This window comes from Adiantum capillus-veneris, chromosome 5 (assembly GCF_014529385.1).
Source record: "Adiantum capillus-veneris isolate H3 chromosome 5, ASM1452938v2, whole genome shotgun sequence".
Classification (NCBI taxonomy): Eukaryota; Viridiplantae; Streptophyta; class Polypodiopsida; order Polypodiales; family Pteridaceae; genus Adiantum; species Adiantum capillus-veneris.
In genome coordinates, this window is record NC_140935.1 from 100,882,174 (window position 1) to 100,943,121 (window position 60,948).

The 60,948-nt window shown below is 42.5% G+C and overlaps 1 protein-coding gene and 1 long non-coding RNA gene across 2 annotated transcripts; one reads left to right on the forward strand and one right to left on the reverse strand.

The window, feature by feature from the left end:
- Positions 1-26,163: 26,163 nt before the first annotated feature.
- LOC147457824 (uncharacterized) lies at positions 26,164-52,045 on the reverse strand. Its single transcript, XR_015188151.1, has 2 exons — positions 51,657-52,045; positions 26,164-26,437 (listed from the first exon to the last, which is right to left on the reverse strand). It is a non-coding gene; the product is annotated as an uncharacterized LOC147457824 (long non-coding RNA).
- Positions 46,432-50,396, forward strand: LOC147457825 (uncharacterized). The gene has a single exon (XM_086512612.1). The coding sequence runs from the start codon at positions 46,541-46,543 to the stop codon at positions 46,781-46,783; it is 243 nt and encodes an 80-aa protein (XP_086368738.1). The 5' UTR covers positions 46,432-46,540; the 3' UTR covers positions 46,784-50,396.
- Positions 52,046-60,948: the final 8,903 nt, after the last annotated feature.

Below are 60,948 nucleotides of genomic sequence, written 5' to 3' on the forward strand. Positions count from 1 at the left end.
ATGAGTCAAGCCCCAAGGGCATACAAGGTACATTTGATTGACAACTCTAAATTTCTCAGCATACATGGCTACTATCCACATTCTAGCAAAGGAAACTGCTCTTAGATAGGTAACAAGGTTACACATTTTCAAGTTCTACTTGTATTTTTTGCTTTCAATTTTCATTTGAATAAGATTTCTCTATTGTGAAAAGCAAAGTGCTTTGAAAGACCTACCGTTAAGCAAGGCTTCTATTCCATACCACAATACTATCCATTGACTTAGGATCAAGGATAATAGCACACAGGTTTTGTCAATAAGAGGATACAAGCTCACATAAATGGTTTGCAATGCCAACTATGACGTATTCATACTAGTACACATTGTGCAAGGCATGTATTCCATCTGCTCACATTATGGAGACCGTCATTGAAGTCAAGGGCTTATCACACTATTTTTCTGATATGCATGCATGGGATGCCAGTATTATGGAATCATTCCACTCAAGCATGGTTTACGCTTTTGCTAAAACATCAACTACTCTGTTCAAAAAGAGCTAAGGCAGGTATCTTTGTTTGTGATCATTGTATATGACTACAACGGCGGTCAATTTTTGTGCACAAGGTGCTGACAATATAAATAATGCTTTTTGTGGACAGCACATAGGCATGGCCTCTCTATCAAGCAAATAATTCATGGTACGACATGAATAGATTAAGAGATCCTCCCAGTAGGTAATCTCTTGTTGTTGCAAACCCAAGAAAATCTAGTCTAACTACTTTCTTTGGGATGTTAATATCCCTTTCTTCCGTCTGTGGAGATATATGATTATTTTGAGATTCAGTTTTTGTGAATATGATTCCAACTTGAGAAGAGATGTTGCTTAGTTCTAGCACGCACTGTTTATGTCTTTAGGAGTAGTATTTTTGGGGGTATGACCCAGCTAATACACAATCACTTCATCGTTGTTGAAAGTCGCAATTTGATCTCATCACACTTGTTCTTTCAAGGAAAGAAGTCCACAATATGCCAAGGGGTTGTGGACAAGTTCAACTTCCAAAGTTGCTTTCAGTCACTATTAAACACACTAGACTGTGTTGGTCATCATTGGCTGCTAGTTTCAGCAATTTCCATGTAGAGTCTAACCAAGGGATTTTACAATGTAGATTCTAACCAAGAGGTTTGGATTGCAAAGGCAACACCCAGGGTTACTAGTGCACTACTGCTTGATTTTTACTAATATTTCAATTAGTGTTCCTAGTCCTTTGCAAGCAGGAGATTTGGTCATGTGCATTTGACAACGGGTAACACTATGTTCAACCTCCAGGTATGCATCTCATTGGTTCTATGTTTTGACTGATTTTTTCCAAGTAGGATGTATACGCTTATGTGCTTTCATCCATTTTTCTCTTCAGAGACATGACATGGTCATGTATGAGCAAAGTATTTTGAGCCGTAGTGTCCAAAATACATTTTTGCATCATGCAATTAAGGACCTAAATAGTAGAGTTCTATTTGGAACATGTTGTCACAAGAGGAGCAACATGGTCCAGGAACTCATGGAGTTTGGTTTAGCCAATGTGGAGCAAAGGATAAAGAGGGTCTGTTTCACTCATGTCGCTTATGGTTACCTCCATACACAAGTATATCTCATACTTGTAGGATGTTCTTTTTTGGACATCCTTATTTGAGACATATTCCACATGTGGAGAATATGAGTCTCTGGGACTGAAATTTGCGCCCGTTATTTCAATAATGTGTCACGACCAAGTCCCTAGGTACTAGTCAAATCCGTTAGTTGGACCATTTTGAGCACATTATATCAGGTTTGAGTGGCCAAAAATTGTCAGATACTTCGTAACACTCATTAAGGTTACAAGTATTGTTACACAACTTTACTGAATGGTTGTTTAAACATGCAACAAAGCTATGTTATCTTAATGAACTAGTTGGTTTGGTACCTAGATGTGATGGATTTCCACATTCTATTATGGTCCGAATACTTTAGCACGGTTTTCACGTGGAAAGTACTCAATTTTTTTCTCGTGAGTCGTGAGCATAACATTAGCCATAAGCATTGGCAAGTACGGTGATGGATATATAGGTTCGGGTTTGCTTTTGCTAAATGCATTCACACTAGGTGTTATGGGCCCTAGTGTTTAGCAAAGGTTAATTTGCAGCGGCATGCACATTCATGACATTAGTAACTTTTAAAGCATTTCACACTCTATGTGCACTATCTCTTTGAGATTAATGTAGATCTATCAATCACCAATACAGGTCATGGCTTGGTTTGGGTGCTTCTAGATCGACTCATTGTTGTTAACCAAGATGGTTGCTCCTCAAATTATTGATTAATGAGTAATAATACAAGGAATTATGATCACTATTTACCAACCATTTTGGAGGACTATATGTAAATGATGGGGAAACACACAACAATATTGTCAGTTATCCAAAGAGGATAGGCAGTTTACAAGTGTTAATCTTGTGCTAAAGGATATGCTAAGTGCGTACATTAGCACCAAGAAATCCAATTATAATGCTTATCTCTCTAGTTGGACTTTGCAAGTCTATACTCTATGTTGGATATGGGCCAATAACACATCCCTAACCTTAGGAGGTATTTAATGAAGCTAACCCTAGGGTCTTTAAGCTCCATTAGCATTGCTCTCCCACACACACTCAATGAGCTTCAAGCATGAGCTACAAGGCGGGGTCAACCAAGGAAGCTAGGGGCATGCTTGGGGGGTATACTCTCCCACACACACTCACACACACTCTCATTGTGTGAAGTGCAAAGTGCAAGAGCTCCATCTCCTTCTCCAAGCAAGTAGAGAAGTTGAGAGCCTACACCAACACTCTTGGGGGGTATACTCTCCCACACACACTCACACACACTCTCATTGTGTGAAGTGCAAAGTGCAAGAGCTCCATCTCCTTCTCCAAGCAAGTAGAGAAGTTGAGAGCCTACACCAACACTCTTGGCTATGGAATGAAAATCCAAACAAGAGCCATGCTTCAATGCTTAAGCTTGCCATCTTCTCCATCTTCATTACTATGCTACTATGTATGCTAGCAAGAAGAGTGATGATAAGTGAGGAACTAATTCTTTCTCCTATGAAATGTTTCTTTTTCCTCTTCCCTACCCTCATTCCCTGCTAGCTCTCTCCACCTTCGAAGGTGTTCGAGGCCTTGGGAGCGAGGCTTGGGATAGTTAATGCTTTCTACAAATTTTATGTTATGCTCGTGATGCATGAAGCTTTCCATCTTCATTGCATTGCCTAGGTCACAAGGAACACAAAGATTGTATTGTAACAAGTCTCTCTTATTGGGAGAAACTATAATACGAATGCCTATAAGAGGCGGGGACCGGCTCCACATAAATCCGGTCCTCAACTATTGTTATGTTCTCTAAACTCTCTCTTGCAAAAGTATTGTTCATGCCAAGTTAACTAAATGCTATGTTTATGTCGCACCATCAATTAATTTCACCCTCTATGCTCACAAAGTAATTCCACAAAAGTACTTTCTCTAATTTCCGCTACTCTCAAAGTTCATAGGCCATTTTCATTACATTGGTATCAAAGCATTTGGTTTGTCTTTTATTGCTTAAGAAGAGAGGTCCTTAAGTAGCCTATAAATGGTTGATTTTGTTAATTATATTAGGGTAAGTGGGACTGGGATCTATTATCGGTTTTGTTGAGCCCACGATGTGGGATATGGTGCACATCATGAGCTTTGGAAGTTTAATAATGGGGTCTTTTTAGACTTGCCTATGGTTTTACCGTTATTGAGCCATAAGAAGCTCAAAAGGAGCTAGCCCTCGGAAATTCTGCAATATTAGACCCACTCCACGACTCTCTATAATTAACCACTTCGAGCTGTGGGTGTAGATACTTAAGTGTTGATTTTCAAAGGCTAAGAGGAGTAGCAACTAAGGTTTTGAATTGCCAAAGCATACACTAAGTAAGTACTTAGTACACAAATTTTGTTAACATGGCTAACAATAACTAAGAGAGTAGGATGAACATTGATAACTTTGATTTTGCACATGAAGGTACTAATGATGATTCCCTCATGTTTGTCATTTATCTTGTTACTAGGTTGCAACAAGCTATGTGCAACCCGTTTTTGCAAGCCGAAGTTACTCAACAACTTCGCGCTTATGGGATTACCCTTCCTCTCCAAGAGGAGATAGAGCTTAGGAGGCCTCTTGAAGAGACCCCCAATGGAAGACTCTCTTCCATACTAGAGGAGGAATCCAAAGAGCAAGATGTGGCTCCACAAGCCGGCGGCGGTCTAGACGATCGCCAACTCCTCCCAACAGGAAATGTTCAACCCATAGTCCTTCTCCTTGTTACTCCAAATGGGAAGAGAGGAAACAAAGGAAGAAAAGGGCAAGAAAGAGGTCACCCTGTTCTCCTTCTTCTTCACCTTGCTCGTCTTCCAACGAAAGCTATGGCTATTCTCCTACAGAATGCAAGAGGGGAGTACATTGCAAACCATATCCTTCATGGCGAAGGTCACAGAAGCTCAAGAAGTTCAAAGAGGGAGGAAAGAGTGTCTCTTTTTTCACCTATGATGGCACCTTTCGTGCCACCGACAAAGTATTGGTCTTCATCCAACAATTTGATGTAGCCTTTGGAGACGAAGGCTTCACGGAGTCCTCCAAGCTACATCATGTAGCTATGCACTTCCAAAAATTGGCTCGTCAATGGTGGGATAGCCTTTGTGGGAATGGCAAGGCCCCAAAGACATGGAAAACTCTACGAGTTTTCATCATGAAGCAATTCCTTACAAGTGATGCAAAGGACAAAGTGATCACCGAATGACGCAATTTGAAGCTTCTTTTCCATGAGTCTATTCACAAATATGTGGACAAGTTTTGGGACTTACATCTCAAGGCTATTGTCATCCAAAAGATAGACTTTTCCGACCAAAAGCAACATTTTTGTATGGGATTACCTGAAGAGATGGCCGAGTATGTCAACTCCCAACAACCTAGTTCTATTATCAAAGTAATCCACCACATCATGGTTAGCTTGAAGCTTTTTGCAAGGACCATAAATGTTTTAAGTGTGAGGAGCAAGGACATGGCTATCGTTCTTGCCCCAAGAGAAATGCTCGCAATGAGAGTCCTAAAGCTTCCACCATCGCAGCTCCAAAAGAGGATGCTCATTGCAAAGGTGCACCTCTCTCCTATGCTTGGGGAAAGGTAAGGGAGCATGATGCCTTCACAACTTCATATCAACAGAGTTGGCCACCAAGTTAGGCATTCAAGCTTTTGAGATGGGAGATGCTGTAACACGGCCGACACTACTGTCAAGGGACAACGAGCCTTCATTACTCCCTTAATTGGGAAGTTGAGGCTCCATGTCCAAAGCCATGTCGACAAAGAAGACTTTTTCATCTCTCCTCTCCAACATGAGGATGCTATCCTAGGGGCACCATGGTTTAACCGCATGGCTGCCAACACGAAGTTCCCTGAAAGGAGAATCTACTTCACCTACAGGGGAAAGAACATGTATATAGATAATAGTGAGTTTGGTCGTACTATACCACTTGTAAATCCTCCTGCTTTTGATAAATTGAAGAGCTCAGTTTTTGCGTACATGATTTTTGTCAAAGAGTCCCTATCCTAATGTTTCCTCAAATGTAAATGGTAGGAATCAAGAAGAGTTAGACTTGTCTAATTTTCTAAAAGGATTCCAAGAACCTCCAAAACAAGGGGATGATGACCATCGAATTGAGCTCCTACCAGGAAGCTCACCACCTAAGAAGCCTCCTTATTGAATTTCTCAAGCTCAACAAGAGGAGATCATGAGGCAAGTACAAGAATTGGTTGACAAAGGGATGGTGAGGCCTAGCTCCTCTCCCCTTTGTTCTCCAGTCTTTTTAGTACAAAAGAAATATGGTACATACCGTATGTGTGTGGACTATTGAGCACTAAATCATATCACTATCAAAAAAAGATTTTTCGTGTCTCGGGTAGAAGATCCGTTTGATAAGCTACAAGGCTCTACCTACTTCGATAGGATTGACCTTAAAAGTTGATATCATCAATTAAGGATAGTGGATGAAGATATCCTAAAGATCATGTTTCTCATGACGTTTGGTCTTTATGAATATCTAGTCATGCCTTTTGGCTTGACTAATGCACCGGCCACGTTCAATTGATTAATGGAGAAAATCTTTAGACCCTACCGCAAATTCACTGGAGTGTTCTTTGATGATATCATCATCTACTCTAAGTCCTTGGAGGAACATAAGCAACATCTCCAAGTGATTTCTCAAACATTAAGGAGAACAAGTTTTTTCTCAACAAAAAGAAAAGCAAATTTTTCCTCCAAGAGATTCAGTACTTAGGTCATATTATCTCTCAAGATGGTATCTGGATGGATCCATCGAAGTTAGAGGTAATAAAAGCATGGCCTAATTTGCTACCATATGCATGTGGTAGTTATGTGTGTGAACACACTAGGACCGCCGGGGCATTTTTTCCCTCTTTAGGAGGTTTTTCCCCCCGAGCATTGTATATACGCCCATCACCCTAGGGCTATCTATCTTTCCATTGCACACTAAGTAACACACTCTCTACTGTGTGTCTTGAGCTTCCTTCGTCTTCTCCAAGCTGTCTGCGTTTCTCTGCAACCCTAATTTCAACAATTGGTATCAGAGTAGGTTACGTCCTCCCGGGCTTAGTCGCCAGCTGCTCCAACACATGCCTGCTCACTTTCTCCGATTTTAGTGAGCTTTGGAAAGCGTTTGCAGGTCGACAAATATTTCGGGACGCTCGTAGAGCACGTTCTGCTCAGATTTCTGATTCGGGCTCATTTCGGTCTCCGTTTCCACTACAGGCAGTGCTGCACAGGCTATTTTGTCATTTTCTGCAAAATTTATGTTAGTGCCGTATTTTGCATAGCAGGTGCCTTACAGTCTTCTAAGGTTTGTGCTGTATAGCACGTGTTGTTCCCACTCCGTTTCTCCTATTTTCGAGCAATTTTCACATCAGGTGCAACATTTACCATGGCTGACAACAACACAGATGTCTTCAAGATGTTTGCTGCCGAGGACACGTTGGATGGGGACAATTACCCTATGTGGGCTTACACGATGCAACATGTTCTTGTGTCAAAGGGCGTCTGGAATATTGTGCAGGGCATTGATATACGTCCTAGTTCTGAAGATGCAGGCGATGTTGAGGATGTTGCAGGTCTTGCTGCAAGGATTGGTGCTATTAGAGTTTTTTTGCTTACGGTAGAACAATCTCATTGGGATGTAAAGGATGCGCAGGCTCATGCATTGATTGCGTTGTCTGTGAAGCACACCATTGTTCCTCACATTCGTTCAGCAAAATCTGCAAAACAGGCTTGGGATATTCTAGCAGGTCTTAATGCAAGCCGCAATGAGGCTAAAATTGCTTTGCTGCATAAAGAGCTGGAGTCGAAGATTATGCATGAGGAAGATGATATAGACACTTTCCTTGCTGGTGTCAAGGATATCAATGAGCAACTTATTTCGGCAGGTGAAGTCATTTCAGACAGTTCCCTTGTGCAGGCTATTCTTGATGCCTTACCAGATTCCTACCAGAATTTTGCTAGTACTTGGAGACTGATGGCCCAAGGAAATCCTGAAGTTGTCAAGTTTGATGCATTATGTACATTGTTGTTGCAAGAGTCACTTTCCAAAAAAAACAGGACTAGGTAGCGTGCAATTGAACAGGCTTTTATTGCTTCTCAAAGAAAGGTGGTAACAGTAATGCAGCCACTTCTTATGGTTCTGCTGCAAGTGGCAAAACTTTTGTTCCTAATGCTTCTGCTGGCAACACTTCGTTTGGCAATTCTGGTGATAAGGGCAAAAAGAAGATGAGTTGCCATTATTGTAAAGCTAATGATCACTTGATCGAGCAGCGTCCTAAGTTGAAGGCAAAAGAGGCAAAGAAGAAAGAGGGTGGTTCCACTGCAAATGCTCGTTCCACTACAAATGTAGCCATTGTTGAGTCTTCTGTAAAAGGAGACTGTAATGCTGATGTTGATGCAGAATGGGCTTTTGGCGCATAGTGCACTTACAATCATGCTATCCATGATGCATGCTTGTCAGTTGTTGTAGATTCACATGTGTGGTATTTCGACAGTGGTGCTACAAAGCACATTACCTCACATCGTGAATTGTTCACCTCTCTCGAGTCTGTCCCTCATGGGAACTCTATCACTTGTGCCAACAATGCCTCTTATCCCGTTCAAGGAGCTGGAAAGATTGTGCTTACTGCTGCAAATGGCAGTTCTTTCACACTTGTTGATGCATTTTATGTACCGGGGATCAAGAAGAATCTCTTGTCTGTATCCGCACTGGCTAGACTTGGACTTGTAGTCAAATTTGTGGATGACAGATGTACAACTCATGATCTCAGTTTTGGTGATGAAATTGTTGCATCTGGGCTTTTGTGCCATGGGCTATATAAGCTCACTTTGTATGACAAGTGTGGAAATTTTTTTGCAAATGTTGTTGCAGACTCAAAGGCTATTTCAGATGCAAAACTTTGGCATGCACGTTTTGGTCATCTGCATTTTGCCAGTTTGCTGTGTCTGCAGAAATTTGATATGGTTGCTTCTTTGCCGCCTCTTGAAGCACCTGCCAAACATGTTTGTGAAGGCTGTATTTTGGGTAAGATGCAACGTTCTAAGTTTCCAAAGGATGGTTCAGTTCAGGCCACATGCAGGTTGCAGCTTGTGCACAGTGATGTTTGTGGGCTCATGAAAACTCCGTCCTTGGGCAATTACCTTTACTTCGTGACTTTCATTGATGATTACTCCAGGCATGCATGGGTATTTCCGCTTAAAGCAAAGTTCAAAGTTTTTATGTGCTTCAAACAATTTCTGGCTATGGCTAAAAATGTCTCAAAATGTACTATGGTCACCCTCCATTCCGATCGAGGGGGGGAGTATATGTCTCATGAATTCAATGCATTTCTAGCTAGTCGTGGGATAAAACACCAACGTACAGTGCCTTATACACCTCAGCAAAATGGTGTTGCTGACCCGTTGCTGAGAGGAAAAACAGGTCACTGACGAAAATGGCACGATGTATTGTCAAAAGTCAAGCTTTGCCGCATTCCTTTTTTCTTGAGGCCATTATGTGTGTCACTTATGTACTTAACAGGTGTCCTACGAAAGCTTTGTAGTATATTACTCCATATAAAGCATGTCATGATAGAAAGACTTCTATTGAGCACATGCGTGTTTTTGGTTGTTTGGCTTATGCTTTGGTGCCACAAACACAACGCAAAAATTTGGATGATAATGTTGTCAAATGTATTTTTGTTGGTTATAGGTTGAAAGCAAAGGTTACAGGTTGTATCATCCGCAAACAAAACGTATTCTGGTTTCACGTGATGTAGTGTTTGTAGAAGATTTTGTTCAGCCCTTGCTGTCATGTACTAGACACAATAATGTAAGCTCACAGGACATTTATGACACTTTGTTGCCTCTTTTGAGTGGTGGAAATACGAATGTAAGTTCCAATAAGGCAAATGTACAACCTATGGGGGTTTCTGAAAATGTTACAGATCGGTCTATTACTGATGCAGATGTACATGATGTACTTGATGAGGAAAGGGCTGAAAATGAGCATGCTAGAGGTATGCGAAAATGGCTGGTGCACACTTTGCGTGACAGTAAATTGGATGCACCTTTCTCTAGTCGTCCTCGTTCAGGCTCTCGCCATGCATCTTATGCATCGGATTTTTATGCTTTGGCTGTGTCTAGCTTACATGATGTCGAGGAGCCTCTGTCTTTTGATGAAGCACAAAATTCAAAAAATTGGATGGCTTCCATGCAATCAGAATATGATGCACTTATAGAAAATGACACATGGACTTTATGTGATTTGCCTCCTGGCAAAAAGGCCATTGGTACGAAGTGGGTTTACAAGTTGAAATGCAAGCCGGATGGTGAGATCAATCGCCATAAGGCTCGACTTTTTGCAAAGGGTTATGCACAACAAAAAGGCATAGATTATGAAGAAAACTTTGCTCCCACTTGTCGTATGACCACTGTGCGTTTTCTATGTGCATTGGCAGGTCATTTTGGTTGGGATGTACATCAATCAGACATTGTTACTGCTTTCTTGAATGGTGACATATTTGAGGAAGTTTATGTAACGTAGCCTCGCGGTTTTGTCATAAAAGGACAAGAGGACAAAGTGTGTAGATGTAAGAAGGCTTTGTATGGGTTGAAGCAATCTCCTCGTGCTTGGTATGAGAAATCTAACACTCATTTGGTCAAATGAGGCTTTCGTAACAGTCCAACAGAAAGCACATTGTATGTAATGCGTGAGGGTGATGTACTTCTCATTGTGGTTCTTTATGTCGATGATTTGATGATCACTGGACTAAATGAGAGACATATTGCTGAATTTAAGGCTAATTTGAATGCTACTTTCAAGATGAAAGATTTGGGGACGTTGCATCATTGCTTGGGTATACAGTTTAGGCAGTGTGATGGTGGTATTGCCTTGTGTCAGAAAAGTTACATAGAGACATTGCTATGTAAGTTTGGACTTGAGGATTGCAAACCTATTGCCACTCCCATGGAAACAGGTTTGAAGTTGAGTCTACTTGATGTTGGCGATCCTGCTGATGTCACTCTTTATCAAACTGTTATTGGCTGCCCCATTTATGTATGCAACATGAGGCTGGATATTCAGTTTCCAGTCTCACAGGTCAGCAGATTTATGCATAGCCTAGGGTCTAAGTAGTGGCAGGCTGTCAAGAGGATTTTTCGTTACCTTAGTGGCACTTTACATCTTGGATTGTTTTATCCCAAGGGGGGATCATTGCCGCTAGACTTACATGCTTTTTCAGACTCAGATTGGGCTGGTTGTTTTGACACGCGAGTGTCCACAAGTGGTTTTTGTTTCATGCTTGGCAGTTCATGTATATCATGGTTGAGCAAGAAGCAACCTACTGTGGCCACTTCGAGTTGTGAGACTGAGTACAAGGCATTCTTCACGACTACGGTTGAGTGTGTATGGATCAGACGCCTTATGGCTGATTTGGGTGTTGGACAGGACACTGCCAACACTATCTACACTGACAATCAGAGCGTATTGGCAGTTGCGAGGAACCTAGTTTTTCATGCTCGCACAAAGCACATTGACGTGCATTACCACTATGTCAGGGAGAGGCTCTCAGCAGGAGAGATCAGCTTGGCTTATGTGCCAACACAGGACAACCTTGCAGATCTTTTCACAAAGGCATTGTCTCGTGAGAAGCTTGAAGCTTTTCGCAAAGCTTTGGGCTTACTCCCCTTTCTGGATTGATCATGTCCTCAGGGCATGGCACTTCCCTTACTCATGTGCCAGCTCTCGTTCACCGCATCACTCCAGGGGGGATTTGTTACCATATACATGTGGTAGTGATGTGTGTGAACACACTCGGACCACCGGGGCATTTTTTCCCTCTTTAGGAGGTTTTTTCCCCCGAGCATTGTATGTACGCCCATCACTCTAGGGCTATCTATCTTTCTATTGCACACTAAGTAACACACTCTCTATTGTGTGCGTTGTGCTTCCTTCGTCTTCTCCAAACTGTGTGCATTTCTCTGCAACCCTAATTCCAACATAATCCAAGGAATCTACATGAGCTAAGAAGATTTATTGGTATGTGTGCATACTATAGATGCTTCATAGCAAAATTCTCTCAAATAGCAGGACCCATACATGACTTAACAAAGAAGAAGGTTAAAAATTCTTTTGACAAGCTCAAAGAGAAGCTTACCTCCCACTAGATATCATGCTTTTGGATCTCTCAAAGCCATTTGAGGTCCAATGTGATGCTTGTGGTGATTGCCTTGGAGCAGTATTTCTTCAAGAAGGGCATGCCATAGCATATGAGAGCCACTCAATACAGATGAACGAGTCTTGGGCATTTATGAGAAAGAGCTTTTAGTTGTCTTACATGCCCTAGACACATGGAAGCACTATTTATTCGGGACTCCATTCGTTTTACGAACAGACCACTAAAGTCTCAAGTACTTCATGACGCGAACCAAGCTTTTCGACAAACAAATGAGGTGGGAAATTTTTATTTCGCAATTTATTTTTATATTGCTCACATTGCTGGTAAGCACAATCAAGTGGCTGATGCACTTTCACGACGACCAAAAGTTAATGTGGTGTCTATAGCTACTCACAATGATCTACCTTCTATGATAGATGAGTGTGCTACTGACCCTGACTATAGAGACATAATGTCAGCCCTTGCTTTGGGGAAGAAAGAGGAACCATTCACCTTGTAGGATGGTTATCTTCTCCACGGCAATAGGTTGTGTTACCCACTCCCTTCGTGAGGAGAAAGTCATGTATGAATCCCATGCTCCTCCCTATGCGCAGCATAGAGGCATTCAACCTACTCTCCAAGGAGTAGAGACGTATTTCTATTCACCTATCATGAAAGTGGACATACAAGAGTATGTTTAAAAATGTTTGGTATGCCAAAAGACCAAGTATGATAGAGGGAAGCAATCTGGATTACTCCAGCCATTGCCTATGCCAAATTCACCATGGGAGAGTATATCCATGGATTTCATCTTTGGACTACCCAAGTCTATCCATGGGAATACGAGAATATGGACAATAGTTAACAAGTTTAGCAAGGAAGCACACTTTATTCATGTCAAAAAGACTATTAAGGCACATAAAATGGCAACTCTCTTCATATCACAGATTGTCAAACACCACAGATTGCCAACATCCATCGTGTCAGATAGAGATCCTAGAATGACCAATAATTTTTGAAAAGGTCTCTTTGAAAATCTAGGAACAAGATTGAATTTCTCTTCGGCCTATCACCCACAAACGGATGGCCAAAGTGAGATTGCCAATCTTACAACACTCGATCTACTAAAGACTTATGTTACCAAAGTAGATCAACGCTCACAATGAGAAAAGTACTTACCTCTTGTAGATTATGCCTACAATAATACCGTACATACTTCTACGGGAAAAGCACCTTTTGAAATAATTGAGGGAAGACCTAAAAGTCCCTTGCTACTTAAAGTACATGGGAAGATCTTCGTTGCTGCCAATGAGTATAGCATTGACCTACAAGAATCTTTTCAAAAGATTAAGGAGGCTATATCCATCTCTCAACAAAGAAAAAAAGCTGGTGCTGACAAGCATAGAAGGGCCTTAACATTCAAAGAAAATGATTGGGTCTTACTTAAGTTTCCCAAGGTTCGATTGAGGCAAACGACCGAAAAAAATCCTACGGGCCATCAAAAGTATTATGCTAAGCTAGCAAAAAGATACTATGGTCCTCTCTAAATCTTGAAGCCCATCAATGAGATGGCTTATCAACTCAAGTTGCCCAACCATTGGCTCATACACAATACTTTTCATGTGAGCCTACTTAAGCCCTACAAAGGAGAGCCTACTTAAGCCCTACAAAGGAGAGCCACCAAGTGAACCAGTTATTGAAGACCCCCCCCCCCCCCCCCCCCCCCCCGCGAAATCGAAGACCAAGAAGAGGTGCTACAACCCGAAGCTATCCTTCGGCATGAAGACAAGGTACTACAACATGTTAAGATTATCTGACGATATCTTATTAAATTAAAAAATTATCCTTTTGAACATGCTAGATAGATGCAAGGAATAGAGTTTAAGGATACAATGAACCTTGTTAATGCTTGCAGAGTAAGCAAATGTACAAATTTCTTTCAAATAATCAATTTTTTTTTGTCTTATAGACTAATTCTCTTTTTAATGTGCACACATTTAAATAATATGCAAGCTTAGAATCATGTTTATATCGAGGACGTCTCTCATGTTTATATCGAGGACGTCTCTCAAACACCAAGTAGAATTTGTCACTCTACTTGGGAGAATGAAATGGACTAAAGACCAGACATGCTTGCGGCAACTATGTTTCCCAAGCACCAAATGCATTAGTCATCCATCTTGGAAAGATGTCATAGGGTAAAAAGGGATCCTCTACCCGCTAAGAAAGGTTGACTAATGACTAAGGCTTTATCTCTTTTACCTCATAGTCGAGGACGACTATGATTTCAAGAGAGAGATAATTTCATAAAACTAATATCTAACCAACCCAAATGATTTTCTGATATTAAACTGATCATTTAATGTGGGAGAATAAACGAGAACAAGGGTTAGAATATAGGTATGTGCTTTAGATGCATCTCAGCACCGGACCAAAGGTAATGGGTCCAAACGGGAGATGGTCTATCAAAGAGCAATGCTAATGGAGCTTAAAGACCCTAGGATTAGCTTCATTAAAGACCTGAAAAAGGTTAGTGTTAAAATGGCTTTGACCTTAGGTAAGCTAGGGATGAGCTTGAGGTGGGAACCCGGCCCAAGCTTGAGGTGCTTGTCGTGCTTAATGACTAAGATGCTTGAGGTGCTTGTCGTGCTAGATGACTAAGGTGATTGAGGTGCTTGTCGTGCTTGATGACTAAGATGCTTGAGGTGCTTGACTAGGGAGCCTGAGGTGCTTGTGGGAACACTACCCACGCTTGAGGTGTGCTTCAATGCTTAAGCTTGCCATCTTCTCCATCTTCATTACTATGCTATTATGTATGCTAGCAAGAAAAGTGATGATAAACGAGGAACTAATCCTTTCTCCTATGAAATGTTTCTTCTTCCTATTCCCTACCCTCATTCCCTGCTAGCTCTCTCCACCTGCTTTGTCATGCTTGCTGACTAAGGTGCTTGGGGGTAAGGTGTCCAAAAAGTCAAATCCCATCCCTACAAGAGAGGGGGCGAGCCCTAAATCTAGGGGGATGAGAGAGAACACCACACCCTCACACAAGGCAAGCTTGGTACAAAGAAAGAAACAAGGACACTTGTCAAGCTCCTCCTCATGTTGCCCTCATGGTGTGCCTAAAGCCTATTGGATGGCTTCCCAAGGGGTCCAATCATAAATTAGTTAATTTAATTAATTGTTTTTGCATTTATCAAGTCCTCTCTCTCAAAGGGGAGAGAGGGACACTTGTCCCAAGACTAGCTTGCTTGCTTGGTATGCCTCTTGCTTATGATTGGCTATGCCTAGAGGGGTCCAATGAGCTTCAAGCATGAGCTACAAGGGGGGGTCAACCAAGGAAGCTAGGGGCATGCTTGGGGGGTATACTCTCCTACACACACTCACACACACTCTCATCGTGTAAAGTGCAGTGCAAGAGCTCCATCTCCTTCTCCAAGCAAGTAGAGAAGTTGAGAGCCTACACCAACACTCTTGGCTATGGAATGCAAATCCAACCAAGAGCCGACCAAGAGCCGTGCTTCAATGCTTAAGCTTGCCATCTTCTCCATCTTCATTACTATGCTATTATGAATGCTAGCAAGAAAAGTGATGATAAACGAGGAACTAATCCTTTCTCCTATGAAATGTTTCTTCTTCCTATTCCCTACCCTCATTCCCTGCTAGCTCTCTCCACCTTCGAAGGTGTTTGAGGCCTTGGGACTGAGACTTGGATAGTTAATGCTTTTTACAAAGTTTATGTTATGCTCGTGATGCATGAAGCTTTCCATCTTCATTGCATCACCTATTGGAGGGGGGGGGGGGGGGGGGGGGGGGGGGGGGGGGGGGCTCCACATAAATTCGGTCCTCAACTGTTGTCATGTTCTCGAGACTCTCTCTCTTGCAAAAGTATTGTTCATGCCAAGTTAACTAAATGCTATAGTTTCTCTCTTATTGGGCGAAACTATAATACAAATGCCTATTGGAGGGGGGATCGTCTCCACATAAATCCAGTCCTCAACTATTGTCATGTTCTCTAAACTCTCATTCTTGCAAAAGTATTGTTCATGCCAAGTTAACTAAATGATATGTTTATGTCGCTACCATCAATTAAGTTCACCCTCTATGCTCACAAAGTAATTCCACAAAAGTACTTTCTCTAATTTCCGCTACTCTCAAAGTTCATAGGCCATTTCCATTACAAAAACGCTTCTCCAAGGGGGGAGTAATGTAATGCCAAGGGAAAACCCAAGGGGGTAACGGACCCAAGCCAAGGGTCGGGTGCTAGGTGTGGACAGGGGATTCTAAGTAAAGATGGCCAAGGACCTATATAAAGGGTGGTAGGGCAGAGAATCTTGAAGGTAAGTTCCCTAGGTTCTCACATTTGAGCACCAGATCCAACTTCAACGTCTATAACAATGCGCCTCTCTCTTTGTCCATCACTGTCATCTTTGCCACCATTTGAGGGTGCACCTGAATGCCACACCCCAAGCACAAGTATAAGTTGAGCTTGAACTGCCTACCTCCCTGATCCCTCTCTCTCTCCCTCTCTCTCTCTCTCTCTCTCTCTCTCTCTCACACACACACACACACACACACACACACACACACACACACACACACACACACACACACACACACACACACACACACACACACACACACACACACACACACACACACACACACACACACACACACACACACACACACACACACACAAACACACACAAAGGCAAGTGCAATGGGTACCTCCCTTCACCAAACAAAGACCCTCACAGGTAAAGATTGCAACACATAGTAGAGAAGAGGGAGAGAGGGAGAGAGAGAGGGATCAGGGAGGTAGGCAGTTCAAGCTCAAGGAGGGAGAACTTGCTCTCCTTGTAATGTGTAGCACAACAATACCATTAATCAAGTTGAAGCCTGCAAACACAAATAAAACAATCCCTATTTTGAGGAGGAAAGAGATGCATGTAGTAGCAGGAAGAGCTCTTACCTCAAGCTCCTTAAATGTTGGCAATGGGTACCTGTGGGTATGCATCAAATGTTGCATGTTGAATTTGAGGTGGATAAGTCAACCCAGTAAGGTGCGGAGCCTCAACACGTAGAGAAATCAAGGTGTCCAATACTCCCACACTCTTGAGTCCATGCTCGTGTCCCAATCAATGAAATTCCACTTGGACTCTCGATGCTTGAATCCCTCCACTCAAGGTTGCTGTGTATGTTAGCTGCTCAAGACGACTCATGAGTACTTTCCATGTTTTATGCCCAGAAAGGAGCAATTGACTCCTTCAAGCTTGTTATAGAAGATGTCAATAATTCTTATTATTCTGAGATGCATTAAACGTGTAGGGATGGCACCCACTAGCAAGCTAAGCCCTACAATCAACATCGTTAGGGAAGTGAGAAAATGCATATCTTTGGATATGTTTCTCTCCAATTTGTTGTGAGAGAGGTCTATTGCTTAGAGTCTAGAGGAGTTACATCAATTCATCAATGGAGTTGGGGAAGAGCTTCGGGAGTTACACATGCACACTCCAATAGAGTCCCCAATTCTCTACAAGCATTGGCTTGCATTTGTACATCGAATGCAAACTACATGGCACCAAGGGATGGGCCCACTCAAATAATTGCTATTGAGATCAGCCAATAGAAAATTGGTGGCATCGTGCCGACGGTTTTCACACACACACACACACACACACACACACACACACACACAAGAGAGAGAGAGAGAGAGAGAGAGAGAGAGAGAGAGAGAGAGAGAGAGAGAGTCTGTGTCATAAAATCTAATATCTAACTTTACCAAATGATTTTCTCATATTAAACTAATCATTTAATATGGGAAGATAAAACGGGAACAAGAACTAGGATATAGATATGCGCTTCTAGACCTATTTCAGCAGGGGATCAAAAGGAGAGATGGTTGGGGTATAGCAATGTGCAATAAGTGCTTCTAGAATTATCTCAGCAGGGGACCAAGAGGAGAGATGGTTACATCTCAATAGGGGTCCAAAAGGAGATAGTCTATCAAAGAGCAATGTGTAGCTAATGGAGCTTAAAAGACCTTAGGGTTAGCTTCATTAAAGACCTACAAAGGTTAGCGTTAAAAGTCCTTAGACCTAGGACCTTAGGCAAGCTAGGGCTGAGCTTGAGGTATGAACCCGGCTCAAGCTTGAGGTGCTTGTCGTGCTTGTCATGCTTGCTGATTAAGGTGCTTGAGGTGCTTGTCTTGCTTGCTAACTAAGGTGCTTGAGCTGTTTGTCATGCTTGATGAGTAAGGTTCTTGAGGTGCTTGTCATGCTTGATGAGTAAGGTGCTTGAGAAGCTTCCCATGCATGGGGGTAAGGTGCTTGAGAAAAAAGAGACTCTACAAAGGAGGGGGCAAGCCCCAAAGTTAGGGGAATCTTCGATTTAACCTCCCACTCACCCAAAGGGCACCCCCTTTCTCAAGGGGCACATGGACACATGTCAGGCTCTCTTTATGCTTAGCCACATGGTGTGCTTAAATCCTATTTGTTGGGCTAAATAGGGGTCCAAAAAGCTTTTAGTTTAGCTCAACAAATATCTAGATATTATCAAGCCCTCTCTCTCAAAGGGGTAAGGAGGACACTTGTCCAAAGCCTACCCTTGTTGCTTGATATGCTTTATGCATGTGATTGGCTAGGGTCCAATCATAATTAAGCTTGAGCTACAAGGGGGGGTCGACCAAGGCAAGTTGGGGGTGTGCTTGGGGGTATACACCCTCTCAACACGCATTTTTTATACATTCGCACTTGGTGAAAGTGCAAGAACTCCATCTCCTTCTCCAAGCTTGTTGAGAAGTTGAGAGCCTACACGAACACTCTTGGCTATGGAATACAAATCCAACCAAGATCCATGCTTTAGTGCTTAAGCTTGCCATCTTCTCCATCTTCATTACTATGCTATCATGCTATGCTAATCAAGAAGAGTGATGATAAGTGAGGAACTATTTCTTTCCCCTGTGAATGATTCTTCTTCCTCTTCTCTACCCTCATTTGCCGCTAGCTCTCTCCACCTTCGAAGGTGTTTGAGGCCTTGGGACTGAGGTCGTGGATGGTTAATGCTTTTATAAAGTTTATGTTATGCTCGTTATGCATGAAGCTTTCCATCTTCATGGCATCACCTAGGTGACAAGGAACACAAAGATTGTATTGTACCAAGTCTCTCTTTAATATGGGAGAATCTATAATACAAAAGCCTATTGGACGGGGACGGCTCCACATAAATCCGGTCCTCAACTATTGTCAAGTTCTCTGATTCTCTCTCTTGCAAAAGTATTGTTCGTTCCAAGTTAATTAAGTATAAAGGTTATATTGCTACCGTTAATTAAGTTCACCCTCTATGTTCTCAAAGTAGTCTAATAAAAATGCTCACCCTAATTCTCTTAATTCTGCTATTCTCAAAGTTCAAAGACCATTTCCATCACATTGGTATCAGAGCCACTGGTTTCTCTTTTCTTGCTTAAGAAGAGAGGTCCTTAAGTTGTCCATGAAAGGTTGGACCTGTTTATTGCAATAGGGTAAGTGGCTCCACTTATTGCAACGGTGAAGTTCCAAAAACATGGAAAACTCTACGAGTTTCTATCATGGAGCAATTACTTGCAGGAGATGCCAAAGCTAAAGTGCTTACCGAATGGCTGAGTTTGAAGCTACTCTCTGACGAGTCTACCCATAAATATGTGGACAAGTTTTGGGATTTACATCTCAAAGCTACAGTCTTTCAAAAGATAGACTTCGTCGATCAAAAGCAACAATTTTGTGCAGGATTACCTGAAGAAATGGCCGAGTATGTCAACTCACAACGGACTGGTTCTATCACCAAAGTCATCCACCACACTATGGTTTTTAATTTCCAACAAGGGGCTAAGCGGAATGTCAAGCCCATGGAAAACAAAGATCAAAATTATTCAAAGGGGAAGAACAATGCTCAAAGTTCTTCCCAAGGAAATTCCAACAACAACAACAACAAAACCAAGGAGAAGGGACTCTAAAAATGTGAACATAAACTCTCTCCTGAAGAGCTAGAGGCTTTTTGCAAAGATCATAAATGATTTAAGTGTGGGAGGAAGGACATGGCTATCGTTCTTGCACCAAAAGAAATACCCACAATGAGACTCCTAGAGCTTCCACAGTTGAAGCTCCAAAAGAGGATGCTCATTGCAAAGGATCACCTCTCTCCTATGCTTGGGGAAAGGTAAGGGAGCATGATGCCTTCATCGTGTTTGACTCTGGCTCTACTCACAACTTCATATCAACGGAGTTGGTCACTAAGTTGGGTATTCAAGCTTTCGAGATGGGAGATATTGTAACTACGGATGGAGCTTTCAAGGGACAGAAAGCCTCCGTTACTCCCTTGATTGGGAAGTTGAGGCTTCATGTCCAAAGCTACGTCGACAAAGAAGACTTCTTTTATCCCTCCTCTCCAACATGAGGATGTTATTCTACGGGCACCATGGTTCACTCGCATGGCTGCCACTATGAAGTTCCCTGAAAGGAGAATTTATTTCAATATTAGGGAAAAGCCATGTATATAGATGCCAATGAGTCGAGGAACACCATATCCCTGGTAAATACGCTTGCTTTTGGTAAGTCAATGAAAAAATCTACTTCTACGTATATGATTTTTGTTGGAGAATCTGTGAATGATTCAAATGTTTTCACAAGTAGCGATAAAGGGAATTAAGAGGAATTAGAGTTGTCTAATTTCCTAAATGGATTCTAAGATGTTTTTATTGATGACATCCCTAGTGAGCTACCTCCAAAACGAGTGATGATGACCATGCAATAGAGCTTCTACCAAGAAGCTCACCGCCTAGTAAACTTCCTTATCGAGTTTCACAAGCTCAACAAGAGGAGATCATGAGGCAAGTGCATGAATTGGAGGAAAAAGGGATGGTGAGGCCTAGCTCCTCTCCATTCTGCTCACCAATACTTTTAGTGCAAAAGAAAGACGGCACATATCGCATGTGTGTCAACTATAGAGCACTAAATAGGATCAGTATAAAATAAAAAAGATTTCCCGTGCTGCGGAGTAGAAGATCTATTTGATAAGTTACAAGTTTTGGTCAAACAAATGCTCTAACCGCATTCAAACTCATGATGGAAAAAAATCTTCAGGCCACTCAAATTCTCTTGGGGAGTACAAGCGACACCTCCAAGTAATCTTTCAAGTTAAGAGAGAGAATAAGCTTTTCATTAATCAAACAAAAAGTGAATCTTTCCTACAAGGGAAACTTTTTCGACGGCGTGAGTGATTGGGGGATGTTGGATCGACGCAGCAAGGGGGGGGGACAAGATTTATATAGTGCCTAACTCGCAATGCTCTCAACGAAACGCACTAGGCGAGCTGGATTGGGTGTGGGAGTGTGTAGGGATAGGTCGTGGGTTCGAGACTCAATGGTCGTCTGGGAGCCCTAAGTTTTTGCGCTCGTTGGAGATTAATCAACAATGGATGGACACGGAGCCGTCAATCCCTTCACTCGACCCCGTGTCCTTTATCAACAAGGCATGCTCCCCACGCTAAAGCCACCACCCTCAGTACGAGCTCCGCCCAAAGCCGCGAATCTGCAACACTACTAATGCCGCAAAGAATTTCCTCGCATGAGAGCGAGAGGCCCGCTAGGTGCCTTGTTTCCAAAAAGGTAAGGTCGCTAGAGACGAGCATGTAGACCTGAGGTTGCCCAGCCAGGGCTCCCTCCCCCGGGGGCACCCCTATAGCGGAGGCCTCATCCCCATCTGCAGATCGGAGCTCCACACGAACCTAAATGTATATAGGAAAGTTAAACATCTTAAGAATATGGACTTACAAAGTTCGTTTGAACTTGGAGACAATGTAATAAGCCAATATGATAATTTAATTTTTTTTATATCTTTATGGAGGTAGTGTTTCAAATCATGTTTTTTTTTAATCTCTATGGAGTTAGTGTTTAAAGTCATGTTTAAAATTTAAAATGTGTAGAATCCATAGGCAAAGTCAAATTTTAATAAGGATTGGAATGGAGAAAGCTTTTGGACCGAACCGTTTTTTCTCTTTTTTTCTTAGATTTCATATTAACAAAAAAAGCTCGCTATAAGAGCTTTTGAAGCAATTTTTTCCTTTTTGTCCCTCTCCCTCTCCATCTCCTCTCTCTCTCTCTCTCTCTCTCTCTCTCTCTCTCTCTCTCTCTCTCTCTATATATATATATATATATATATATATATATATATATATATGTATATATATATATGTATATATATATATATATGTATATATATATATGTATATATATATATATATATATATATACACTCCTTTTTGCAGAGGAATGTCGAGTAGATGGACGACACTGATCACCTGCACCCTGCCAAGGGAATGATATGAGAAAATGTGATGGGCTTGTCTTGTCATGGAACTTTTTTGTGACTTGCATTTTAGGTGTTTGACTAGAAAAGTAAGTGGGGAGCTTGGTGGGCATCGCATCTGTAAGCTCCTACCTACTCGTAAATAAATTGCGACTCCAAGGGTCCTCACAAGAAGTTTTGGACAAATTCTCACAATAATTCCCACATTGTGACTTACCTCAACATCATGAGCTTCTGTGAGGGAGGCACCGCATACCTAGCTAGGTACGATTGGGGACAAGGGATCGTCGGCCCGGTGGGGGGCCGGGGGTCCCCTGCCCCCAATCGTACCTTGTTAGATATGCGGTGCCTCTCGAGCAGAAGCTCATGATGTTATTCATTGTATGAAAAACACTAGAAAAGACTCCATTTTCCTACATGAGAAAATTTCTAAATATTCTTGTGCCTATATTAGTATATAGGTTTTGGGCTTAAGTTATTCTTGTCCTATTGGCTTGGTGTAGTTTCACATGCTTTGGGTAATGCGGTTGTAAGATCTTGCTGAGTTATTGATGGTGGATAGCAATCCATTATTTTTGTCTCCCAAAGAAGGGAGGGAGAGAGAGAGAGAGACCCGATAGAGCTAGAAATAGAGGAGGGGGAGAGAGATTCATATATATATATATATATATATAGAGAGAGAGAGAGAGAGAGAGAGAAAAGTATGGAGCGAGCTTTTTTGGTTATTGCGTAAATTACCATTTTTAGCAAAAAAAAAATCGCTCCAAACCGCTACTCGATTTGAATGGAAAGCTCTCTAAAGTTTTTCAGCTTGTTGAATACCTATTTTACAAGTAGATTTCAAGCACTTTTAAGCGAGGGTTTAAATAAGTTGTGTGCTTCAAATGTTCGTTTTGTTATGCATGAAAGTCTTGTCTCTTTTGAGAATTTTTTGATTCTATGGCTTTCATGCTCGTTTGGTGCTCTGAAAGTGAGTGGTTGCATAAATTGGCGTGTTTTGAGGCCATTTTATATCGATTTTAAAATTGTAGGCTAAATTTTGAGAAAAGGGTCGTGATTTTATCCATGAACCATACCACAATAGTTGCTAAGCTTCCAAAAAGAAACATTCTAATATATCACAAGCTGATTCTAATTCTCTGCCATTTTTCAACACTTTCTAAAAAAATAAAAGTTCTCAACCTTTAATCTTTTTTCTTACCCATGTATGTTTTTCCAGGTGGTTGATGCACGAGCGAAAGATCAGTTGTTTTTGGAGTTCGAAAGCAGATGCTTTTTGCCTAGCAGCAAAACCTCCTATACCTATGTGATTGTGTTTGCCTGGGGCGGTTTAGGGAATGAAGTGGCGAGGGGAGCAAGGAAACCCACACGAGTACCTGGATAGGGGACCAAGCTACCAAAGGGATGTTTTGGGGGATTCAAAACCTGGGTTTGTAAGAGAGTAGGGTCAACACAATGACTTCTTTTTTCATTGTTCATCCGTCTCGAGATCCATACGATTGGCTACCTTGCATCTATCCCACCGCCCGGAATTCATTCAAAACCCATGATATATACACAAGAAGTTTTGGACAAATTCTCACAATAATTTCCACATTGCGACTTACCTAAACATCATGAGCTTTTGTGAGGGAGGCACCGCATACCTAGCTAGGTACAATTGGGAGCACGGGACTGCCTGTAGAAGCTCATGATGTTATGCATTGTATGAAAAACACTGAAAAAGACTTTGTTTTCCTACATGGGAAAATTTTTAAATCTTCTTGTGATAGTGTCGCGGTGGGGATACTACAACTTTCTATGTGTATAAGTGATTCTAGAAGATCTAAAGGCTTGTTTATCACTTTCTTCTCTCAAGGAACTTAACATGTAAGATGACATTATTGTCCAGCATCAAATACATCACACCTCTTCAACACACCAACTTGCCACAGAAATGCATCAAATTATGGATCAATATCATATATGTCTCCTAACCCCTCCTATACATCAAATTTTCACTACATTTGAACCAGTATTAGATTACATCACACTATATTGTCACAAGTGTACAGCCACCCCCACACACAAGGTGCACAAAGTTTCTTGCTTCCACAAACTCCCATTACAACCACCCACCACCACAACCACCATAGGGATCCACACCACAATGGGGGATGCGACTAAATCATTAATTTATAGCACTTTTGAACCCAACTTCCCCATCCATCTAAGGCAACCCATCACCAACCAAAACATACCCAACATCCCAAGCACTAACCACCGAGATCAAAGCCTCAAGATCCTTATGGATCTCCTTAAATCCAGCTCCATGCTTGCAAAGAGAAACACACCTTGATAACCTCCTCCATTTCCATCTATCAAGCTCCTCTTATTGTGTACCTTGGCTCATGAAGAAAGGTGACATTGCCATGCATGTTAACAAGTGTACATTTTTAATCTCAAATTCCAATACCAATAAGGCCTCATTTTTTATTGACTTGACGCACAAAAAAGGAAAAAAAAACTATTGGACCTCTCAAACAAACTCTTTTCTCTTAAACCCATTGTTGCATCCTTTGATTCACAATAACTTGAAGATACTCATAAACTACACCGAATAGAAGGAAAAGTTCTTGTCCTCATTGACAAAACATACTGATAAACATAATTCTCTTTGTACACGAGAGCAATCTACAATTATTTCTACATGCATCAATGTTACCTTCTCCACATTGTTATGATAAAAAAGACTTGATTCACATAAGAAGGGCAAAGAGAAAGCAAAGCACTTTGTAGGGTTGATTGGCCCAAGAAGTGAGTTCAACATGGTAACCAGATGGGTAGATGAATAAAACAATGATCCAACAAAAGACTTAAACAAAGGCTTAGCAAACTCCAAACTAAACACTTCTGAGATTCAAGGGATATACATATATTGCTACGTACCGAGCTGACTCGTACATTGTGGATTGTTCAATGAACTTCCTTAACTGGTACTATTGGGTGTTACTTTTGGTAATGGGCCAACTATTCTTGTGATTAGAGAACTAAAGAAGTCAATCACAATAAGAAGGTTAATGGGCCAACTGTTCTCGTAATTAGAGAGCTAAAAAATAAAATCACAGTAAGAAGATGCCAAAACACCAGAAGGCATTAACATACACAACTTTATTTCAAAATGCAAGGTACATACTTAAGCCACATAGAGAAAATTACTACAATACCCCTGAAATTTGTGAAAACTCCCAAAAACACCCAACAATTTTCAAAGAAAAGTCCCCAAATGCCTCTAAACTTTCTGAAAACTTTCAAATACTCCTCGTTGCACATCACCGATAAATCCTTTGCAACTCTCCATAGGAAGATGGACTCTCCCCCGATAGTAGATGATCGAATTGGGGTATCAGATGGCATTGTGGGCTTCCAAGATGAGATGGTTCATTATCTGTAGACACAAATGTCTCTATTTGTGAGCTCATTGGTGAAAAATATCGTCTCAAGACACTCAAAGAGAGATCTCTATTGTCAAAAAGGATAAGTACACAAAATTTGGAGCAATCCATCCAAGGTACAAGGGTATTTTGAGAATTTTTGAATTTTCACAAATTTCACGAGTACTTGGGTAATTTTCCAAACCATGAATCAACAGCATCAAAGAGGAAACGGTGTTGACACTTGAATCACACAAATTAGCTTCACTGGTAGCCAACCTCATTAGCCAGCTTCTTAATTGAAATTGGACTAAAATAATCTCTTGAAGAGGAGAAATGGACAAAAAGGACAGACCAACAAAATGAGCTAGATGTTGAGCTCATAACCTTGGGACAAATACATCCTTGGCAGTGCAACTGGATTGACATTTTATCGTTACATCATGAACAGATGTTGTAACTTGTCCACGCTCTCGCTTGTAATGGATCTATGGGATCTTCACCTTCATCAACATACGTTGTAACTTGCCCGCGCTCCGCTTGTAATGGATCTGTGGGGTCTTCACCTTCTAATCAACAAACGCAGCCAAACTTTTTACTCAAAAAATGTGCTAGGTGAGGTACCACAATTACCTACAATGAGGCCGTAACGAAGAGAGAACACATCTTAAATTTTAATAATGAGTCCACAAATGATTTGAAGCGTCTACATAATTGCGAAGGCTAAGCAACTCCCACATCAAAGACTTCTATGTCACCACAAAATCCGCATTACAAAGATCCACACTTCGATGCCAATAATGAACATTAAAAATGATCTGTTGAGCAAAGTATTTGACAACTACAATATCCTAATCTAGGAATTTCGGGCTTTCAATTGACCATGCTAAAAAACCACAGGTTTTTGCATCGCAGCTGGTGACGTCCTGCATGCACCAATTATTGATCAGATACGTTGTGCATCCTTAACACGATTCAACTAACCGAAGATAAAATTGACAATGCAACAAGAGAAGAGCTACAATCTATAGCTGGCCACTTTGAAACGAACCTCTAGACCTGGACTTAACATTGGATAAGTTACAAGATATGGACGTGCGAGTCAAAAGATTAGAAGCACATAATAGATAAGTCTGAATTGTTTCACCTGCCAAGAACATCTACCTCTTCAACACAGAATTTGATGTAGATTCAGCCCACAAAACTGGCACAGTATGAAAAGACCAAAAGTTAAAAGATTAAAATGCAGAATCAAATTTGTTGATTTTTATCAATGCACATCCCCCTCTCGCGAGAGGGAAAGAAAGCTTTATGAGCATGGCCGAAATCGGCCTCTGAGATAATTGTACATGTGTGTGTCCTCTTGGCTATCCTAAAAAAACGAAGATACAAAAAAGGTGCTATAAACTGATCTGACATATGAGAAAAGAGTAGAGGTGAAGAGATACGAGGGATGGAGATCTAAGCTAAGGGTGTGTGGGGGAGCAGGAGAGAGAGCCCACTTGCTGTCCTATGCAATGAGAGTGAAGGAGAAGAGGAGAGAGGCGCTGTAGAAGCACACGCAGAGAAGAACGTGAGAGAGAGAGAGAGAGCTCGTCAAAAAAAAAAATTGGGAGAAGTCACGCTATTTTCTTTTGGGCTTCACATTTGAGTATATGAGTAAGTGACTAGGGGGCCATTCACACTTGGGCCCCTCACTTATAAGTCTTTTTAACTTATAAGTTAATAAGTACAAGGCACTTAGGCCTTTATTCCCTAACAACCTCCCACCTAAAGGCAATGTACCTTGGGAGATCAAAGAATCAACTAACTATGATACATCAGCTGATCATGCACTTACTCATCCAACACCCATCATCTGTCGGCAATATGCAAACCGCTCCGTTGGAAGACTCTTGGTCAAAAGATCTGCAGGATTGTCATCTGTGTGCACCTTGACAAGTGTAATGCACTTGTCATCAAGCACACTCCTGATAAAATGATACTTCACCTCTATGTGCTTTGTCTTGGCATGAAAAACAGGATTCCTTGCAAGCATAATAGCACTCTGACTATCACAGTGTAGCACAGGAACCGGTGACTTAATGCCAAGTTCTTCTACCAAACGCATGAGCCACAAAGCTTCTTTGCATGCCTCAGTGGCAGCCACATACTCAGCCTCAGTGGTAGACAAAGCAACACATTTTTGCAGTCTAGAAATCCAAGAAACTGCACCTCCTGTGAATGTAAACACATATCCAGAGGTAGACTTCCTGCAATCTGGATGTCCAACAAAATCTGCATCTGTAAAGCCATGCACAGATGTCTCACTCTTCCCAAAACAAATGCACAAGTCTTTAGCGCCTTTCAAGTATCTCAAGATACACTTCACTGCTTCCCAATGCTTTTTGCCAGGATTGCTTATGTACCTGCCTACCACTCCCACCGCAAATGCAATGTCCGGACGTGTAGCAACCATAGCATACATCAAACTGCCAACGGCTGATGCATAAGGAATCTTGGCCATTTCAGCCCGCATATCATCTGTGTTTGGGCAGTCATGTGCAGTCAGTTTTACCGAGGCAGCGGAGTACCAAGTGCCTTTCCCCCATCCATATGAAAACGATGTAGCACCTTACTAACATAATCTCGTTGAGATAGATACAGACGCCTGTTGGGTCTATCTCGAGAGATACGCATGCCCAAAATATGATTAGCATCACCAAGATCCTTCATGTCAAAGCGATTCTTTAAGCTTTGCTGTAATGCATCCAACTCCGTGACATTTTTTCCCGCAATAAGCATGTCATCAACATACAAAATCAGCAATAGAAGAGATCCATCACTTGCCGTTTTGATATACAAACAGTGATCAGAATTACTTCTTTTGTATCCTTGAGACCTCATGAATGTATCAAACTTGTGATACCATGCACGGGAGACTGTTTCAAACCATACAAGCTCTTCAAGAGTCTACATACTTTCTTCTCTTGCCCCTTTGACACAAAACCTTCTGGCTGCATCATATAGAGCATCTCAAGCAAATCGCCATGCAAAAACGCTGTTTTGACATCCATTTGCTTTAACTCCATATCTTCAGAAGCAACCAGGCCTAAAACAAGACGTAATGTGGCAAGCTTTACAACAGGAGAAAAAATCTCATCAAAATCCACACCATGCTTTTGCTTGTACCCTTTAGCAACCAAACGTGCCTTGTACTTAGAAGAAGCATCAGATGTGACCTTGGTCTTGTAAACCCATTTACATGGCAGAGCCTTATGCCCTTTAGGCAAATCAACCAAGTCCCATGTATGGTTTTTCTCCAAAGGCTGCATTTCCGAAACCATTGCTTTGAACCATTTCTTACTGTCTTCCCGTTGCATAGCCTCTTTATAGCAAGACGGCTCACCACAATCAGTAAGCATGACATAGTCCAAAGACGGTTCATATCTATCGGGGGGCCTTGTCACCCGAGTAGATCTACGCACCCAATGATCCATAACAGGTGGATTTTCAGCCTGTAAACCATCAAAAACAGCTGGCTGTTCAGCCGGTTGCATCGCAGCAACGGGCGGTCTAGGAGCATCAACCTGTTCCCCTACCTGTGGTGCATCAATAGCAACTTGTTGGGGCTGATTTTCAGCAGCTAATGGCTGATTTTCAGCACCATTTTCAGCATGTAAAGGCTGCTGAACATTGGGCCTTCTTGGCTGTCCATATGTAACATCTTCACGAAAAACAACCCGGCGCACTTCCTCGACCTTTGTGGGCTGTTTGTGCATGCAATTCTCATTGAAGATGACATCATTGCTGCGTATGATTTTCCGTAATGCGGGATCCCATAATCTATACCCCATTTCACCATCCTCACCATATCCTAGGAAAATGCATTTATGAGACTTTGGTTCTAGTTTGGTGCGCAGTTCACTCCGGATGTGAACATAAGCCTCACAACCAAACACTCTTAAATGTGCATATGAGGGTGGCTTGCCAGACCACACCTCCTCAGGCACCTTTCCACCCAAAGCCTTGCTAGGTGAGCGATTAATCAAGTGAATAGCTGTTTGCACAGCTTCTGCCCAAAAACCATGAGGTAATGCAACATGTGACAGCATACTCCGAACTTTCTCTTGGATAGTCCGGTTCAATCTCTCTGCAACTCCATTCTGAGAGGGATTAAAAGGAGCCGTGAGCTCTCTTTTAATACCTTTAGTAGCACAAAAGTCAATAAATGCTTTTGATACATACTCCCCCCCATTGTCTGAGCGCAAAGACCTAAGCTTCTTGTCAGTTTGATTCTCAACAAACGCAAAAAACTTCTTGAAAGTATCCAAAACATCGCTTTTAGCACGTATTGGATACACCCACACCTTACGTGTAGCATCATCGATAAACGAGACAAAATATTTCTTTCCCCCTAAGGACAACTGTGGCATTTCACATACATCGGAATGCACTAAGTTTAACCTGTCAGACTTCAAAGAAAGAGACCTTTTGTGCGGTGTTTGACTGTGCTTACCATAAATACAGTGCTCACAGTGAGAAAAATCAGCATACCTCAAACACGGCAAATAACCACAACGAGACAGAGTTTCCATTCCTCTTTTACTCATGTGTCCCAACCGGCCATGCCACAAAGAAACACTTGGCTGCTCGGTTACGACGACAACATGGTCACGCACACTAGATACATGTAAAGGATACAAAGTGTCCGATTTACAACCCTTGGCTACAATCCGGGTCCCTTTACAAATTTTCCACTTGCTATCACCAAAAGTGGTGTGATAGCCTGCATCATCTAGCTGCCCTGTACTAATCAAACTCTTCTTGAGTTGTGGCACATGGCGCACTTTGTGCAAAACAAAAGTCATACCATCAGCAAAAGAAAACTGGACACTGCCAATACCTGCAATGTCACATGCATAGTTATCTCCCAAATAAACAGTGCCCTGCACCGCACCTGAGTACTGTGTAAACCAATCCCTATGAGGTGTTACATGAAAGGAGGCACCTAAATCAAGAATCCAAGTATGCATGTCCACATCAGAACCCATAGCAAGGGTATGTGCATCCACAGAAGAGGCATTGAGTACATCAGTGCTGCTGTCACTGTCACAACTACTAGCAACATTGATTTCCTCAATCAACACAGTGCTCTTCTTGGCATTTCCCTTGTCCTTTGCATCAGTTTTAGCACCCTTGTTCTTCTCTTTCTTCCACTCATAGCATTCCCGTTTATAATGCCCTTTCTTTCCACAATGATGACACACAACATCTTTCCTACGAGATTTGTTGCGTGCCCTGTCCTTACTGTCAGATTTCTCCCTCTGTTGAGACCTGTCTCTCAAGTGCAATGCATTAGAAGACCCACCTGTGGTGTTCTTCCTGTTCATCTCTTCCATCAAGAGAGAACTCTCTACATCTGCATACTTAAGTGACGCACTTGAGTTACTAAGAGCTGTCCGGAATACATCCCAACTCTCGGACAATGTGCATAGCAGAAAAGTAGCTTTGAACTCCTCATCAATCGTGAATTTCAGCTCTGTCAGTTGGCTGAAAATAGAATTGAATTCATTGAGGTGCACTGACATGTGCGTGCCCTCCTTCATGCGGAGATCCATAAGCTTCTTAAGCCAATACACTTTACTGGCAGCACTCTGCTGTGCATACAACTCGTCTAAACGCTTCCACATGCCCCATGCTGTCTGCTCATTCTCTACATTGAAGAGTAAATTGTCAGACACCGAAAGCATGATCGTGGAGCGAGCCAACTCGTCCACTTCTTCCCATTCTTCAACCTCCATATCAACCGGTTTCACACCCTGTAACTTAATAGGTTTCGCCTGTTTCTTCTGCAACATCACATTATAACATTGCTTCTTCCATATAGCAAAGTTATGGGCACCTTCAAGCTTGCGAATGTGCAACAAATTGCCACTTTCACTGCTAGAAGCCATTCTGAGTGATTGCAAACACTGAAACCCTGTTTTGCCGACCTAAACACGCCCAAATGTGCGCAATCGGGCAAAAAACAGCTTGCTGTTACAGAAAAACAGCGAGCAAATTTCACGCGAAATCACCCCAAAACGGCGTACATTCACTGCCAAACCCTTACCAAAGGTTTCCACAAGGTGTATACATCATTTGCTTGCTGAAATTCCCTGTTTTGGGGCAAAAATCAGACCTGTAAACACCTGTTTTGCTGAATTTTCAGAACCTCGTTGGTGGAAATACCTGTAAGATTGACCTGTGAGACTTGCCCTAATGAAATTGCATCAAATTGACCCCGAAATTGGTCAATTTCAGCAGAAATAGGCTGCTGTTCGCCAGTTTTTGAAACCCTAATTTTGGGGAAACTGTCACCGGAGGTCGATTCTACACGGTGAGAGGATCCCTTCGCGACAGAGTTGATCGAAAACGGTTGAATATCCTTCCCGCAGCGAGCAAGAACAGAATTCTGATCTGTGTTGCGAAGATGGCTCTCTTGGAAACCCTAAAGCTCTGATACCATGTGTGGGGGAGCAGGAGAGAGAGCCTACTTGCTGTCCTATGCAATGAGAGTGAAGGAGAAGAGGAGAGAGGCGTTGTAGAAGCACACGCAGAGAAGAACGTGAGAGAGAGAGAGAGAGAGAGCTCGTCAAAAAAAAAATTGGGAGAAGTCACGCTATTTTCTTTTGGGCTTCACATTTGAGTATATGAGTAAGTGACTAGGGGGCCATTCACACTTGGGCCCCCTCACTTATAAGTCTTTTTAACTTATAAGTTAATAAGTACAAGGCACTTAGGCCTTTATTCCCTAACAGGGTGAGGGATGATATGGAAGCTAAGGGTGAGGGACGATATGGTCAAAGAGTTCTGCTCAGCATGGCACTGAGCACCAGCCTAATTGAGAGCAGAGGTGTTCAGAGTCAGTAGCAGTCTAGTAAGAGTGATCAGCAGAGAGAGACAGAGGCAGGCAGGCCAACACCTCTAATCTACAGCAACACGTGAGGGAAACTGGAAACAAGTGACCACAGAGAGAGAGAGAGAGAGAGAGAGAGAGAGAGAGAGAGAGATGACACGGCACGGCGGAGTTCCACATCCAGACGCACTGGCCCCAAAGACTAGCCCCCCTTCTCGGTATTTCTTTATTATTATGCTTCTCAAAGTACAACGCCCAAGGGTCCTCCTCTTAGCGCTCCCATGCAACAACTGAAGCCCTGGGCATGCTTATAAAGACCCTTGGCCGAACTCAAAGGCAGTGACATGAAAAGAAGCAGTCCTAAAAGCATTTGGTGCCCAAAAACAAGCGCCCCATGGCCTCAGCATAAAACACAGAAATTTGTACAGTGCCACATCTTTAGGCCATGCAATGTCATCACTTTGTGACCGCAAACCCCCCCCCCCCCCCCCTTTTCCCCCCTTTTCGAAAGAATTGTAATTGCCCTCAATTACGCTTGCAAAAAAGACAATAGGACAAAAACTAGTTAAGTAGACACTAACTCTTAAGTAGTGATGTACTAGACCACATACATCCAACACTTGCACGAGGATGACAATCACTGAACATTATCCCCGTCGAGAACTTAACTAAGAATCATGACCATTGTAACTTATTTAGCAATCACATCCAGACCGCATTGATCTTTTCACGGTGTCTTGATCTACTAAATCTCGTTACTATCACATACATATCGCCCCTAAGGTGACCAAGACAAATGTTGCAGCCATTTCGCCTTTCAAACACGCACTCAAATAATACACACATGAGAGAGCGCATGTAACAGATTCATTTTACGAATTCCCATTTAAAGTTCTTCTTTACATAAAGTCATTCAACAGAATATTGTCAGCCTGTCGGTATCCTTGAAATCTTAAAAGAAATCAGTGACTTTATTTCATCAAGGTAACCTGTGGCAAAGGAGCGGAGTAACTCCCCTCTTGTGCAATCCACACCGCACCAGATACACACACGCATAAATATAAGAAGACTTCTCAAACATATATGCAAATAGAAAATTCAGCTATTGCGTGTGATAGAGAAGATCCAGCGTCTTGGTCACTTATAAGATGAGTAGAAGAGCGCAAAATTGAAGGGGGAAAGCTGAATTCTCAGATTTATAGGTTGGTTGCCCGGAAATCAGTCCACTAGAGAGAGAGAGAGAGAGAGAGAGAGAGAGAGAGAGAGAGAGAGAGAGAGAGAGAGAGAAGGTATGAATGGTGAGGGAAAAAGCTTGGAAATTCAAGATGAAAGCTGAAATTTCAGATTTACAGGTGCGTTGCCCTGAAAAACAGCAAGCTAGAGAGAGAGAGAGAGAGAGAGAGAGAGAGAGAGCTTCTTAAGGATGAGGGAATGGTAGACATAGAGAGAGATGGTGATGGTAGTGAAGGGGGCTTCTTGGGCTGATGGTACAGAAAAATTCAACAACTAGGAGATGGTGAAATGAGAGGGAAAGAGGCTTGATTTATAGGGAAGTTGCCTCAAGAAGAAAAGGGAAAAGTTGAAGAGCATTATGAAAAGTGTTTCGTAAGAGATAAAGTTGGTGTAACAAGTGTCCACACACTTATCTCTTCCTTTGAAAGCTTTTTGGCGAGTGTCATCTTCTAGAAAGTTTGTGACAAGTGTCTTGCCACTTGTCCTCCTTTTGGAACCTTCCTTCTAGAATCTGTCACGAGGACGCGGCGATTGTTAACTATGTCACGAGGACATGGCAATTGCTAACCTTAGTTGTTGGTTTCTTTCAAATGATTTTTGTTTTATTTTTGAGACCCTCTTTTTGAAGTTGCAAATGGTCGGACATTGTATGGCCAATGTGAACGGTAGTTTCATCCGCAGATGGGAAGTTGGTCGGCCTGGAATTCGTATAGTAAGAGGATGTCTAGGCTCAGTCCAAGGTCATGTAGGTCCACCCGTTGCACTTAGCAAGTTGGTCGATACTAGGAAGTGAACTCAATAAAGGCATAAAGTCAAGGTGGGATCACCAACAGAAAGTATCCGACAGTTAGGCCACATTCCACTTTTGGATGCGGTCCCAATGAGGATAGATGGTCAAAAGACCAGTGGAAGCCCAACGGAAGCATCTCCTAAAATTTAGGGAACTGCTATTTTAAGCCATGAAATGTGTTCGCATCATTACCTTCAAAATGACAAGGGGAACTTTTTATTGCTCTGCTGCAAAGTCAACTGATGCACCAGTTGAGAGATTTTTAAGCAGGAAGCGTAATGTGTGGAAATTGCATGCATGAGTGCCAAGTGGCACTTTTTGGCCAATTTACCAAGTCTGGGAGAACAGAACTCGTAATTGACTTTTTGGAGCAACTTCGGAGGCTAATAACTCTGATTTTCAATCATTTCTCTCCATTTTTGAGCTTCCCATGACTTTACCTAGGACCAAGGAGCTAATTTTCAGCATTGGAAGGCATCAGATGCATGTTTACAGGGCTGTTTTGCCGCGTTTTCAGCAATACGCAAGTTTTGGCAGCCATGGAAATCTTCCCCTTTTTGCATCTATTTGTTCACAGATGCATTACAGGTCAAGCGCAAAAGAGGGGGTGCTCGATTTATGCTGAGGGGATGATTCATTGAGAACCTGTCACAGGTTAAGAGCTATGGAGTGCTTCCTCTCCTCTCTATGTACAGTGTGGTGCTGTAACAGACTTGGACACTCCAAGTCAAGAATCAACCGCGACAGCACCAAATAACCACTTCAAAACAATTCACAAATCACAATAGATTTGCACTGGCCCGGCGGAGTTCCGTGCCTAGAGATATTGGCCCCAAAGACTGGCGCCCCTTTCGATATTTCTTTTTATATTAATCAGATCAAAGTACAAGAGAGTGGCTAGGGTTGCACTCTCAGACTCTGCGTCCAGATGCTCTGAGAAGTGAGCCCTCACCACTTATTTAAAGATACAAGGGATGCCCAAAAGCAGAGCCCCAAAAGCTTTTAAAATAAAAAGCATCAGCTCTCTCTCTCTCTCTCTCTTAAAGAGTCTTTTCTCTTTTTTTTATAAAAAAGCAAAATTCGCGTCACTCATCATTAAAAATTTTATTATTATTATTTTTTTTTTAATTCAACCTCCGCGATTTCCGAAAATTAGGGTTTTTGGTAGAAATTAGGATTTGCAGGAATTTTAGGGTTTTTGATAGAAATTAGGGTTTCTGTTGTCCGCCACATCATCACTTTGTGACATACACCCCTCTTGAACATACACCCCTCTTGAAAGCATTGTAATCGACCGGGATTACGCCTGCAAAACCGACGAAAGCCATAAACCATCTTAGCAGACACTGACTGTTAGTACCTACGTACTAGGAACACACATCTAGCACATGTACAAAATCGATAGTCACATCACACGACATCTCAGGACATCACCAGACATCACAGGACATCACATGACATTCAACATTCATTCGGATCTTAGACCATGATTTATCGGCAATGTGGCTAGCAATCACATCTAGGTCCAATCGGGACCTCATCGATGTCCGATTGACTAACCCCTATTGCAACCATGTCTATTCGAGATCAATCAGACCAAAATGCTGCAGTCATTTCGGCTATCAGTTCCTGCACTCACAAGAAGTCAAGAACAAATCAGTATCATTATCAGGAATTCCATTTCATAAAGTCATCCAACAGAATACTGTCAGCTATCAATATCCCTGAAGCTCAAAGAGACATCAATGACTTAGTATCAAAATCGAGGCATCTGTTGACAAGGGAGCGGAGTGACTCCCCTCTTGTGCATCCCACTGCACCAGATCTCCGGCCAAGCTGAATTCTAGGTTCCGTTTGGAGTAGACTATGGTAAACCAAAGAGTTTCACAACCCGAGGAGTATCTGATAGGTCCTCCTCCTCCATCCACTTCGCATCAAAAGCAGGAAAGTTCTTGAACTTAACCAAGAACCGCCTTCGGACTTTACCTTTCTTCGTATCATTATGTGCCAAAATCTGTTCAAGAACAAGGATCCTCTCGTTTTCTTCCACTTTGGGTTGCTCATCACGCTCCCCATCATCAGGCACATCACCCTCAACAAGTTTCAAGAGACTCACATGCAATGCATTGTGAATCCCCCAAGTATCTGGCAATTTCAATCGGAAGGAGACATCATTTATCTTGTCAGTGATCTGGAAAGGTCCGTAGTATCACATACTAAGCTTTGGAAAAAGCCTCTCCTTTCCCTTTTTCTTTCGTAGGCGTGCCTTCTCAAAACGTAAGAGCACCCAATCATCCTCCTTCAATTTCAAGTCGCGACGATGGCAATCCGCTGCCTTTTTCTGTCGTTCTTGAGACTCCTACAAAGTCTCGCGAACCTTGGCAATAGCCGTATCCAAATCTTGCAAATATTCATCCGCTTCAAACATCTAATCTTTCGTGCTCAGGAAGGATGGAACCTTCGCAGCACTTTCAACAATCTCACATGGCGTCTTCCCCGTCGAAGAGTGTATCGTGTTACTGTAGGCAAATTCCACCAAAGGTAAGTTCTTTTCCCATTGAGTCTTCTAATCCGTGAAGACTTCAATAAATCTAAAATCACTGAATTGGCAATCTCAAATTGCCCGTCAGTCTGTAAGTGGAACGATGACGAGAACTGCAACCGCGTGCCAATGTTCTCCCAAATTGCCTTCCAAAACAAACTCATAAATCTGGGGTCTCTGTCGGAGACAATCGTCTCAGACGTGCCATGTAATCAGAAAATCATCGTGATCATTTTGTGTTCTCGGGAGATCAAAAATAAAATCCATTTCAATACTTTTCCAAGGGCGGGTGGGTATGGGTAAAGGCTTTAATAATCCCTGTGCCTTATGCCTGTCAAATTGACCTTCTGGCACTAAGCAACTGCGCACAAACTCTTCCACATCGTTTTTGAGTCTCGGCCAAACAAAAGTATCTCTCTACCCCCTTCATGGTGATAGCAATGCCGCAATGACTCGTAAAAGGTGGACAGTGGCATTCAATCATAACCTTTCCCCTCAACGGTTGTGTAACGCACAACATAGTCTTTCTCATCAAGTAGCCTTCCCGAAGGGAGTATCGAGCTACTGTCTCCCCATCTCGTATCCGTGTGAAAAATATCTGCAAAATCTGTATTTGTGGCATACCAATCGACCATATCCTCGAAGGTCCTATGATGTATCACGAAAATAGCCAGAACCAACGGTTTCTGAGACAAAGCATCTGCCACCACAGTCTTCTGTCCCTGCACATGGGCAATCTAGAAGTGGAACTGTGACAAGATGTTCGCCCACCGCATCTGCTTTTCCGAAAGCTGCTTCTGTGACAAGAAGTAGCGCAAACTCTGATGGTCTGTAAAGACAGTAAAATCCGCTCCGAGTAGGTAATGCCGCCACTGAGTACGAGCATGGATAACCGGCAAAAGCTCTTTCTCATATATTTGTGCTGTCATCTCCGGCCTAGAGAACAAACGGCTCTCGTAAGCTATGACATGGCCTTCTTGCATCAAGACCGCACCGAGACTACGACCACAAGCATCACAATACACTTCAAATGACTTCTGCAAGTCCGGCAAAGTCAAAATAGGTCCCGTAGTCAATTTCTCTTTCAATGTCCGAAAGGCAGTCACCTCTGCGGGTCCCCACGAAAAAGGTACTCCTTTCTGTGTCAAGGTATGCAAAGGGGAAGCAACCTCTGCAAACTTTTGCATGAACCGCCTGTAGTACGAACACAGTCCCAAGAAGCTTCTAATTTCATGGACATTTCTCAAATCGGGCCAATCACGGATAGTCTCTATCTTGGCCGGGTCCATTTGCACTCCTGCTGCTGCTGACACAATGTGTCCCAAAAAGTGTATCTCTGGTAGGAAAAATTCACTTTTCTTTGCATTAATCACTAACGTGTGATCTCGTAATGCCTGAAAGACTTGAAGCAGATGATTTCTGTGTTCTGCCTCATTCTTGGAGAAAACAATGATATCGTCAAAGAAAGTGCCAACAAATAGCCTGTACTCTTGAAAGATCCTGTCCATCATCCGGTTAAATGTTGCAGGAGCATTGGTTAAGCCAAAAGGCATCACCAAAAACTCAAGTAACCCAAAAGTTGTCCGAAAAGCTGTCTTGTAGACATCTCTCGGCGCTATCCTGATCTGATGATATCCACTCTTCAAGTCAATCCTGCTAAAGCACGAGGATCCCTGTAACCTGTCGCGTATATCATCGATCCTAGGAATCGGAAATCTGTTCTTGATGGTGATTTCGTTGAGAGTGCTATAATCGATGCACATTCTCCAAGATCCGTCTTTCTTCAAAACCAACAACACTAGAGAGCAATACGGTGAAGTACTAGGCTGGACAAGACCCTTTTCCAAGAGGTCTTTCACTTGGTTCATAATCTCTTCATTCTGTGCTCGGCTCACACGGTAGGGTGGCCGGTTTAGTGACGTGCTTCCAGGTATCAGATCAATGGTATGATCTTCAGGCCCTCTGAAAAGCAATCGGCATGAGTGTGGAGAAAAATCTTGGTGTTCTTTAGATCAGGTCAAAACATATTCAACCTTTATCCATCGTTCAGTTCTCTCCCAAAAGAATGAGTAAGAAACTGAAGTTCATCAAGTACAATCTCTAAGCCCTTCATTTATCAAAGTCGCTTTCTCGGTCCGGTAGTCAACCACGGCGTAGTTCTTGTGGTACCAAGGGATCCTGAGTAGAACGTCACTCGCGTGCCCTGAACACACCTGTCATTGCAAACAAAGTTTGCCAATGCTCGGTGTAATGGGAACATCCCATCCGGGTGCCAGTCGAACTACCTCCGCCTGCGACGTCAGTTTGTCGCGCGTAATTCCAAATCGAGCCGCCAATTCCAAGTGAAAAGAAGTTGGCCTTGGCTCCTTCAAAAGAGCTTCTTGATCCTTCACTTTGCCCCAGAAGCGGCAAAGTTTGTACTTCCATTCATTAGATTCGGTGCAGGTCCCACGCCATGTGGTACCAGTTCTGCTTTTCTATCTGTCTTTTCTGCCACATTCCTCAGCTGCTCTCGAACTCTCAGCCTGTCGTCATCTTTATCATTCTGTTCTTTCTGTGCCTTTTTAGGGCACTTCGCGGAGATATGTCCATGTTCCCCGCATCCAAAGCACTTCCCCTCTTTGATGAAGCGAACTCTCTCCTCAAGAGTAAGCTTGGGTCGTGCATCCTTTTTCTCTGGATTGCTCTTTTTCTTTCTACTTTCATTCCCAGTAGTCTGTTCGGCTCGTTGTGTCATGGCCTTATTTGTGGGGTAGGTCAAACTGCCAGAGTGAATGGCAAAGCCCCGCTTCGCATGACTCATCAACTCTTAAATAGAAGCTTACTTCTATTCCAAGCAGTGATCTCGGATCTTTGTAGGTAGACCCAAGGTAAACCGCTCAATCTGTTCTCTGAACGAGATCTTCTTAAACGAAGAGGCAGGTAGAAAAGAGCTCCAGAATCTTTCACAATAAGCATTGATTGTGTCTTTCTTCGTCATCCGAAGATGGTTCCAAGCAGCTCGTATATCTCATTCATATTCTTGCGTTAACCAAGAAGAAATAAAAAACTTCTTAAATTTCAGCCATTTAACTGACGCAGTCTTGTTTAAAAGAAGCGTGGACCACCAAGTACGAGCATTCCTCTTAAAGTAAGAGGCAGCTCTCCGAATCTTGGAGTGCTCTGAATAGCGTCCTTTCGCGAAAGCGATGTCAAACTGTTGTATAAAAGACAAAGCCTTCGAAGCATCTGAGTATCCTGAAAAAGTATCAAACTTGATCGAGTGGTCACCTTCCTTAAACTCTCGGACTTTCTTTCTTTTATCTTCGAGAAAGTCATACTGGTTGGCTTTGTAAAAATTCTTCTTGTTCGCATAAAAGTTTCCATTGTAAGAGTCTGAACTGTCTGTAGACGAGTCCTCTGTAGAAGTGTCACTCACTAGGCCAGACTTAAGACTTCCTTGCCTTTTTCTTGCCCTTTTTTCTTGCTTCGCTTTTTGCTTTTCCTATCTTCTTCGCTCGAGTCTGAAGAGCTAGAAGAACTGTCAGAAGAAGAAGAAGAAGAACTCGGTACGTCTTCAAACTTACACGCTTCTTCAATTTCTTTGCCTTGTCAAATGCGACCGACGACCCAAATATCCCGAGAAGTCAGTGCCTTTCTTCTGCTTTTTGCCGTGCTTTTTGCCTTTCTTTTGCACGTCGAAAAGCTGAGCAATCCGTGCATCAACCACGTTCTCCAGTTCCTTCTCCGTACATTTCTTGGAGGCAGAAGGTTTCTTGAGAGCGGGTTTCGGGAGTGGTGTTGTGGTTCTTTGCCACTCCATCTGTACCTCTTCCAAAGAGGTCTGGTTCATATATTTTGCCATCTTCGGGTCCTTGGCAAAATTGAGCATCATCTTTGTTGCATCGCCAATCAATTGACGACGCTCCATCTCTCTTTGCTCCGCCTGAGTAGGCCGAGGTGGGCCTTACTCTCTGTCTGAATCTTCGTTGTGATCCCAGCTCGCATCTCCATATGCAGAGGGAGTCGACTGATCATTGCCTGAAGCCATAGGTGCCGCGGAAAAAAATTTCAGGGATCGGATTTCCCGTAGAAGAGAAATCGGCCGTGCTCTGATACCATTGTAACAGACTTGGACACTCCAAGTCAAGAATCAACCGCGCCAACACCAAATAACCACTTCAAAACAATTCACAGATCACAATAGATTTGCACCGGCCCGGCGGAGTTCCGTGCCTAGAGATATTGGCCCCAAAGACTGGCGCCCCTTCCGGTATTTCTTTTTATATTAATCACATCAAAGTACAAGAGAGTGGCTAGGGTTTCACTCTCAGACTCTGCGTCCAGATGCTCTGAGAAGTGAAGCCCTCACCACTTATTTAAAGATACAAGGGATGCCCCAAAGCAGAGCCCCAAAAGCTTTTAAAATAAAAAGCATCAGTTCTCTCTCTCGCTCTCTCTTAGAGAGTCTTTTCTCTTTTTTTTATAAAAAAGCAAAGTTCGCGTTGCTCATCATCAAAAAAAAAAAAAAGCCTCCGTGATTTTTGGAAATTAGGGTTTGCAAGAATTTTAGGGTTTCTAGTAGAAATTAGGGTTTCTGTTGTCCGCCACGTCATCACTTTGTGACAGGTGCTAGGAGTGATGACCTGCACACTCCCCTACGTGCAGTTATGTGATGCCCCACAAGAGGGCTCTTCATTTGTTTGATGTACAGCTGTGTGGTTTCATGCTTTTGTGCTGTGGCAAGAGCCTCCTTGAGCAGGAACAGGGGTAGCTAACTGCTACTCCAAAGCAGGCACCGGTGAGGGTCATAACCTCACCATATAGGTGTGAATTCAACGCTGGTTATGCTGTCACAAAACGGGAGCGTACACGAGCACTTAGAAAATCTGAAAATTATAATTCTTTGAAAACATGAGAGAAGGGAGAAGATCGACACAATATTGGGGACCAGAAGATGGGCTGCCCCCCCCCCCCCCCCCCCCCCCCGTTAAGAGTATTCTTTTATTCAGGGAGAATTCTTATACAAGCACGAGAACCCGAGGAAAGCCCTCCGTTCTGTAGTCTTAGACCCGAAGGTCGTGCTTTCCCATAAAGGGCTTGGACACAAGGCCGTTCCTTCCCGTGAGGGACTTAGGCATGAAGCCGTACTTCCCGTGAAGGGCCTTCCCGTGAGACGGGAGATCCCTGCAAAACAAACCACACAGACACGCGACAACAATTCGTCCCATAAGGGACTTAGGCGTAAAGCCGTACCTTCACGTAAGGGACTTAGGCGTGAAGCCGTACTTCCCGTGAAAGGCCTTCCCGTGAGACGGGAGATTCCTGCAAAACAAACCACACAGACACGTGACAACAATTCGTATGGCGAATCCACAATAGATACCTATCGCTCTTGCGCGGGAAAAGCGACTTCCGTGCTTCGTAGTCTCGCGATCTCTTACGGCAGAGTCTTCTCTTGCTGATGTTGGTACCTCCCGTTAGTGAGGGTATGTGGTGCTTTTATAGCTCCCTGGCCACGGCACGAATAACTGCTCGCGCAGAGATCGCGGCCGTTTTTTTTTTTTTTTTTTTTTTGCGCTGTTCTACCCGAAATAGGGAGAGAGAATTCACTGGCTGGTTTTGTTGCTTTATCTTCTAAGTGGCTGCCCACTTACTAAGTGGGCGGCCGGCATATTTTAAAATTGGTCTGAACCTGCCCAAAAACTCAATAAAACCTTATAAGTTAAAACCAATGCATTTAACAACACTTCCCAGGCGTCCCTGGATACAACCACATGCACGAATGCAATGCAAACATAGATTCCTCGCGGGAAAGCGTCTGCCTTCCCGCGATTGTTCCTGCTTTTCGTAAAAAGCTTCATTGAACCCATCTTTATTCTTGTGCTTGCGTTCTTACGCGTATTTTCTTACTCAGTTCGGATTTCCTCCTTAGCCTACGAGATGCCCCCTTACTGATGCACCCGTCACCCATCATGTGACGCATCAGGGGCACTCGTAACCCGGCCCTTTCCACCGAACTTACGGAAACTCCTTCGCGATGTTTACCGTCACCCATCAAATGACACATCAGAGTTGTCCGTTCCTGATGGCAGTTCCTGTAGCTACAATCTTTTAACAGTTCTTAGTGCACATAATAAAATATCCTAAAAAAGAAATTAATCATTTAAAAAAAAAAGTCCAATTAGCAACATATGCCCTGTATTTTGACTGGTTTTCAGCCATATGGACGCCAGAACCATTGGAAACAGTGCCCCACTGACAGAGGACTGTTTAGAGCTGAAAACAGGGCAAAAACCAGTAAATACAGCGTGCTAAATTTACTGTTTTTGGGCAGGAATTAGAGGGTTTATGCAAGTGGAAGTGAGTTCCAACAGGGGAATGAATTGGTTTCACGCAAGTTTTGGGATTGTTATGCTACCAAAATTTGGCCAAACCAGGTGGTATCTAGCTGGATACAGGTAAAGAATTCCTAGGACTCTACTTTGTAATTAACCCTCTCGAAGTATAAAGAAATACCGAAAGGGGCGCCAATTTTGGGGCCTACAGGTTGTCGACATCTGCTCGGAGTATTCTAGCTTCCGAGCCGTGTGTGTGCATAAGTGTTAATTCCCGTCGCAGGTTCCCTTTGCAAAGTGCTCTGTGTGTGTGTCTAAAGTAAAGTAAAGAATTTCGGGTGAAAGCCAAAGCCTACCGCCCCACGGGCCGGTTTCAAGGTTCCATTGTCGGGACATCAATCACTTCTTCCTCAAGAAGTGAGCCTCGGTTGTTTTGGGTAAAGACACAGAGTACAGGAACGCGGGATTATACTATGGCCGACAAAGGGAAGGACATTATGGAAGGCACTTTAACTCTCAATGCCAAAACTGATTCTCCTACTGTCTTTCATGGAGTGGACACTGCTCCTTCTCCATCTCTCATTGCTAATATGCAGGACAAGATTGACAAGATTCAGGAGAAGGAGACTCTCTCAGTCTCTTTTTCTCCCCAACATGACACACAGGATTTGAATGATGATGTGAAGCATGATGATGATTTGGATGACAAAGATAAGCATGATGATTTGAATGATATTGCTAAGCATGATGATTTGGATGCCAATGACAAGCATGATGATTTGCATGATCAAGATGTGATTTCTCACAAGCATGATGAGTTGCATGAAGATGATGTGATTGTTCACAAGGATGATCTGTTAGTGGATGCTTTTTCTAGCGAAGCTAACCTTGTTGTAGATTCGATCAATCACGACGAATCGATCTTGGCTTTCGAGTCAAGGTCCACAGATCCCCCACAAGAAGATTTGATAGATCACGAAGGATCGATCTTGGCTCTCGAGCATAGGTCAACAGAACCCCCTCAGAAAGAACCCACTCAAGAAGAACCCCTTCAGGAAGCACAGATCTTGGCTCTTGTGCCTAGGTCTCAAGAACCATCACAGGAAGTATTATGTGTTCGCATGATTGATACGCACGCATTGTTCGAGTGTTTCATTCGTGAAGGTTTCCTGTATTTTAGTCAGCATCGTTATGTGATCCCTTTTCCTAGGCATGACATATTGTATGTTGAGCACGTTTCTCTCATGGATGAGCACGAGTGTATGCGGATTGTTCATGAAAAGCTGAAAAGTTTGTATGTCAGGAAGTCACATTCCATGTCTCTTCTGTGGTATGACATAGTTTCCGAAAGAGCACATGATAGTATGAGCACCAAGCATGGGCATTTCCATTGTGATTTGCCACAGTTGATTGATTTCGATCAAACAGAAAAGATTCGACCGCATTGTTTGCATGTGTTTGATGAACGGGTTGTAACTCCGTTTCTATGTTCATCTACATTGCATACACAGTCTTTAAAGAAGACAAGATTTTTTTCCTTCACTTTACATGGAATGGGTATGTTCATGGTTTTGTGTTGGAGATAGTTTCAGGAATTTTCAGCCATGGAGACTCTTGAAGACGAAAGGAGCAAGATACTCGACGAAGTTGAAGCATCAAAGGAGCCACAGAAGACTTTGAGTCGCTTTCGGTGCGGCCCAAAGAAGCAAGCGTTGCAGACCTTTATGAAGTTCAAGTACCGCACGACCCACACATCAGAGTGGGCCGGCGAAGAGTCCCTTCCAAGATTCCGGATGCTGTTGGCGATCTCCCTCGACGCCATACAGTTCGGTACCAGTACCTTACTTTGAAAAGGAGGGGATGTCACGTGACACATCCGAACCCTATGTGTCCGTGGACAAGCTACACCACAGCAGGGTTCAGTCAGTCCAATCAAGTCTAGATTAGCAGTGATCTGGCACTTTTGTGAGTCTATTCGTAGACCGTGCATGCCCAGTCACTTAGCATAGATGCATATCCTCCGGTTGCACACAGCATGATCATCGGAATTCCCATCAGAATCCATTAGCATCAGTTAGGGGAATTTTCCGGGGCATTTAGCCTATTTTCCTATTTATTGGGATTTTCACTTATTATTTTTAAGTGACTTTCCAACAAAAGTAGGTAGGGCAATTTTGCTAAGTTTGTATATAAGCAAACTAGAGCTAGCACTATTTGGCAGAAGAGGCAGCAGGAGCACCTTGCTCAACAGGCAACTTCTCAGCAAGACCAACCCCCGCGACTACTCTGGCCTTTTCTCCACAGAAGACCTAGCGTTTTTGCATCAGATCAGCCTTGGCGATTTGTGCACAGCAGATCAGCCCCGGCGTCATCACGACACATCAGATCAGCCTAGCGGTTTTGCATTTGCAGAACCCCAGCAACAGAAGGACCAATTTCAGCCCCTGGCGTTTTTGGATTTCAACAGCAAATAAAGACCGGCATCATTCACCTAAAGTGTAGCAGATTCAGCCTGTAAAGACCATCAGTTTTCAGCCCTAAGAAACCTCATTTTTCAGCCAAGAAAACGCAGCCAAAACGGTCATTTTCAGCCACCGAAACAGTCCCGAAATTCAGCGATTAGAAGATCTCAGATTTCAGCCATCATCGTCATCGGCATAGACCAAGTTGCATAGTCCATTGCATACGCATTGTACACCTTTGTGCAATCAAAGAATAGACCACTCTCGCCGACGAGAGTCGGGCCTTCGGAGGAGGGTTTTACAACCTCTCGGGTGTCGTATCTTTTCTCTCTCCTTCTCTCAGTCTCATTCACTTGCACGCACAATCCACTCACTTTGTTCGTGACCACAGCACTCTACAAGACGGAAAGCTCTCTCTTTCCCTAAAGAACTAAAAGGAACCTTGAGCAATAAAGATCACTAATCTTGAGAAAATACAACATTCATTCCGCTGCACCTAACATCTTGTGTTGCTTGTGGGGAGTGCTTGGGCTCTGCCCATGTGGTTGGTTCTTTCATGCTGGATTGCAGGCACCAGTACCACCATCTCTGTTTGGCTGCCACTCTAATGAGAAAAGACATTTGTGCAAAAGTTGGATGAAAGGAGCGCATCTCCGAAGTGGCCAAGACTTGGGCTCACAAGGGACATGTTCAAAAGAGTAAGCAACTGTCCTGCTTCTTTTTTTGAACACAATTCTGGTTTTTCTTATCGTAAAATGTCTTTTTGTTGTTGAGCTATGTAGAATACGAGGTCAAAGAGGAGTATATGGACAACCATGTTGCAGACAAGCACTCCAAGGCTGGACATATGTTTGATGAGGAAATGGCAGATGGTGGTAAGTTCTGTGATGTGGAGATGCACGAGGCAGCTACACGCACATTTCAAGGCATGTCTAATGAAGTGCAGTCAAACAAGCTAGATGAAGACAAGAACACCACCACAGGGGGCCATGAGGGAGTAAATGACCGCAAGGAAGAGCAGGACCATGAGGTGCTACCAGACCAGTAGGATGTAGACAAGGATCATCCTAACAAGGACCAGCAGGATATAGACAAGGACCAGCAAGTTGGAGACAAGGACCAGCAGGATGGAGAAAAGGACCAAAAGGGGGAAGTAGATGATGGCAAGTTGTTACCGGAGAAGGACGTAGACAAGGATCCCGTTATAGAGGACCCAAAGGTGGACATGGGTGGGAAGAGGACCCAAAGGTGGATGATACTGGTGTGAGCAAGGAGCTGCTTGAGGAATGCTTACCTCTTGATGATGCAGTGCACAAGGCCCAGTTTTTGGGAGACAAGGACCCCCCTATAGGGGTTGATGTTAATGAGCATAGATGTCACGTGACACATCCAACCCTATATGTGGACAAGCTACAGCATGAACCGGGTTCCAGTCGGTCTAGAATAAGAAGTGTTCTGGCACTTTTATGAGTCTGTTCGCAGACCGTGCATGCCCAGGCACTTAGTGTAGATGCATATCCTCTGGTTGCACACAACATGATCATAAGCATTCCCACCAGAATCCTTCAGGGAAATTTTCCAGTGCATTTAGTCTATTTTCCCTATTTTTGACATTTTTCACTTATTATTTTTAAGTGACTTTTGTTGGAAAGTAGGTAGGGCAAATTGAGTAAGTTTGTATATAAGCAAACCTAAGCTAGCACTAATTGGCAGAAGAGGCAGCAAGAGCACCTTGCTCAACAGGCAACTTCTCAGCAGAACCCAAGAGGCCTAGCGTTTTTGCTCCACAGCAACCACCTAGAGTTTTTTGACCAGATCAGCCAGCAATTTGCACTTGCAGATTCCGGCAACAGCTGAACATCAAATCACCCTAGCGTTTTGCATTTGCAGAACAACCGACGACAGATTTGCAAATTTTCAGCCCTAGCGTTTTTGCACCTGCATCATAACCCAGCGTTTTGCAGATTCTCTGCGACGGAACTTTTAGTTTTCAGCCCTTGGACACCGCAGATCAAGTTCCGAACCTCGCAGATCTCACCTTCCCGCAGCACTTCCTCGCCGCACGGTCAGTTTCCGCAAGGTTTACAGTTTCAGCCCGGAAAACGCAGATTTCAGCATCTGCGTTTTCAGCGCGTCGTCGTCGTACCGTCGTCATCGACATCGTCACAGACATAGAGTCAGAATTCAGCAATTAAAGATTTTCAGATTTCAGCCGTCTCGTCGTCGTCCTCATCGTCGACATCGTCCGCAAGTCCAAGCATTGTAGAGTTTGTGCAATCATAAGTAGACCGCTCTCGCCATAGAGAGTGGGGCCTTCGGAGGAGGGTTTTACGTCTCTGGTGTCGTATTTCTCTTCTCTCTCTATCTCTCAGTCTCATACACTTGCACGCACAGTGTCCATTCACTTTGTTTGTGATCATTGCAATCTCTCATTAAGAACGGAAGGCTCTCCCTTCCATAAGAACAAAAGGAACCTTCAGCACAATTCGGAGCACTCATCTTGAGCAAAGTTCAAACATTCATTCCGCTGCACCTTACGTTGGTATCAGAGCTTTGGCAGTGTTCTGTATCACTCAAGGAAAGAACCACAAGAACCACATAATTTTTTTTGCTTGTTGAGGTCGCACGAACCCAAGTTCACTTGGGCGTGTCGATTCCTAATCGTTTTTTTGAAGAGTGACAGGAATCCCAGGAAAGAAGGGCTTGTCCAGCCTCCCCTTGTGCCTCTTTTCACTCATTGAGAGCGGACCGTGCACTTAGCGGCCGGCCAATCGACGTGAGGTGGGAAAAAGCAACCTTGGTGTGAGCGCAAGGCCGCTAAGGGGTGCGCCCACGGAAAAGAGCAGAACTCGGGTGAAGAGAAGATCCTTCTCTAACACAGATTGCAAGCTAAAGAAGAACCTCAAGACTCGCAACAACCTCCAGAACTCAAGAACCCCAAGAACCCAAGTTCCTCGTGAACTTAAGAACCCAAGACTTCAATGGATGGTCATCACTCCAAGCGGAATGGATACTTCCCTTGGAGGTGATGAGCATGAGAGAGGAGAAGAAGTATTTTCCTCACCAAGGGGTTTTTCCGACCCTCCCCCTTCCCCATCTACGCCAAGGATTGCACTAACTCCTATGAAGGAGTTGACGCACTTGTTTATGGAACGACAGTTAGACCGCGAAGCACGAAAAGCAGAAAGAGAAGCAGACAGAAAGGCCTATGAAGAAGAGATGGCAGACATAGATCGTGAATACGAAGAAAGCATGGCAGCCATAGAGCGTAAGTACAACTTGGAAGACAAAGAAAGACAAGCCAAATTGGATCACGAAAACAAAGAAAGTCAAGCACAATTTGATCGCGAGTACAAAGCCATAAAAGAAAAGAGCGACCAACACATGAAAGAGTTCTTGCGACTCTTTTATCAAGTGCAGGCACATATGCAAGAGATTCAGGAGACTGAGACTCTCTCACTCCCTTCTTCTCCAAAGCATGACACACAATTTGCATGATGATACGCATGATGATTTGAATGACAATGATAAGCATGATGATTTGAATGCCAATGATTTGGATGACAATGACGAGCATGATGATTTGCATGATCAAGATGTGATTTCTCACAAGCATGATGATTTGCATGAAGATGATGTGATTGTTCACAAGGATGATGTGTTAGTGGATACTTTTTCTAGCGAAGCTAACCTCGTTGCAGATTCGATCAATCACGAAGGATCGATCTTGGTTCTCGAGCCTAAGTCCAAAGCACCCCTTCAGGAAGAACCCATCTTGGCTCTCGAGCCTAGGTCCAAAGAGCCCTCACAGGAAGTATTATGTGTTCGCATGATTCATACGCATGCATTGTACGAGTGTTTCATTCATAATCATTTCTTGTATTTTAGTCAGCGTCTTTATGTGATCCCTTTTCCTAGGCATGACAAATTGTACGTTGAGCGCGTTTCACTCATGAATGAGCACGAATGTATACGGATTGTTCATGAAAAGTTGAAGAGTATGCATTCATGGAAGTCACATTCCATGTCTCTTCCTTGGCACGATATGCATATAAATAGGGCAAATTGTCCTAGGTTTGTATATAAGCAAACCTAGGCTAGCACTAATTGGCAGAAGAGGCAGCAGGAGCACCTTGCTCAATAGGCAACTTCTCAGCAGAACCCAAGAGGCCTAGTGTTTTTGCTCCACAGCAACCACCTAGCGTTTTTGGACCAGATCAGCCAACGATTGCACTTGCAGATTCCGACGACAGCAGAACATCAGATCACCCTAGCGTTTTGCATTTGAAGAACAACCGGCGATAATTTTGCAAATTTTCAGCCCTAGCGTTTTTGCATCTGCATCATAACCCAACGTTTTGCAGATTCTCCATGACGAAACCTCAGGAACCATCAGCGTTTTCAGTTTTCAGCCCTTAGACACCGCAGATCTAGTCCCGAACCTCGCAGATCTCACCTTCCCGCAGTAGTTCCTCACCGCACGATCAGTTTCCGCAAGGTTTACAGTTTCAGACCGGAAAACGCAAATTTCAGCATCTGCGTTTTCAAAGCGTCGTCGCCGTACCGTCGTCATTGACATCAGACATAGAGTCAGAATTCAGCAGATAAAGATTTGCAGATTTCAGCCCTTAGCGTTTTCAGATTTCACGTAAGAGCTACAACTCCAGAATCAGCTATGTCGTGAACACAGAGGAAGAAAGGCAGGAAGAAAGAAAGAGAGAGAGAGAGAGAGAGAAAGAGAGAGAGAGAGAGAGAGAGAGAGAGAGAGAGAGAGACGACGACTCGTCTATAATCATTACATAGAACTATGCTATTACAAACCAAACTTTTTTTTTTTAACATAAAGAATTCCCCAAAAAAAGATAAAAACGAATTTCCCAATAAAGTGGATAAAAAAGACTTCCCCAAAAAAGGCTAATTTTCTACCAAAAAAAAGTAGTGTCCTTAACAGTGCATATTGTACCACCAAACCATGCTTTCAGCCAGAGGCAGATGCTCTTTTCGATCAATGCCTTTGGGGCTCTGCTTTAAGCACCCCTTATAGGGGTTTATGTGAGCCCTTGGAACCACTCTCAAGTAGAGGGCACCAATCCTTAGTGAGGTGATACGAACAATGAAAATGGTGAGATTTTGTGCATATAAACATCTAATAGTGACCGGTGAGGTGATAGGAACGATGAATATGGCAAGATTTCATGCATATAAACATCTGATAGCGACCGGTGAGGTGATAGGAACGATGAATATGCCGAGATTTCATGCATATAAACATCTGATAGCGACCAATGAAATCTGGATGTGATGTTTCTTTTGATACTAAAGGTCTCTCTCTCTCTCTCTCTCTCTCTCTCTCTCTCTCCTTCCTTCAAGATCTCTATAGATCGCTCTCTTTCTCTTTCTCTTTCTTTTTTAGATCTGAAGATCGAATTAACAAATCCATCTATCTATCGACAAGAAATAGAGAACTAGTAGCAGTAGGACAAACAAACTTAGTGATACAAAAATCGAGCAAGAAAGAGGTGTTTGTGTAAGTGTCATTTCCTGGCCTGTGCCACGTTCATCATCCCCTACGCCTGACACTAGCTTGTGTCCACCACAGAGTACAAGTTACAACAATCCAAGACATAAAGCTAGTTTGAGTCTGGTCCTCAGCTTATGTATGTTTTCAAGAGGAAGCAAATAAAACTATCCCAAGCTTCCTACAGGAAAATTGCTGCCCTAAACGACTTTCATTAAGTTCATTATTGACATCTGAAAATGATAGCAAAGGTTCACTGTGGTCCCATAACCATCAAAATCGATTCCAAGCATCACAATGTAGCTCCATAAAAGTAAATCAGGTTCTTTGGCTTTCTGTGACTGGGTATACGCACGCATCCACACACACGCACAGAGAGAGAGAGAGAGAGAGAGAGAGGTACCTAAATTGAAAACCCTTATTTGGAAGATGGCTTGGCTTCGTTTGTCAACGGCTTGGGAGTCGCAAAATAGGCTGCCAAGATAGTCGCAGGCAACGCTACCCACTCCGCAAATAAGGCAACTTTGGACACCAGAGGCTGCGCCATTGCTGCAGAGAGATCCCCAACGCCAGAAAAGACCCAGGCCGACGGAGAACAAGGTCGTCTACAGTAGAGGAGGGCACTGTCTTAGATGGGCACTGCCTTAGATGGAGAAGAGGAGACCCAAAAATTGACGCCTGGTGAGGAATAATATTGAACTCTCTACATACATATGGTAGGTTTCTGAACTTATTAGATGGAATCTATACATAGAATGTGTAGAGATTCGATCTCTACATACATATGGTAGGTTTCTGAACTTATTAGATGGAATCTATACATAGAATGTGTAGAGATTCGATCCTCCCAAGTTGTGCATTGGGATGCCAAGTCTAGAGACAAAAGAATCAAACCCAATTCGGCTGCAACAAAACGTAACCTTTGAGCTAGCCAGTCCGCTAGAGTCGATCACTTGCAATTTGCGTTGCTCGTTTGTCGTTAAAAAAAGAAGTTATTGCCATCTCCTATCGTTCCCGCCCCCCCCCTCCCCCCCAATCAAGTTGCACGTGTGTGCCCCCCTCATCCAATTGCATGTGTGTGTGCACGCATGCACATGCGTGTGCGTGCAGGCTCCTACAGGCCACGCTGTCCAACTGTCGTCCACCTTCCCGTTGCAGAGCTGTCATCCGTTTTTTGTCAAGCATCTCCCAAGATTCGCATTTTAATATTTTTTGAAATCGTAGGCACATACATATTGCAAGTGGAAGAAATCATGTAGAAAATATCCATGCTTAGTAATCGAGAATAATATATAATATGGTCCAAAAAATAGTAAACTTTGATAGGTAAAAGTTATTGCACTATAAAGCATCAATTTAGAAAAAAAAAATCCTTCGTCCCTTGTGAACGACAGGAGCGGAGGCAAAAAAAAAGTGTTCTATTTTTGTTGGGCTCATTTGCATTCAGCTTAAGAGCTATAAGAGATTCCTATGTGTACATCCTTCTCTCTCTTTATTGGCTTGCCCCAAAGGGGTAAAGCCTTAGTGATGCCTCCCCTTTTTGCTAATGAAAAAAGAAAGGTTATTTTTAAAAAATGCACAATTTTTGATTGGTTAATGAAGAGAATAGACACTCATTACAAGAAACAAGTTTAAAATTTGCTGAATTAAACTAAATGCTCATTGGACCCCTCTTTAGCCTAGCCAATAAGATTCAAGCACACCATGTGGCTAAGCAGAGGGAAAACCTGACATGTGTCCTTGTGTACTGGTGAACAGAATGGAGAGGAGCTAGGCCTCACCATCTCTTTTTCCACCAATTCATGCATTTGCCTGACGATCTCCTCTTGTTGAGCTTGTGAAACTCAATAACGAGGTTTATTAGGCGGTGAGCTTCCTAGAAGAAGCTCTATTGCATGGTCATCATTCCCTCGTTTTGGAGGTAGCTCACTAGGGACTAATGACTAGGCTTTATCTTCTCTACCTCATAGTCGAGGGCACCTATGATTTCAAGAGAGAGGTATACCCAATGATTTTCTCATATTAAATTGATCATTTAATATGGGAAGATGAAAGGGGAACAAGAGTTAGGATATAGATATGTACTTCTAGACCTATCTCTCCAGGGGCTCAAAAGGAGAGATAGTTGCATCTCAATAGGGATCCAAAAGGAGATGGTCTACCAAAGAGCAATGTGCAATAAGTGCTTCTAAACTTATCTCAGCAGGGGACCAAGAAGAGAGATGGTTACATCTCAATAGGGGTCCAAAAGGAGATATTCTATCAAAGAGCAACGTGCAGCAAATGGAGCTCAAAAGACCTTAGGGTTAACTTCATTAAAGACCTCCAAAGGTTAGTGTTAAAAGTAAAGTCCTTAGACCTAGGACCTTAGGCAAGCTAGGGATGAGCTTTAGGTGGGAACCCGACCCAGCTTGAGGTGTTTGTCGTGCTTACTGACTATGGTGCTTGTGTGCTTGTCATGCTTGTTGATTAAGGTGCTTGAGGTGCTTGTCTTGCTTGCTGACTAAGGTGCTTGAGGTGCTTGCCATGCTTGATGAGTAAGGTTCTTGAGGTGCTTGTTATGCTTGATGGGTAAGGTGCTTGAGAAAAAAGAGACCCTACAAAGGAATCGGCAAGCCCCAAAGTTAGGGGAATCTTTGACTTAACCTCCCACTCACCCAAAGGGCATCCCCTTTCTCAAGGGGCACATGGACACATTTCAGGCTCTCCCTATGCTTAGCCACATGGTGTGCTTGAATCCTATTTGCTAGGCTACAGAGGGGTCCAATAAGCTGTTAGTTTAATTCAACAAACATCTAGATATTGTTAAGCCCTCTCTCTCAAAGTGGTAAGGAGGACACTTGTCCAAAGCCCACCCTTGTTGCTTGATATGCTTTATGCACGTGATTGGCTAGGCTTAGAGGGGTCCAATTATAATTAAGCTTGAGCTACAAGGGGGGGTCGACCAAGGAAAGTTGGAAGTGTGTTTGGGGGTATAAAAGTCCTATATTCTAGGTCGAGTGGCTCTTGTATGAGCCGATGTTGTGGGTCTTGTCGTTCTGGTCGGGTGGCTCCCATGTTAGCCGTTTAGTTATGTGCTGGTGTTGTTGTGGCTCCCCTTGGCTAACATGGAGCATGGGATTTCTTGTAATTTTCTATAACTACTCACATTCTGTGAGTTTTGCCCAAAAAAAAAGATGTTCAACTCTCCTAGCCAAAATCAAGTTGGGTTTTACTTTTCACGATCCATCTTTTAGCTTAAAGTTGTCTTGCAGAACATGATGAACACTAACTCATATATAGCTTCCAAAGGAGTCATACATATACCTATTGTCAACCAAAGATAAATAATCATTTTGGTTATTTTGGAGTTTATTTACATACACATAAAGCATACCCTCCAAAACATGATTGATTCTTTCAATTTCTCCGTCAGTTTGATGATGAAAGATTGTAAACATACGTAACATGTACTACTCGCTCTATTACGTAATGGGTCTACCACTCAATCTATTAATTAATTAGAGTAGAAGATTCCCTCTCCCACTTTAGAGAAAGTAAAGGTTATGCTCTTTGGTCTAGTTCCCGTGCATCACTCCTCCCCTGCCTCTCTGCGGAATCTCACCGAAGAGGATGTGTTCTGTCTCGAGCCTCCTGCAACACTCCGCATTCCCCAAATACCACCCTCATCTGGTACTCATTGCCTTCCTCAGAGGTCCCTTGCTCGCATCCAACCATCCGCCATCCCTGTGCGCTACTCCTTGCCTACAATCATGGCAGTGCCCCAACCTACCTTCTGGTGGCTCCCACCAGCGCACAACCTCTCCCTCCATTGTACGTCCGGCTGCTCACGGCCTTCCCTGCTCACAGGTTGCAATCGTCCCCCCCACGGCCTTGCTCGCTTTTTTTCAACTATAGTCGTGTCGCCACCCCCCTTTATGCACTTGTTCTCTTGTCAACTCCCTTATGTAACCTTGTTCCACACAATGAGCCTCTCTCGACTCTATGCTCTGTGCTCAACTGCATTCTCAGAGAGAGAGAGAGAGAGAGAGAGAGAGAGAGAGAGAGAGAGAGAGAGAGAGAGAGCGCCTTGCATCCGACACTGTTGTTCCTCTACCTGCTTCCGCCTCAGGCTCGGCCTCCACTACCCCTGTTTGGAGCGCAGAGGCGCTGCTGTGCCTCATGAGCGCCCAATGGTTTAATCACCACCCTATAATAGGGACGCATCCTTGCCCTCTGCTCACGTTTTTCGTCACACACACACACACACAAAGGTCTATGATGCTCGGCTTGCACACCTACAGATAGAGACACCTTGCAACCTTGTTCACCACCGACCTACAAAAGAAAAAGATCTCTTTTTTTTCTCTCTCCATGCATCACCGTCCTCCTCTCTCACAATGAGCATTCCTCTTTAATTTTTTAAAATTGTTTGAGTCTCCTTCCATTGCTCCGTCTCAACTTTTCCTTCAAAGTGGAAAAGGGATCTTTGTAGATTCTTATCAAAACTAATGAAAAAGTAGTTTCGGGCACCTATTTTTGCTTTAAATGTTGTCTACCAAAAGTGAAATGTAAATTTTGAATCTCTATTAGACACAATATCCTTAAGCATACCTTACAAAAGAACGATTTTTCTCATAGAAAAACGTGCAACATTTGAAGCAATGTTAATCTTTTCATTGGGAACAAGTGTGCAAATTTGGTCAATGTATCTAGCACAACATAAATAGTATTGTATCCCTCCTTTATAAAAGAAAGTATAGTAATCTTCTTCATTGGGAAGTACACAAATTTTGTCAATTTATCTACGCCAACATAAATAGTATCATATTCCTCCCTTATTAGAGGAAGTTTAATAATGAATTCCATAGATATGGATTTCCACTTCTTCAAAGGTATATCCAAGGGTTGTGGTTCACGGACATCCGGTTGTGTTCAATTTTAATTTGCTGACGGTCAAAACACTCACACACATAAGTTCTTATGTTTTGTTTCATTTGTGGTATGAAGAATGAACTCTTAATTTTGATTTATGTTTTATTCAATCCAAGATGGTCTAAAAAATGTGAGTTATGAAATTCCCATAAAATTTGTTCCTTGAAGTTTAATACAGATGAAATACACTGACGATCAAAACAATACAATTTTCTTTTGCACAAATGAAATTTGTTCTCAAACATAACAATAAAATTCTCAAGGAGATTATACTTAATTGAAAGAGTAAGAGACAAGGAACACAATTCACTTCGCGGAATTGAATTTGGACTACCCGATCATGATCAAACTTAATTACAAGTGTTGTAGCTGAGAAGCCGCTCACAATAGGTGATTCCATCTGAAGAGCGACCCTCACTGAACCCTTGCTTCACATACATATCGACCAATTGTCAAGAAAGGACAAGAAAATTAAGAAAGTGTGCAAATGCAAGAAATCTTTATATGGGTCAAAGTAATCTTCTTGTACTTAATATGAGAAAGTTGACACTCATTTAGTTAAACAACTCTTTTGTAACAATCCAATTGAAAGCATTTTGTATGTCAAATCTGAGAGTGATATATATGTGATTGTGTTTGTTATGGAAATTAATTTCTAACTTTTTAAAAGTATATTCCATCTTTAATTGGCCACTTCAATCTTGGGAAAATAAAAGAGAACAAGAGAAATTGATGAAAGTGCTTAGAGGCTTAATTCGATCAACGGCTATAATTTTTAATTGATGAAATGGAAAAGCAAAAGTGTATGGTTGAGTCCTTCTCTTCCAAGTTTGGCTAGGCCATATGTCCAAAGTAGCTCACTTATGCTTTATGGGTAGTTTGGCAAGTGTGTGCATTATCCGAAAAAAAATAAAGGGGAGGGGGGAGAACAAGTGTAAGCTCATGCATGTAGTTGCTCTTTAAGTCTTCACTTTTGATTAGTTGATGTAACTAGCGATCCCTTTGGATATTTTTTGGTAGGAGGAAGGAAAAAGAGGGGGCTCATGGGGTTTTTGGTCATGCTCTCTCACACTCCGATGTCCCAATGTGTCCAAGTAGGTATTCTCTCTCTCTCTCTCTCTCTCTCTCTCTCTCTCTCACACACACACACACACACACACACACACACACACACACACATGGGAGCTCAAGGTATGGTCTCCTTGCTCAAGGACTTGGCTATGGATGCAAATCCAGGCAAGTATATTCGTGAAATTTTACCTTCTTCTTCTTTTATATTGTTTGAGCTATGCTAAAAGCTCGCTCATGGAGTAAGCATACTAGAAAATATTATCTCATTGCTTAAGAAATACTTTTTTTCACCGTGATCTACATCCCTCCCCAAGTTATTTCTCCCCCCTGGGGTGTATACGGCTTGGGAAGGAGATTTACACCATGTGTGAATCATGAAGCTCATCATCTTCATGGTTGAGAAAATTATAATAAAAATCCTTTTGGGGGGGGGGGATCGGCTCCAAGGAAATCCAGTCCTCAACAAGTTGTCAATCTTAACGTTTTTTCTCTTCAAGTTATGTTTCATGATTTGAGGTCTTAATGTGTACACAATGCAATGAAATCAGCTCTACACTACCTACAATTCTCCTCTTAATGGAAAACTCTTTTCACATTAATTAATTCAATTGCATGAAAGTGCTAGATACCATGACATTGTTATCAAAGAATAGGTTTCACCTTTCTTGCCTAAGAAGATAGGTAATTGAGTAATCTATGAAAGGTTGTTGTTCATTGCAAAAGGTTAAGTGGAATTGAGATTTATTATCTTTGTTGGCATGCTTGTTGTGTAGGGTTCGGGTTACACTATCGGGACTCTGGTCTTGATAATGGAGTCCTTTTAGAATTACCTATGGCTTGACCATTATTAAGCTATTAGCAAGCTCAAAAGGAACCGCTGCTAGCTTAGCACTATTATAGCCACTCCACTACTCTTTGCAATTAATAATATTCTAAACCAAGTGTGTGGATACTTGAGTGCTTATTCTCAAGGGTTAAGAGTAACAACAACTAAGGTTTTGAAAGTGCCAAAGAAAGAGCTAGAATACACTATCATGGCACAACATAATCAAGAGAATAGAAATAATATTGATAGCTTGTGTTTAACACATGATGTAATCAGTGATGATGATCAAGAAATTGTCCATTACCTTGTTGGAAAGCTTCAAGAAGCCATGGGTAATCCTACCTTGCAAGAGGAGGTTTAAATCCAATCGAAGCTCTTCAATTTTCCTCATGTGCCCAAGAAGAAAGAGTTCCTAAGAGGCATCCTAGTGAGGAGAGTAGTGATGCATCATCCAAGAATTAAAGACGAGAGGTAAACAAAGAGGCATATCTTTCTTCTTCCTATTTGTCATCACCATCTTTCCATAAGGAGAGTAGTGACGCATCATCCATGAAATCAAAGACGAGAGGTAAACAAAGAATCTATGTGGAATGAAAGAGTCACACAAGCTTAAAATGTTTAAATAGGGAGGAAAGAACATCAGTTTCCTTACCTATGATGGAGCCCTTGGAGCAACTAATAGAGTGCTGGCTTTTATCCAACAATTTGAAGAGTCTTTTGGAGATGAAGATTTCTCAGAATCTTCAATGCTACACAACATCTCCATGAATTTTCAAAAAATTAGCCCACTAATGATGGACAAGTCTTAGTGCCCAAGGTGAAGCTCCAAATACATGGAAGGCCTTGAGGATTGCTACCATGAAGCAGTTCCTCTCAAGCGATGCCAAAGGCAAAGTCCTTTTACGGAATGGTGAAGCTTAAAGATGACACCCTACGAGTCCATTCGAAGTATGTAGATAAATTTTGGGAGCTACATCTCAAAGCCAATGGGAGCTACCTCATAGATGAGGACAAGATGATCATACCATAGAGATTCTACCTAGTAGTTTACCTCCCAATAAGCATCGTAATTGAGACTCATAGGCTCAACAAGAGACAATTACGAGACAAGTGAACGAGATTCTGGAAAAAGGGATGGTAAGGCCTAGCTCATCATTATTTTGTTCACCAGTTCTATTAGTACAAAACAAAGATTGTATTTATAGAATGTGTGTGGACTATTGTGTACTAAAATCACAACCATAAAGGATAGATTTCTTGTTCCCAAGACAAAGGATCTATTTAATAAGCTACAAGGGTCTACCTACTTTAGTAAGGTAGATCTCAAAAGTGGTATTATCAGATAAGGATTGTGCCTAAATATATTTAGAAGACGGCCTTTCATACAACCTAGTACTCCCTTTTATGCTCACAGATGCACCAGGCACCTTTAATTGAAGGATGAAGAGGCTCTTTAGACATCGACCACAAGATATTTCTTCGACGATATTATCATCTATTCCAACTCTATTGAAGAACACAAGCAACATATTTGGGTAATATTTCAAGTTTTAAGAGATAATAAGCTTTATAGTAATTAAAAGAAAAGCCATTTTTGTCAAAAAAGAGTCAATATCTAGGTCATACTATTTCCCAAGAAGGGATTCGAATACCCTAAAAAGTTGAAGGGAATAAAAGGATAGCCTATACCAACAAATTTACATGAATTAAGAAGATTTATAGGAATGTGCACATACTATAAATGCTTCATACTAGAAAAATTATCACTCGTAGTAGGAACCTTGTATGATTTCACCAAAAGGAACATTAAATTTGTATGGACTTTGAAAGAAAATGAATCATTTAAAAACCTTAGAGAAAAGCTTATCTCTCAACCCGTATTAATATTATCGAACCTCTCAAAACCTTCTGGAGTCCAATGTGATTCTTATGGACAATGCCTTGGGGCTTTGTTGCTTCAAGAAGGGCATGCCACAACATATAAAAGTAGAGGATTGATTGACCAAGAAAAGGATCTAGGCATATATGAAAAAGAGCTACTAGCTATCTTACATGTCTTAGATGCATGGAAGTAGTATCTCGTAGGCACTCTATTTATTCTGTACATATATCACCCAAGTCTTATTTTATGATGCAAACTAAATTGAGTGACAAGAAAATGAAGTGGGTAAATTCTCTTTCAGGGTTTAATTTTCATATTGCTCACATAGATGGTGAACACAAGCAAGTAGCCGATTCTCTTTCATGAAGGGCGGAGGTGAATAATATCAATAGCTACTCACACTGATCTATTATCAATGACATATAAACATGCTATATATCCAAACTTTAAAGATGTAATGTGCTCGAGCGATTGCACTAGGGAAGAAAAAATGACCATACGATGTGCAAGATGGTTATGTTCTCTATGAAAATAGGTTTTGTGCTACACATAATTTGTGTAAAAAAGTTATGTATGAATCTCTTTCTTCCCCTTATCATTAGGACATAGAGGGATTCAAGCTACCCTTAAGGGAGTAGAGATGTACTTTTATTGGCCAATAATGAAGGCAAACATGGACCTATGTTGCCAAATGCATTGTATGTCAAAAGACAAAGTATGAGAGAGAAAAGTAGCATGACTTGATTAAGTAATTACCCATACCTAATTCCCCATGAAGAGCATGTCTATGGATTTCATCTTTGGATTGCCAATGTCTATTCATGGAAATCTAAAAATATGGACAATACTAGACCGGTTTAGTAAGCAAGTTCATTTTATACCTATCATTAAAGCACATTGTATGGAAACCCTCTTCATATCACAAATCTTCAAGTATCATGGCTTACCAACATCCATAACATCCAAAAGAAATCCAAGAATGACGAGTAATTTTTAGAAAGG

Excerpts from the sequence above, each read along its gene's own strand:
- LOC147457825 (XM_086512612.1), top strand. The coding sequence starts at position 46,541 with ATGGACAACCATGTTGCAGACAAGCACTCCAAGGCTGGACATATGTTT.